The 71525-nt window shown below is 46.7% G+C and overlaps 3 protein-coding genes across 6 annotated transcripts; 2 read left to right on the forward strand and 1 right to left on the reverse strand.

The window, feature by feature from the left end:
• The first annotated feature begins 12922 nt into the window (after positions 1 to 12922).
• Positions 12923 to 23914, forward strand: LOC127293422 (FKBP12-interacting protein of 37 kDa). Of its 4 annotated transcripts, none has more exons than XM_051323042.2 (14): positions 12923 to 13159; positions 13353 to 14176; positions 14284 to 14345; positions 14778 to 14842; positions 14935 to 14971; positions 15601 to 15688; positions 15762 to 15826; positions 15905 to 15982; positions 16120 to 16167; positions 22198 to 22251; positions 22712 to 22873; positions 23036 to 23105; positions 23310 to 23365; positions 23462 to 23914. In XM_051323042.2, the coding sequence occupies exons 2-14, from the start codon at positions 14053 to 14055 to the stop codon at positions 23603 to 23605; spliced, it is 1053 nt and encodes a 350-aa protein (XP_051179002.1). In that variant the 5' UTR covers positions 12923 to 13159; positions 13353 to 14052; the 3' UTR covers positions 23606 to 23914. The 4 variants fall into 4 exon arrangements, with proteins under 4 accessions (XP_051179002.1, XP_051179005.1, XP_051179007.1 ...); XM_051323045.2 differs by having other exon boundaries at positions 13353 to 14164; XM_051323043.1 differs by lacking the exon at positions 12923 to 13159 and having other exon boundaries at positions 13166 to 14176.
• Positions 23915 to 24366: 452 nt separating this feature from the next.
• On the reverse strand, positions 24367 to 26184 carry LOC127348523 (uncharacterized). The gene is made up of 2 exons (XM_051374522.2): positions 25132 to 26184; positions 24367 to 24994 (listed from the first exon to the last, which is right to left on the reverse strand). Exons 1-2 carry the CDS (start codon positions 25851 to 25853, stop codon positions 24415 to 24417), a joined length of 1302 nt encoding a protein of 433 aa, XP_051230482.1. The 5' UTR covers positions 25854 to 26184; the 3' UTR covers positions 24367 to 24414.
• A 6895-nt stretch (positions 26185 to 33079) lies between these two features.
• Positions 33080 to 37143, forward strand: LOC139839045 (uncharacterized). The gene is made up of 5 exons (XM_071829088.1): positions 33080 to 33148; positions 33254 to 33760; positions 36211 to 36309; positions 36401 to 36425; positions 37091 to 37143. Exons 1-5 carry the CDS (start codon positions 33080 to 33082, stop codon positions 37141 to 37143), a joined length of 753 nt encoding a protein of 250 aa, XP_071685189.1.
• Positions 37144 to 71525: the final 34382 nt, after the last annotated feature.

Consider the following 71525-nt stretch of genomic DNA (forward strand, 5'->3'; position numbering starts at 1 on the left):
AAAGAAGGACACAAGCAATAAAGGAATGATAAACGCATATGCTTGTGCCCTAACCATGCAAATCCCCGAGAACTCCTAATAGAACACTTCTCCCCCTTTGGCATCGAGACGCCAAAAAGGGGAAAAGCGCGATGCTACTCGCCCCATGAAGATCACTCGGAACCATCTTCGTCTTCGGTCTGGTACTCCTGTTCCTCTTCCTCTTCATCTTCAGTGTCAGCGGCAGGAGGAGAGCTGCGAGTGTAGTTGGCCCTCTGAATGCAGTCCTCAAGATCATTCCACGGAACCTGTGAAGAGTGCCACCCACTGTAACCTGGGTGAACTGGAGGCTGAGGCGGAGGTCCTTGCTCACCACTGAGCTTGTGAAGAATGACCGCCTGAGTATGCTGAATTTCAGAACGCTCTCGGCTGGCCGCATAGTTCTCCTTGTGAATCTCAATATTCATGCACAGAATGTGGCGCTGAAACCAAGTAAGCTTCTTCACATGCTTCTTCATGGCAGGAAGATCAACATGGCGAGCAGGGGCAAAGCCACTAGAGCGGGCATCTCCCATAAAGGAGTCATGAGCAGGGGCAGCATGAGGAACCAGCTTCTTCTTGTAAGCCTTCTTGAAAGTGTGCTTCTCCTTTGGGAACCGACTCAAGTCTTCATCCATAGCCACAGAGTTGTTGATGAGGAGCTGGATATATGGTGCATATGGCATGGTGGTCCGGGAGACCATGGCATCATGAATCTCATTAAAAATGAAGTCCATGACATCAAGAGAGAAGTCTTGGTCCTCATTACCATCACGAGCACACTTATAGCTGAGGTGCATAAGATTCACAAGAGCACCACGGAGTGCATCATTGTTTCCACCACTTGGAGCAATGGTGGCTCGAAGGAAACGGAGCACCTGACTGTAGATGGGAAGAATCCCCTTGGTAGAACCAACCGCTCCGGACGAGTCATAGAGATTAAAAAGCACATTTTTATCCGTCTTCTGAGGACCATGGAGGCGAAGTCCACCTTCTGCTGGAAGTCCAAGAATAGAAGCAAACCGGCGCAAGGTTGCCTCACAATGAGTGGAGCCAGACATCCATTCCATAGTGCGCTCATGATCTTTCTTGAAGGCCAGAGTAGCAAAGAATTGCTTAATCAACTCTGGACTGAAGTCACACTGAATCTTCATCAGATCCTGCAAACCCATCCTACCAGTCACCCAGATGGCATCCTCAAAATGATTATTGACAGCCAGATCATCCACATTGATTGCTTGCATGGGTCGCACTTTCCTCATGGGCTCATAAATATCCTTGTAGATGCACTCCTGCTCCACGCACCAGAAGCGCCTGCCCTCTATCTCATCATCCCTTGCAACGTCTTCATACCAGTTCTTCATACGGATTGCTGCATAAGAGACAATGTCCATTGTCTTGTAGTTCACCCTTGGTTCCTTGTTCCTCCTCCTACTAGTGGTGGACTTGCGAGGAGCATTCGAAGCAAATTCATCACTTGACCTGTTCTGCCTTGGGCGTCTCCGAGTACCCCGAGAACCACTACCTGTGAGAAGCAAAGACGAATAGCAAAGAGAAGATAATGCTCATAAGTCGTGTATGATACATTAATGTACTCTAGAAACATACTATAAGTCGGTAGAAGTCTAGACAAGATAGATTGAATCAACACTGCAGCAGCGATGAAGCTCCAGGCCGGATAATCCGGTGTCCCCGATGGGTGGATAATTCGGCCCGGTCGGATAATCCGGCTAGCGCGGGGGCCGGATAATCCGGCCCTGTGGATCTGCAGAAATTGCAATCAAAAACTCGTCTACGACCAGATCGGCCTTATAGCATGCAAGAGGAGTATACTACACATGATTTGGAACAACTAGGCAACATCTCCACCAAGAAAATAGCACATATAAAACACAACACCTAGGGTTAGGGATTGTGAGCCATACCCCCATCCATTGGAGGAGCCGCTTGGAGGAGATGAGAGCTAGGGAGGAGGAGCACCCGATCCACCCAAAAACGCCGGGAGGGAGTGGACGGGGCGGCTCCGGCGAGGAGGAGAAGCTCCGGCGAGTTGAGGGAAGAGAGAGAGAGGCACGTGGGGGAAAAGGTTCTGGAACCGTTCACCCCGCGGCCTCCCCTCACAACCCGTCAAAACCTGCCCAGGCCGGATAATCCGGCCCTAAGTTAGGGCGGATAATCCGGCCCGGACGGATTTTCCGGGTTGCCCAAGGGCCGGATTATCCGGTTTTCTGGAAAATTCCAGAACACCGGAAATCCTGCCTATCTTTTGTTGGTTATTTGCATAAGCCCATATGAGGTGCAATGAAGTATCCCAACAAATATAAGATGCATATTGACCAATAAGATGGGGCAACCTAGATCATCCGACTGAAATTCCTCAAACTCCAAGTTTTTACCAAAACATGACAAATGAGCAAGATGGAAATGGCTTATAGATGAGTGTAGGCTTGGGTTTAGAAAGCTCAAACTGTCAATGGTACATGATCACCCAAGTTTGCAAGATACGAGCGAATAAGGCCAAACTAGAGTGATTTCCCATAAGAACAAGGAGTTGTCAAATAAAACCATGAAGATCAAAATAACTCCAACTCTTCACAAAGAAGAGTGTGGTGGCCTAGGCCACCATATATGAGTGTTTATGGCATGGCACCGCGAAGATATATCTTGGGCCCAAACCACTACTCATCATTGAAGCTCACATATCAACATATGATATAAAGAGAATGATTTCTTAATGTTGGCATTATGGGGGGAGGGATAGCTCAATAATTTAAACCGCACTCCCCCTATTTCCATGCCCACATCTAAACCAAATAAAGTTTTGAGATAGAGGTGTGTTTGCAAGATGGTCAAGCTATACTCCTTGAATCAATGATTAGCTCATTCCTCAAATAACAAAACCTTGCTTCATCAAGAGGCTTCGTGAATATATCGGCAAGTTGATCTTTGGTAGGAACATAGATAAGCTCAATTTCACCACGGGTAACATGATCCCTAATGAAATGATTCCGGATCTCAATGTGCTTCGTTCTTGAATGTTGCACCGGATTATAGGCAATCTTGATGGCACTTTCATTGTCACATAATAGAGGCACTTTGTCACAAATGACACCGTATTCCTTTAAAGTTTGCCTCATCCATAACAATTGAGTTGCATCCACTTGCGGCGGAAACATATTCGGCTTCGGCGGTGGAGAGAGATATACAATTTTGCTTCTTAGAAGACCGACACACCAAGGACCTACCAAGAAATTGGCAAGCCCCGGAAGTTGATTTCCTATCATCCTTGTCCCCCGCCCAATCCTCATCGGTGTATCCATTGAGAATAAAACTTGAGCCTTTGGGGTACCAAATACCATATCTTGGGGTATCAACTAAATATCGAAAGATTCTTTTGAGAGCCATCGTGCGACTCTCCTTAGGAGAAGCTTGATACCTTGCACACACACCAACACTCAATACTATGTCCGGTCTAGATGCACAAAGGTAAAGCAAGGATCCAATCATGGAGCGATATACCTTTTGATCCACCTCTTTACCATTGGGATCTAGTGCAAGATGACATTTAGTAACCATAGGAGTGGCTACACCCTTCATCTCGGTCCTCTTGAATCTTTTGAGCATGTCTTGGAGATATTTTGCTTGGTTGATGAAAGTCCCTTCACTTGATTGCTTGATCTCAAAACCAAGAAAGAACTTCATCTCTCCCATCATAGACATCTCAAAACTATCGGTCATAAGCTTTGAAAATTCATCATTGAAAGCTTGATTAGTAGAGCCAAAGATAATATCATCAACATATAATTGGCAAACGAAAAGCTCCCCATTAACCCTCTTAGTAAAAAGAGTGGGATCGATTAGCCCAACATCAAACCCACGGTCTACCAACAATTCCTTAAGGTGCTCATACCAAGCTCTAGGAGCTTGTTTGAGACCATAAAGTGCTTTATCAAGCTTATAGACATGGTTAGGAAAGTTGAGATCCTCAAACCCCGGGGGTTGCTTAACATAAACCTCTTCATTTAAAGGACCATTAAGAAATGCAATTTTCACATCCATTTGTTGTAACTTAAAGTTATGATGCGATGCATAAGCAAGAAGGATACAGATGGACTCAAGGCGAGCCACGGGAGCATAAGTTTCTCCAAAGTCAATTCCTTCAACTTGAGAGAAACCTTGAGCCACCAATCTTGCCTTGTTCCTCACAACATTTCCAAACTCATCTTGCTTGTTCTTGAATATCCATTTAGTGCATATAACATTGCGACACTCCTTTGGCTTCTCTACTAAGGTCCACACTTTGTTGCGCTTGAAGTTGTTGAGTTCCTCGTGCATAGCTTCTAACCAATCCGAATCTTCTAGAGCTTCAAATACTTTCTTGGGTTCCACTAAGGAGATATAAGCATGATGGTTGCTAAAGTTAGCCAATTGCCTTCTTGTGGAAACCTTTGCTCGTATATCACCAAGGACCTTGTCATGTGTGTGTTCATGAATTTCAAGGTTCCTTTCTCTTCTTGCTAGACGACGGGCCTCGATCTCCTCCTTGGTTCTTCTTGGCCTTGGAGGTGTCACTTCATCAACTTGATCGTTTGGGTCCCCGTCTTGACCTTCAACTTGAGCTTCCTCAATTTCTTGAGATTGCTCATCCTCATGTGCTTGATCTTGAACATTGTTTGGTGAATGACAAGAATTGAATGGATCCTCATTGGAGCCATCATGAACCTTTGGTTGTTCTTGTCCTTGATCTTGCACACAAGAGGGAGGGTTTTGTTCTTGTTCTTGGGTTGGTGCATCATTTGCTTCAAGAGATGGGGTTTGTTGATGTTGAGAAGATGAGGGCTCCACTGTGGTAGAGCATAGTCCTTCCCGAGACGCCACACCGTGTCCCTCAATGGGGCGGAAAAATCCCACACCCATTCTTACTATGGCATCTTGAGGTATTTCATCACCTGCACAAACATCAACTTGCCCCACTTGGGAGCCATCATTTTCTTCGAACTTCACACGATAAGATTCAATGATAATCTTGGAAGATATATCAAAGACTCTATAAGTGTGAGATTCGGCACCGTAACCAACAAATATACCCTTCAAAGCTTTAGGAGCAAATTTAGATAAACGAACTCCTTTGATTTTGTAGAAACACTTACACCCGAACACCTTGAAGTATGAGATATTAGGCTTGTTGCCGGTGAGTATTTCATATGGAGTCTTGTTCAAGCCCTTGCGAAGATAGAGCCGGTTAGAAGAATGACAAGCGGTGGAGATAGCTTCGGCCCAAAAGTTATAGCGGGATTTGTATTCCGCCATCATGGACCTTGCCATATCCAAGAGAGTCCGGTTCTTCCTCTCCGCAACACCATTTTGTTGAGGGGTGTATGCAGCGGAATATTGATGTCTTATCCCCTCATCACTAAGAAAATCATTGAGTGTGTAGTTCTTGAACTCGGAGCCGTTGTCACTTCTTATTGCCATAATGAGGAGATTGTGTTGGCGTTGCACCTCAGTAGCAAAGTCAATGAATATTTGTTGAGTCTTATCTTTCGTCTTGAGAAAGTAGACCCAAGTGTATCTTGAATAGTCATCAACAATTACCAAGCAATGTTTCTTGGCACCAAGACTTGCATGAGAGGTAGGACCAAAGAGATCCACATGAAGGAGCACCAAGATCCTCTTGGAGGAGATGATAGTCTTGCTTGGGTGCGGACAGTCATGCATGTTGCCTTCAACACAAGCCCTACAAACACGATCTTTGGCAAAAGAAACATTTTCCATTAGTCCCACAATATGGTTCCCCTTGTGAATACTTTGCAAAGTTCTCATGTTGACATGGGCCAAGCAGCGATGCCACAACCAACCCACATCCGCCTTTCTGAATAGGCACATCGCACTTGAAGTGGTGGTCCCCGAAAAGTCCACCACATACAAGTTATGTTCGCGATACCCAACGAAAGCGACTTTTAGAGTCTTGCTCCACAAGAGGACCACAATATCATTATCAATAAAGACGACGAAACCCATCTTGCCAAGGGCGGAAACAGAAGGCAAATTGTAACCAAGGGTTTTGACAAGCATGACATCCACAAGAGTAACATTGTGTGCAACCACAACCTTGCCAAAACCCATTACCTCGGATGTAGAATTATCGCCAAAGGAGACGGTGATATTATTTATATTGGGCCTCAACTCCTTGACGAGGTTCTTGCCGCCGGTCATATGACTTGTACATCCACTATCAAGTACCCATTTTGAACCTCCGGCGGCATAGTCCTACATGAGATCAATTCTTGGATTTAGGTACCCATTTCTCAATGGGTCCTCTTTTGTTAGCAACAAGGGTCTTTGGGACCCAAATAGACCAAGCAACATAACCATCATATGGACCAACATATTTAGCATAAACATCACCATAATAATCTTTAAATAGAACATAGTGAGGGTTAGCATTTCCCGCATCATCATCATTAATGGTTTTGCCCTTAGGAGCTTCACCATTAGTGATATCTTTCTTCTTCTCTTGTGCGGGCTTGGCCTTTTGCTTGTTTGCCTTCTTTGCCTTGGCATTATAACCAAGGCCCTCCTTCCCATTGTTTGATCTTTGCTTACTCAAAAGATCATCCAAAGAAAGTTTACTTTGGGGAGAGGAGGCCTTAGCAAGTTCATCCTTCAACCTAGCATTTTCCTCAATAATATTTGCATGATCGCATGAGGGGGTAGAGGAACTAGGCACATCATATGAAGCAAACCTAATTTGAAGTTGCTCATTAGACTTGGATAGGAGAGTGTATTCACTCTTCAAAGCTTTGTGAGCTTTGTCTAGTTCATCTAGATCCTTCACAAGTTTCTCATGATCAACACCAAATTGGGCCTTTTCTTTTTTAAGCACTTTAGTCTTAGCCCTAGCAAGATCTCTAGCTTTGATGAGTTTGTTAATTTTATCTTGAGGCTCTTCAAGAGTTTCTAGCCCCTCTTCAAGAGAAGCTATAGTTTCTTGACTTTCCTCAAGAGCATTTTTAAGAGCATGAATTTCAAGAGAGTCTTCTCTCTCTATTTGACATTTTTTCTCAAGAGTATCATTTAGTTGAGCTATACAAACCATGAGATTTGAAACATGCTTTTTAGTGTTACCTTGTAAGTTAAGAATGAATTCATCAAAATCAAGCATTTCTTGTTTCACTTTTAAACTAGCATGATTAACCCCTAGATCATTTGATAGGTTAGGCATAGAGGGGTTAGGAGATGATACCTCGGAGGATTTAGCCATGAGGCAACTTTCTTCCTCCACATGAATGACTTCATTGGGGGATTCATTTGGTGATGAAGAGCTGGTGGAGAGGGAGGCAAGAGCAACCAATCCGTTTGAAGCATCATCTTCTTCATCATCAACATCATCATCTCCGGAGGAATATTCTTCTTGAGTTGATAGCACAATAGATGTGTCCAAGGTGGACCTTGCCATGAAGCAATGTGCATTCTTGATAGGAGAATTCTCATCGGGGGATTCAAAGAGAGATGAAGAGGGAATGTTGGTAGTGACAATGGCGGCCACTTCCTTTGAACTTTCTTCTTCTTCTTCATCATCACTAGAACTTTCAACTTCATCGGAAGAATATTCTTCCCTAGTCACTAGCACAATCCTTGGGGGCCTCTTGCCCTTCTTGCTCTTGTTGTTGTAGAATTTCTTGTTGGGGGCTTTTGAATATTTGCCCTTTGAGTCTTTGCTCTTGTCCTTGGGAATGAGCCTTCCACCATGAGTCTCCCTATGCTCATAGGGGCATTCGGCGATGAAATGACGCTTGTCATCATAGTTGTAGCATGATCTTGTTCTTGGACCCAAGCTAGAGAACCCACTTTCGTTGTTTCTCTTGATGTTGTCTTCCTTGACCTTGGAAGGATCAACCCAAAAAGATTTTGCATGGAAGGCCATGTGATCATTGTAGTGGAGTTCCAAATCTTCTGGATAGGACATACTCCAAGATGCCCTATATTGTTCTTGAGGGTACACTTCTTCTACGGGGTTGACCGTCAAGGCAAGATTGTTACCTCTTGACATACCAATGGCACGGTTGCGAGAATCATGAAATTTTTGCTCGAGCACCTTGAGGGCTTGCATCTCGTGCACGGCTTGTTGAGAAGTGAGAGAGGAATAGCATTCTTTCCCAACAAGAGTCTTGACATCAATGGGTTCAAACGGCATCATGCAATCGATATACTTATCTTTGATCCAAGAGTCATTGATGTGGGTGGCACCCACATTTCGGAAAGCATCGGCAACGGTGAGAAGCCTTCCATACATGGCTTCATGATCTTCATCCGGTAGCCTCATGAATCCTTCGGCTTGATTTCGAAGAAAATTGTACTTGTTCCTTCTCATGCTATCACTTCCAATGCAACTAGTGGCCAAACCATCCCAAGCTTCCTTGGCGGTGGTGAAATTCCGAACACGAGACAATTCTTTTGTCCCCACACTAGTTTGAATCATGTGCAAGGCGGTGTCATTGAGTTGACTATCAACCGCTTCTCTTCTAGTCAACTTGTCGGGGTTGTATGGCTTGAAGCCTTCCACGATGATTCTACAAAGTTCATTGGAGGCACTGCGAACATGATAACGAAACTCAAATTGCCAATTATCGTAATATTTAACATTAAACTTAGGTGGGTCACCCCTAATGTTTATATGAGGATGGGGAACCGGGATATCGGGAGATAGGAAAGGTGGAGCCACTGGATTGTAGCTCACACCTTCACTAGTTCCCGCAGGAGAGGTACCGAGGGGTATAATAGTGTTTAAGTTATCACCATTCGAGGGTTTGGTAGAGAGGGGTGATGTCGAAGCATCTCCCCCTTCTAACGCACCCTTGTCCTTTTCCTCTTCGGTGGGGATGATGGGAGGAGCCGCGGGAAAGCGGTCATTAAACATTTTCATCAATGTTTCCATTTGGGTTTCCATGGCGGATCTCAAGGATGTTTCCACCGACTTGAGATCATCCATGGAGACCGGCTTTGCGGCCCCCTCCGATTGTTCATCCCCCGGCATACTCTTAGGCGGTTAAGCCCGAAATAAGAGCCGAGGCTTTGATACCAATTGAAAGGATCGTATGCCGCACCTAGAGGGGGGGGGGGTGAATAGGTGCTAACCAATTTTTAGTTCTTTTTCAATTTAGGCTTGACACAAAGGTAAATTCTCTAGATATGCAACTATGTGAATTTACCTATATGACAAGGTCAATGACTAAGCAAGATATAGCAATGCAATATAGAGGAGATAAAGGATAGAGGTAACCGAGAGTGGAGCACACGGAGATACAGAGTTGATTCCCGTAGTTCCCTTCCTTTGCAAGAAGGTACGTCTACGTTCGGAGGAGTGTGGTCGCTACGAAAGCCAGACCAACAGTCACAAAGACTTCACTCAGGTCTCCTGTGAGCAACGCCACGAAGGCCTAGCCCACTTCCACTATGGGATTTCCTCGAGGCGGAAACCGGGCCTTTACAAAGTTCTTGGGGCACACATCCACAACCAAATTGGAGGCTCCCAAATCTGTAACAACACAACAATCAACAACAATACATCAACAACAAACAACTAGGGATCCAAAGAGGAACACTAGCAAGAGGGCCCTCAAGCATATGAGGGGGAAATGTAAATCGCTTCGGTGATAATGTAGATCGGTGTCTTCTCCTTCGAATCTCCAAATATCAAGAGCTTTGGTTGGGTGAGGGAGGAGATCTTGCAAATCTTGAGTTCTTGAGGTGGCTCTAATGGTGGTGAGGCTTGGCAGATTTTTGTGTAATGATTGAGCAAGGAGGAAGGTAGAAGAAGGGGGGTATAAATACCCCCCCCCCCCAAAAAAATCCAGCCGTTGGAGTCTTCGATGGCCGGATAATCCGGCCTAAGTTGGGCCGGATAATCCGCCCCTCACAAAAAATCCGGCCCTGGAAAAAATCCGACCAAATGTCCGGCCAAAAGTCCGGCCCATGTCCAGGGCCTTACTGAGCCGCGTCGTCTCTGGTCCTTAGCCATTTTTTGGGGGGCCAGATATTTCGAAAATATCCGGCCCGGATTATCCGGCCTAGGGGAAATTCCGGCCAAATGTCCGGGCAATAATCCGGTCCTTGTACTGAGCCACATCTCCTCGAGTCCTTAGCCAAAAAATGGGGGCCGGATATTTTGCAAATATCCGGCCCGAATTATCCGGTCTGGTGAACCTTTTTCAGCTTTCTTTTGACTCGTTTTTCCACACAAGTCACACATATTCATGTACCTATATACACCCTGCACCACTTCATCAAACATTAGAGTATCACGTACATTGACATCAAACACTCAAAACATATTGTGAGAGATGTTCTTTCAGCTTGCACGGATGGACAATAGTAGCATACTACAGGAACCCCCTCCACATGCAAGAAGCGTTAGATGAGCCGCATTGGTCGTTATTCACCGGATTAAAGAGGCACATGTTTCTCTACCTTTGGCATGTCATTTTTCTTTGGTGCCGACGAGTTTGGAAATATGCTCATAGCCGATCCGATCGATACGATGATTTTTGGTGCACACTTTTGCAGGAGGAGTAGCTTAGGTGCCCGACTGTGTGTGTGTCGTGTGGTCAGCTTAGCGGCCTCGTGTTGTATGTGTTAGAGAATCTCTAGCAGAGCCCGTAAATAGGCTAAAACCAAAAATAACCGCTAGTTTACGGGTTCAGGCTGAAAAATGCGCCGATCAGTGGCCGTAAAAGGGCCAAAACCGAAAAACTTTTTTCGGGCCGAGATCGAAACCCAAAACAGCATGTATTTGTAGGGGTCACTCGAGCGAACCGAACGCTTGATCCGTATCTAGGGCGCGCTGAAATTTCAGCTGACGCAACCGCTCCTCTCTCCCTCCCAGCGCCCCACCACATTCCGCTGCCGCCGCACCGCCCGATTCGCCCGAGCCCCGCATCCCAGAGGTAGCGCAGGTCGCCGCGCACCCCGCCCGCTGTTCCTCGCCCAACTCCGGGTACCGCCGCCACACCGTACGAATCGAGGATGAGCTCGGGCGACGAGTTCGTCGATGTCGATCTGTCGGATTCGTCGAGCTCGAAAGATTCCGACCTCGACGAGCTGCTCCAGGACGATGAGTTGGAGGCCACCATGCTCCTCCTCTCCGTCAAGGAGCTGGAGGACCGCGCGAAGCTGCTGAATCGGAGGCACGGGTCCGTGATGGGTCGAAACCACATCCAGCGAAATCGCCTCATCGGGCACGAGCAGCTGATGGAGGACTACTTCACCGAGGTACCTACCTATCCTCCCCATCTGTTCCGTAGGAGGCATCGCATGCGGTGTAGCTTGTTCGTTCGAATCGTCAAGGCCTGCGAAGCCAATTCGAATTACTTCAAGCAACGTAGGAATGCCGCCGGCGTGATGGGCTTCAGCGCGTTCCAAAAGATCTCTGCTGCCATGAGGGTCATTGCGTATGGCATCCCTACGGATTACACCGACGAGTATCTTCGAATTGGCAAAGATACTACATCGGAGTCGGTCCGCAGGTTTGCTCGCCTCATTATCAAATTGTTTGGGCCAACCTATCTCCAAGCCCCAATGAGGATGACACCAAACGCTTGATGGAGATAAATGAGAAAAGAGGTTGGTCGGGCATGCTTGGTAGTCTCGATTGTATGCATTGGACATGGAAGAATTGTCCAAAGGCATGACAAGGAGAGTAATGTGGCAAGAGCAAAGATGCAACCATTGTACTTGAGGCCATTGCATCACAAGATTTGTGGATTTGGCACTATTTTTTGGTTTGCCGGGGACACTCAATGATATCAACGTGCTGCAAAGGTCCCCTTTGTTTGCCAAATTAGCAAATGGGGAAGCACCCACTTGCAACTACAAGGTCATGAATAATGAGTACACAATGGGATATTACCTAGCCGATGACATCTATCCGGATTGGGCAACTTTTGTTAAATCTGTCAAGGATCCCTAAGATAGAATTGAAGTTGAATTTGCCAAAGTTCAAGAAGCAACTCGCAAGGATATTGAGAGAGTTTTTGGTGTTTTGCAAGCAAGGTTTGCCATTGTTCGTGGCTCAGCCCGATTTTGGGACAAGAAAACCCTTGTCAACATCATGACATGTTGTGTGATTCTTCACAACATGATCATCGAGGATGAAAGAGAGTTGAGCTTGTCCTGCTTCTATGACAATTTTGGCACCGAGTGGAACCCCAACGCAATCCGGATCGCATTGAAGCTTTCCTTGAAACTCATCGGCAGATTGAGAATGCCAGTACCCATGCCCAGCTCGTCTATGATCTGAAGATGCACCACTGGCAGCGACATGGCCGTCGCCTGTGATCCTACCATTCCATTCATTTGTTTGTCACATGTATAATTGTTGAGACATTTGTTAATTTACCCAATTTTCCGAGAATTGTTGTAATTTGGTTGAGACATTTTTTATTTGTTCAATTTTCCCAAAACTGTTGTAATAATTTGGTTCAGACTATTGTTTATGTGTTGTAATAATTTGGATGATTATTTGATTAATTATGATCGATTGTTGTATCTGTTGCATATGAATTCTATGAAAAATCCTGCCTTTACGGGTTTGGAATCTGCTGACGTCTCATTTTCAGTTTTGGTTTACGGGCTCTGTTTTACGCCAGCCATTTTCCAGCTCGTAAACACGAGTTCAATGCACTGAACTCGTCTTTACGCGCTGCGCTAGAGATGTTCTTATGGTGTTTTTGTGTGGGTTGCCCTTGTTCATGGTTTCGCCCCGTTTTGCCAAAACCTATGAAGCCAAAAGAACAGTCCGGCTTAGCCCGAGATTACCGAAGCGGTATGCCAATCTGACCCTCCTGTTGGGTATATTTTACGGAAGAATGCCACTCCACCTGAGGTAAACGTTCGACCACCGAAAATCGAAAAAAAGGTCACCGCATCGCACTCCACATGCCTGCCCGCTAGGGTTCATCACCGCCGCAGCCGCTCCACCACCGTCTACCCCGCCGGCGCCGCTCCCACCCCCTATTCTCGCCGCTACCGGCCCCGCGACCGCTTCTCCACCCGCAGCACGGGCCGGCGCCGCTGCCGACCACAAGTTCTTCAATCCGCCGCCGCCGGTTGACATCTCGGCCACTCGATGTCGACCCCAGCGGTAACTAGCTCGAATCCTTCCAATTTCTAACATCTGTTTGCACCATGGACTGCTTCCAATTTCAGAGCCATGGTCAATTTGTTCCTGCTATTCCATAGACGTGAATGGCTGTGCTACTGACAATTTTATTTTCGTGACACCAAATATTTTCCTGGATATATGTTGCATTGCTGATAACTTATTTTCTGTCCAGAATGTTAACACTATGATTTATCACATCCCTCGTGTCCAAGTACATTGGTGGCCAATTTAATTCTGGGCACTTCTGATGTATGCTATCTGGGGCAATTTGTACAACATTTAGACATGTGAAAGCAACTTGGGATCCCCTTGCTCACCGTCTTTTTCTTGACGTCCGCATCGAAGAAGTCAATGCAAATAGTCAGACAGTGCAAGTTTTGAATGCCAGTGGTTAAGAAAATTTGGTTACAAATTTTAACAAGCGCACGAAGAGAAATTATGATTGCAAGCAAGGTAATAGTGGAGTGACTCCAATACATAAAATTTTCTGCCAAAGGAAAACAAAAGATTTTCTATCGGATTTCAAAAGAGGGAACTAGAGCAATTACCTTCTTGGAAGCAAAGACGTCGTCTTCATCTTCATCCAGATGGCCAAACGGCCTATGCATAAGCATACGCCCAAAAGAAGTCGGCCTTATTCACGTGCCGGTGCCAGGCCGAAAATCAGCTCTAGTTCAAAGAAGCCGAGAAAAACAAAGGATAGGTGAGGGCCGTGTGCTGCCTCTTCCCAGAGGCCCACAAGTAGAGAGCATCCTCTTCCCCTTCTCATACCGGCCCCGTTTCTCCGGCGCCCCAAACCCTCGCAGTCGCAACAACCCTTCCTTGGCGGCCGGACTGGTTGTTTATTCTGCTAGGGTTTGGCTGTTCGCACGATGGCGGCGGAGGCCATGGTTGACCCACCTTCCCTTCGCCTCGACGAAGACGAAACCTTGGTCCGCGACTTCAACACAGCGCCCTCCCGCAACACCGCCCCCGCCCGTTCCGGTCTCTCCCTATGTACTTTCAATCCCTTTCACTCGCCGCCTTAGCTTTGATTAGCCGCCGAGCTTTGGCTTCTGCGAAACTCACCTGGTTCATATGGCGCTTTTGCTGCTTCTCTGCAGGCGACAAGAGTCCGTTCAGTGATCTGGATGAAGATGAAGACGACATCTTCCCTTCCAAGAAGGTAATTGCTCTAGTTTCCTCTTTTGAAATCTGATAGAAAAATATTTTTTGTTTTTCTTTGGCCGCTGCAGCAATTCGTGGCAAATTTTATGTATCAGAGTCACTCACTATTACCATCCTCAATTGCAATTACCATTACGGTTGGCAATAATGAAACATTAAAACATGCTTAGAACTTTGGTCTTGGTGAAGTTGTTTCTATCCTGAATGGATGGTGTGATGAACGATATACTATGAATGTTTTCACATGGGAATGTGATTGTGGGATTAGGGAACCAGATAGTTATTATTATAGGATAATGGGAAGACGCAGGAAGAAAATTAAACAATATGTTTAGTCCCTTGGACACAGTTCCTGCTTACCTAATAGTCCTATAAGTTTTGGCGATTTCATGCAACAAGAACTTTGTTTAAGACATCAAGTTGTGTGCAGGGAAAGAAAGTGGAGGAGAGTGCACCAGGTGCTGCCACAGGAACGATTCTGTCTCTTCGGGAAAGGTGCATTGCATTTATTATATAACCATTTGATCTATTGCTTTCCATATTGTCAATTGTCAACATGAGACTAAATTCTCTCTGTGCTTTTGAAGTTTGCAGAACTGCAAAGAAAATCTTGAAACAAACCAGGTGTGTATTTGGTCCCTGTTCTTTCCTGTTCTCATTTTGTTAGTCAAGGACAGTTATGTTAAGCTGAATACCTACTATGTTAGTGACTTCAAGTACTCTGTTATGCGGTTATGCCTCCTTCTATTATAAATAATCCCCGATCGCATGTAATCAGATTTACTGTAATTGGTAAACAATTATTGTGGGATACATACTTTCTCCTTTTATTAGATGTTTTTTCAAATGAAGTATTTTTGGTCAAACCATGTCCTTTCACAATACAATTGTCTCAGAACAGTAATGAAGATTTTTTCAACCTATAGTACAATTTTGAACTTTTGGATGCTTAATTATATGAAAATGCATACACTAATAAGATTATCATACAACGTATCTGAACTTCACATCAAATCTAGACATGTGAGAAATGAAAAGGCAAGTCAAAACTAATAGTACAACAATCGACATATAATTTATCTTGAAAATTTGAGTAGCATGATCAAATGTTGTCACTGAAATGTGGTGATGTGGTTTCATTAACCGTGTCCGCAGTTTTGTTCCAGCAATACTGATTTGCACTCTATTCCAGTGTAATGATCCGAATTGTTGTGAGCAGTAATTTTTGAAATGCTGCATTTTATGCATCACAGGTGGAACTGGAAGCTGCTAAATCAGAAATTCAGAAGTGGTATTCAGCGTTTCAGAACATTCCAGCTGTACCTGCAAGAACCAATCCAGGTTGGCAAGTTAAATCCAAGTCCTTCCTATTTCTGATAATGACTGAAAAAATAATATATAATTATAAATACAGAGCCTATTTCAGTGGTTACTTATCTAAGTAACCTAAAGTCGTCAGAAGTGTCACTGAAGGAGCAGGTTGGTTCTTTTGGCATGCTTGTAAAACTGGTGTGGTACTTATGCTGTCCGTCAGTTTGACTGTTCATTAATGCTCAGCTGGAGAAAGCAAAGAAAAGAGAGGCTGCTTTTATTGTAACATTTGCAAAACGAGAACAAGAGATCGCAGAATTAAAGGTACTCGCTGAGAGCCTCCTTGTACAATGAGATTTTTCTTGATTTGGATAATTCTGATTAGTATTTAGTAATTAATCACTTTCTAGCATCCATCTAGTTGAGCTGATTGTTGGTTATATTTTCATTTGAGTTTGCAGTCTGCAGTTAGGGATTTGAAAACACAGTTGAGGCCACCGTCAATGCAGGTATAATGCTGCCTATGATATTTGTTCTGCCCTTCTGACAATTTATTGTGCATTCAAAATTTTAATTCCGACTGTTTCTCGAAAGTTTCTTGTGCGAGGTGTGTAGGTGGAATTACTGCAAAATGTAAACTGTTAAAGAAGATCTAAGTAGCTAAAATTGTCTATGCAGAACCTAACCATGAATGCTTTCTGCATACTGTAATGTGTAAATCCTAATTAGTATGGGCTTGGTACAAGCAAAATCCCTTGGCACCAATACTGTACCTGATAATGATTACCTAAATTACTTTCACAGGCAATGTGATGGCAGTAGATGTAAACCCTGTTAGGGAAATGTTGGAATCTAAGATTAGTGTAATAGTACTCTAGTAGAGTCTAGAATGCTCTAGGGGAATTGGAGATTAGTAGTCTCCTAGGAAAGTCTAGAATATCCCAGTAGTGTGCTAGAATCTAAGTTAGTTTATTAGCAAAGTCTAGAGTATTCTAGGGAGTGTTAGTATAGTAGTAGTGTCTAGACTATTCTAGTGTATGAGTTAACATGTAAGCCTAAGTTGAGCTATATATATGAGAGGGTGTGGAGGTCCAAGTGACCAACCCATCCACAATTTCCCCAAAAAACCTACATGGTATCAGAGCTAGAGGCAGTGATGGTGTGTGCTACGGGCTGCCTGTGGTGATTCGGTGGAGTGAGGTGGAGTTCCGCAAAATCCAGGGGAAATACAACAGACGGGCAGAGGAGTGGAGTGCTGCCCAGGTAGAAGTGTTGATGTGAGCTGCTGCAGAGGTGCGGAGCCAACCGTCTGCAGCGTTCGGAGTGGTGGTGAATCTTGCAAAGTTCGGTGTGGTGGTGAAGGGAGCAGCTGGGTGAGGTGCAGCTGCTTGTGGCTTGCAGTGAAGAGGGAGAAGCAAAGGTGCTGATTTCGGCGTGTGCGAGTAGAGGACAGAGGAGAGACCTAAGTTGCGTGTGCAGCCAGAAGAAAGATCCAGAGGGGTCGAGAGATCTGCAAGAGTAGGTCAAATATAGCAGAGAAGAGAAGAAGCACATAAGCTGGTTTGTTGGTGATTTTCAGCAATATTGATCAATGGGGGAGAATCAAACAATTGAGAAGCTACTTGAGAAAATGACTCAATTGCTCAAGGAGATTGAGAAGTTGAGACAATCAAGGGAGAGTGCAGAAATTCCAAAACAAAGTGGAAAAACAACTGTCCTAGGAAATTGTGTGAATCTTGCACAAATAGAAGAAGCAATCTCAAGTCAGGCTCCTGCATTAAATGGAACTTGTTCAAATTGGATTCGGGAGCATCAGCACATGTCACGGGTAAGTGGAGTGAGTTTGCATCATATACTCCACATCCACCCATGCATAAAGAGACAATCCAAACAGCCGATGGAACTTATCAACCTGTGAAAGGGGTCGGCACAGTGAAATGCACTCCGTCCATTACATTGTCTTCGGTATTATATGCTCCATCGTTTCCGGTGAGTTTGGTGTCTATGAGCTCTTTGGTTGATGATATTGATTGTCGAATAATTGCCGATCGATATAATTGTATAATTGAAGAGAGGAAGACTGGAAGGAGGCTTGGGATAGGTGTGAGACATAAGGGATTGTGGTACTTGGATAGAAGGGAAACCGATGAAGCGTTGTGCACTGCTCTCACAGTTGTTACCAATGATGATGAGGCAAGGTTAATACTCCAACATTGTCGATTGGGCCATATGTCCTTTGATACTATGAGTAAGATATTCCCTGAAGAAATGAAGAAGGTGGACAAAGAAAAACTTGTGTGTGATGCATGTGAGTTTGGAAAACACACCAGGACATCATATGTGAGTCGTGGACTGCGGAGCACGTTGCCCTTTGTACTGATTCACTCTGATGTATGGACTTCCCCGGTGGTCTCTGTTAGCGGGATGAAGTATTTTGTCACCTTCATTGATTGCTACTCCCGAATGACTTGGATATATCTTTTGAAACATAAAAGTGAGGTGCTTACATGCTTCAAGGACTTCTATGCATATGTCCAAAATCGCTTCAACGCTAGTATTCAAATTATCAGGACAGATAATGGGACGGAGTATGTGAACAATGAATTTGGCAATTTTCTTTCCCAAAAGGAATACTTCATCAAACTTCATGTCCCGATACTTCTCCACGTAATGGAGTAGCTGAAAGGAAGAATCGTCATCTGCTGGAGGTGGCTCGATCACTTATGTTTACCATGAATGTGCCCAAATTCTTGTGGAGTGAAGCGGTTATGACTGCTACTTATCTCATCAACCGGATGCCCTCAAGAGTGCTTGGGATGAAGACTCCATATGAAATGATCTATGGCCAAAATGAGTTCATCGTTCCGCCAAAGGTGTTTGGGTGTACTTGCTTTGTTAGAGACTATAGACCTTCGGTGGGAAAATTGGATCCTCGTGCTGTGAAGTGCATCTTCATTGGATACCCATCTGGACAAAAGGGCTACAAGTGTTGGAGCCCTAGTGAGCGGAGAACATTTGTTAGCATGGATATGACATTTAGAGAGTCTGAGCCGTTCTATGGAGAGAAGACGGACCTCAACTCGTTGTTTGACTTTGACTCTCCTAGCACAATCGAAGCTAGTCGAGAGGGGGAGAGTGAACTTTTGAGGACAAAAGAACATGAACCATCCAGAGTTGTTGTTGGTTCAATTCCATCTCCTACGAGTGAAGAGAGATGGACAAAGCCAAATGAGGAAGAAAATCTAAGGGTGTCTACAAGGAGACAAGCTACAAGTGAAGAGAGATGGAGAAAGCCAAACGAGGAAGAGAACTTGAAAGTGTATACACGGAGAAAATCGCAGCATGAGCAGCGGCAACAACGAGGTTCCCACGACAAGTGACACACAGGTGCGGGGGAGCAACATGTGCAACAACGAGTTCCCACGACAAGTGACACACAGTGCGGGGAGCAACATGCTCCAACGGTGTTGAAAGCGATGAATTGTCCGATGACGCAGTCCATCTATTATGAGGGATTCAATGGACTTGCCCATTGCCTTAAGAAAAGGAACTCGAGTGCCGGCTAGAAAACCTCCAAATTGGTACCAGGAGGAGCATGACATTGCTAATTATGTATCATATGCATCTCTATCTACGAACTACAGGGCCTTCATCGCATCATTGCAATCTGTGGTGATCCCAAGAGATTGGAAAGAAGCAAAACAAGACCCAAAGTGGTACGAGGCCATGTTGGAGGAAATGAAAGCTCTTGAGAAGAACAATACATGGGATCTTGTTACTCTTCCAGCTGGAAAACGTCCAGTTACTTGCAAATGGGTGTATTCCGTGAAGCAATCCCCAGAAGGGAAAATAGAACGATACAAGGCAAGGTTGGTGGCAAGGGGTTATAGTCAAACATATGGGATTGACTATGACGAGACCTTCTTTGTTGCAAAGATGAGTACTATAAGAACTCTTATTTCTTGTCTTGCTAACTTTGGTTGGCCCTTGCATCAGCTGGATGTCAAGAATGCTTTCTTGCATGGAGATCTCCGGGAAGAAGTTTATATGGACATTCCACCTGGCTTTAGTAACTCCAACACCCAGGGGAAGGTGTGCAGATTGAAGAAGTCTTTATATGGTCTCAAGCAGTCACCAAGGGCATGGTTTGATAGGTTCCGGAGAGCCATGCGCAATATGGGTTACAAGCAATGTAATAGGGATCATACCGTGTTCTATAGGCATTCAGGGCGTCGTATTACCATCCTTGCAGTTTATGTGGATGACATTGTTATCACTGGAGACGATAATGATGAAATAAGCCGGCTGAAGATGAGATTGAGCAGAGAATTTGAGGTTAAGGATCTAGGACAACTCAAGTATTTCTTGGGTATTGAGATTGCGAGATCTCCTAAAGGAATAGTTATCTCTCAACGGAAATATGTGTTGGATCTACTCAATGAGACTGGTATGCTTGGGTGTCGGCCTGCTTCAACTCCTATTGAGCAAAATCACCGACTATGTGCTCGATCAGAGATCCGATTAATAGAGAGCGCTACCAACGGCTTGTTGGTCGACTTATCTATTTATGCCATACGAGACCTGATATATCTTATGCCGTGAGTGTGGTGAGCCGCTACATGCATGACCCAAGAAGTGGACATCTAGAGGCAGCTTATAGAATTTTACGCTATCTGAAAGGAAGTCCTGGAAAAGGTCTATGGTTCAAGGCCAATGGGCACTTGAGTGTGGAGGGATATTGTGATGCTGATTGGGCAAGTTGCCTTGATGACAGAAGGTCAACACCAGGCTTTTGTGTCTTCGTAGGAGGAAACTTGGTATCTTGGAGGAGCAAGAAGCAGCATGTGGTCTCAAGATCAAGCTATGACGAGTATAGAGCAATGGCGGTGTGTTTGTGTGAGATGTTATGGATGAAAGGCCTCCTATCAGAATTGAAGCTACTGCGGAGAGGGCCATTGAATCTTTGGTGCGACAACAAGTCAGCAATAAACATTGCTAACAATCCCGTTCAGCATGACCGAACAAAGCATGTGGAAATAGATCGATTCTTCATTAAAGAACGGCTTGACGAAGGAACCTTGAAGTTAAGCCATGTAACCTCTAGAGAACAAATAGCAGATTGTCTAACCAAAGGATTAGGTAGTAAGGAATGTTTGTTGGCATGTAACAAGATGGGAATGATAGATATCCATCGCCCATCTTGAGGGGGAGTGTTGGAATCTAAGATTAGTGTAATAGTACTCTAGTAGAGTCTAGAATGCTCTAGGGGAATTGGAGATTAGTAGTCTCCTAGGAAAGTCTAGAATATCCCAGTAGTGTGCTAGAATCTAAGTTAGTTTATTAGCAAAGTCTAGAGTATTCTAGGGAGTGTTAGTATAGTAGTAGTGTTTAGACTATTCTAGTGTATGAGTTAACATGTAAGCCTAAGTTGAGCTATATATATGAGAGGGTGTGGAGGTCCAAGTGACCAACCCATCCACAATTTCCCCAAAAAACCTACAGGAAAACTCACAATATCTGTTTCTTGCCGAAAGGTGTACACATTCTTTTCATCTTGTGCTTATCTTTATTCCCTTCTCTTTGACATACTGACCCCCATGATCTGCAATAGTCAACCCGTATCTATAGTTCTGTACCAATTCCACTGATCCACATATTCTAGAGGGAGTAGATTGAATGAAGGAATGACACAGGCGATGTGACAAGTAACATCTGTAGTATGCAACCATGTTAAGTGGTTACCTTGTAGGTGCAATTTAGTCGAAAGGAAACCCGGGTCCATTTCTCATTTTCTTTTGTATGCTCTGCAATGAGGGCAGTGAGCAGTCTGGTCATTATTTTACAACTATTAACTTACATGCCCAACACAAACCTTCCCATAAAGTATCCAAATCCATATATTTCTAATCTCTATGGTTTGCTTTAGGAAGAATATTATTTCTAAATTTGGTGGCATGAGTGTTGAGCCTCACAGAACGATTATCCGATTTCTCAATTGCAAGCTTAACAATTCCGCTTTACACAAATAGGGTAAGCTTTGTTTAATGAATAAGGAACATGAGATGCTCTGAACTCTGAAGACTGGTGCCTTGTCATCTATTCTAGCTTTCCCTGTGTATATATCTTCTTTAAAGATTGAGTGGAAATACCTTATTTTCTGTTTGGATATCTTCTCCTTCATACCGTACCGTGCCAATGATAGTGACGATTTAGTTTGGACTCCCCACTCAGTAGGATTAGCTTCTCCCAAAAGCTTGTTTTCTTAGAGAAGTAATGGGCAGGGCCTCTTGGAATAGCAAGAGGCTTAGGTACTGTTTGTATTGAAAGAGCTACCCGGGGATTTCACAGGAGGAATTGGGATAATATTACCACATAAAGATGTGGCCTTAAGCTTCCTGAGAAGGCCTAGTGGCTAGTAGTTTACCCTGTATGGGGCCCATAACTTTGGCTAGATCTTAAATAAATCTTAATAATGCCGTGACCTTATGTTGTTACAACGAACTGCTTATTTAGTTGCCTTATTCTGAATGCTTTAACAGACAAGGCGATTATTGCTTGACCCAGCAATTCATCAGGAATTTACACGCTTAAAGGTCAGTGAATTCCCTTCAATCAGACAATTCTTGTTGCATTATATGAGTGTACCAGCATGTTAAGAAGTGGAAAGCCACTTCGGATGCTAGTCTTCTGAATTCTGATGCTCCTTTGCACTACTTTTAAAATTTTAGCCAAACTTGTAAATTTCTGAAATAGGTAGATTTTGCATGTCTTCCGTTGAACCAATGTTTATGTTTATAATCCTCTTCAGCAAGTGTGACAGACAGGCCCAGCATTGCCATCATATTCCCATAGCTGTCAAAAACATTGTGTTATTATGCCTTAAAATGGAAATTATAAAGATATAAGAAAAGATGTATAATTCAAACATGGTATTATTTGGTGTACCATGCATGCTGATAACACCTTGAGAATTAGAACTTGGAAATTGTGTTTTATTAGTGTTCAAGGAAAGCTACAACTTTACCTTAGCTGGCATTGCCTATTTTTGCCCAGAATTTGGCAGAAGAAAAAGACAAGAAAATAAAAGAGCTACAGGACAATGTTGCTGCTGTCAATTTTACTCCATCCAGCAAGCATGGGAAAATGCTAATGGCCAAGTGCAGAACACTGCAAGAGGAAAATGAAGAGATTGGAGCGATGGCTTCTGAAGGAAAAGTGAGTCTTCCAATAGATGTTTAAATATGGTTCCAAATTATTTGTGCTTTTCAAGGATTAGAATCATTGGTTATTCTTTGAACAACCAGCATATTTGAACAGAAATCCAGTGCCATGTTAGTTTTGCCAGAATTAATTCTAACAAAAGTATCTTATGTACAGATCCATGAACTTGGAATGAAAATTGCAGTTCTGAAGACCCAGAACAATGAGCTGAGGAATCAGTTCGATGGTACGTGTCAAGTTACATCCAAGTGAAAATAATAGTGAAGAACCAATATTCGTGTTTATTAGTTAATTTTGTTAAATCTGATGTATGTGGCTGAATAATCATATGTGATGTGTACATTGAACAGAAATTTCTTGACTCCTTAATCATATGGCCGAGTTAATAGTTATGCTAACATTTATGTGCATAACCTTTTTTTTTTCTCAGGTTTGTACAAGCATATGGATGGCCTAACAAATGATTTTGAGAGGTCAAATGAAATGGTTGGGTTCATCCTTCATCTCACTACTACTAAATTACCTGCTATTTTTTTTTCTCTGCTAAGCTTTTCGAGCTGCCAACCGTTGGCCTGTTGCTAGGTGTCCATTCTGCAAGAGAAGTTACAAGCTAGAGACATAGAACTGACAAGATTGAAGGAGATGCTTTCCCAGAAAGGGGCAACTGCGGACACACCAGCTGAAGAAATAAACGAAGCTGCAGATGATATGGATGCTACTTACTAGTCCGCAGCCGATTAAACTAGAGGCCTAAGGCTGCAAAAACAAACAAGAAAACAAATTTTCCAGTGCGACCTGAGAAATCGAGCTGCGCTTTATGCTTTGATGTAGCGCTTGTGTATCATAGGTGCTAAGCAATTTGTGGAACAGTACAGTTTTATCTATTCTCGATTGATTCGCATTGCAAGTTTAATCTTAGAAGCATTTTATAAGACATCATCCGGAGTGATATGGCCAATGTTTCTATCTCTACTACTTAAAAAGACTAAACATGTTCCCTATTTTCCCCATGGAGCGATATGTTCATTGTCCTAACATGTTCCGACGTCAACCTATCTCCTGCGCGCCGACAGGTGGACCAGTGTGGAAGCGTGAAGCCACGGAAGAGGAAAAGCCTCCCGCAGTCCCTGCACTCTCGCTCGCCGCCGGCACCGATCAGAGACCCCTGCATCCTGCCTACGTGTCGCCCCCTTATCAATCCTGTGAATCTAAACGACTAGCGGCGGCGGTACGATCAGTAGTAGCACACGGTGAACTCGCTAATCAATCTACATCGCTGGAGTACCTTTCCGAGAGGATCCAATCGAGGCATCTCTAAAGAGCTCCCAGGTCTGTGAGCGTTTCTACACACGTATCTACACACTGAAATCCGACTAGATCCATCCTTATTTAGACAAATTAAAGTCATTTACTTCGGGATGAGGGAGTAATATTATTAGAGTCAGCTGTTAAAACTTTTTCAGTAAAAGATCATATTCAAGAGCAGAAGTTACAAGTGGTATGACATTTGAAACAAACAAATATTTTGGCCATAATTAATTATGTCCAACTAACTCTCCTGTCCAACATGGAGTATATGGAAAGGAATATCTTAAACAGTGTAAGCTTAACTTTCCCAAGTATTGAACTTTCGAGCTACTCAATTGATAAGCAACTACTCTTTCTTCCGATAACCACAAGAACACAACCTCTTTGCATGGATGAAATCCAAGAAAATGGATGTCTTCACTCCTATAGTCCCATTCAGTCTTGTGGCCAGCCTCGAGGACAATACCATTTTCAAAGCTCCATTCCAATTTATCTTCTGCATGTGCTTCCTTAGAATGTTCATCAAAACTACCTATATTTAAGATCCACGGTGTGGAGTGTTCATCTTGAAAGTCCCCTGAAAAATGTTCGAACATTGGCACAAGTCCGATATCATTCTTCAAAATCCACTCCAGTTTGCCGCACGATTCCGTAAGCAACCATACTTGAATTCGTTTCTGCCAACTACAAGTTAAAGCACAGTACACTCCCTTCTCCGATTTTCCTAGATAAAGATCAACATGCCCTTCCATTTTAGTGTCTGTTGGTGATTTGACCACTTCATACTCACCATCCGACAAGATAATGCTGTAAATGTCAAATGGGTGAAGGTGACACCCCGTTAGTTAATAATACAATGAGTTTCAGCTTCAAGAGCAAGAAAATAACAATAATAAACAAACTACAATAACCATGCATTTCTTAAGGGGTGAATGGATATATACCGTATAATGGAGTCATTTTGTGCGTGCACATAAACCGCTCCTTTCCAATAGACAGCATAACGATGCTTGTGTTGCCCATCTGATTTCATGGCGGCAATGGTCCCTGCAGCCTCCCCTCTCCGGACAAACAACCTCTCCTCCCATCTCCATGTATTTGAAGAGAAGACTTGTATTGGATATCGAGAGGGCGGCCACTCCGATTCATCCGCGAACATCGCCGTGCTCCCAGCCATGGGGGGAACGTAAGGAATATGAAGCACCTCGTAGTGCGGAGAGATGGTAGGGTCAAAAACGAGGCACCTATCATCGAAGAATTTCTCCATCCCGGCACGTCGGGGTGGGGGCGAAGGCAAAATCACCCATTGTCGTGTCGCAGGATTAACCACCCTCTCCCAAAGCAAAAGGAGACCATTGCAGTGATTCACAATATAAATATAACCCTCATAGTCCGTGTCCAGGTAGTCGAGCCTGGCAGCGATTTTGCCTTGTACCAGCGGCGGGCTCGCGAAGAATTTCGGGAGAACCGGATTCCACCGTTCCATGAGGAAGATCCCGTAGAGGGATAGCGGGAGTAGGTCTGTGCGCAGCAGGTGACAATCGTCGATAATGGCGCGCCAGCCCTTGCAGACGCAGCGGGACGCGGCGAGACTACGGGGTGCGAGACGGCGGAGGATGCAAGCGAGGATGTCGCCCGGTAGCAGCTGCACTCCCAACAAAGCCATGGAATTCTTCCTCTGTGAAACAAAGACGGCTGATGGTGACCGGCGCTCTTTGCACGGATTCAATATGGAGGAGTCTGTATTGATGCCGATTAATGGCAGGGATAGGAGTCGGATTAGCAAGCAGACAGGTTGATGGATAACAGGAGGAAAAATGAGACTGGCCAGAGCCTCGTGTGTCGAGCCTCGAAAGTTTTCTTTGTTCCTTTCTGTCTCACACGGTGCCACGGTGGTACAAGATTACACGGGTATTATATATAGATGCATACACGAGACCAGCAATCCTACTCGGTGTGGTATTCCAATACTAATCGGAGACATACCAATTGCGGTTCAAGTTTTTTGTGCTAATTGTAGTTATATTTAGGACCACTGGATCACAAACTGCTGCGTGGCCCAAGCTCAACATGATTTGCCCAACGACGGCATGATCTTGAGGTCCTATATACGGGTTCTACGTGGCCATTCCGACGTGGCGAAATTATGAAGAACTCAAATATGATTTCATGTCGGCAATGGTCCGTGCAGCCTCCCCTCTCCGGACAAACAACCTCTCCTCCCATCTCCAAGTCACTACAGGAATGGAGCCATACACCGACGGCCGGAGTCTACGCCGAGGGCTTTTTATCGGGGCCGTCGGCGTACGGCCTCGCCGGGGCAGCTCGGAACGCCGGCCGTCGGCGTAGACATACCGTCGGCGTAGAGGTTGCTACGCCGAGGGCAGCCGTCGGCGTCTACCTGGCCCTCAGCGTAGGTACCAATATAGGGCCTGCTCCATCCGCGCCGTCACTGCCCTCTCACGGCGTCAGGTAAGACGCCGAGGGCTACCCTCGGCATAGGGCATGGCCCCCCTATGCCGACGGCCACCCTCGGCATATAGTTTTTTTTTTCTTTTTTCTCTCTCTCATATTACTTTATATTATGTTTCTATTATTTATTTACTAGTATGAATTATGTAAAAAAGGTTCTATTTTTAAGAATTCGTAGATGGCATATATGTAGGTCCCACGGGTGACGCTCTTCGCAGACGGGTCTACCGGAGCCACTAGGCCCAACTTCTACTATCGATGTACATATGTCCTTAAACATTTAGGAACAATTCCATTGCTAACCCTAACTCCAACCCTAACCCTAACCGAGGCCATTCCCGCCCTAGGGTTTCCCGCTTCTGCGGGCCAACTTTCTATTTTGCGAACATTTTGGTAACCCTAAACCTCACCCGGATCCTAACCCTAACCCTAGGGGTAGATCTGCGGGGTCCCCGCCCTAGGGTTTGGCTAACCTTGCCTGTACCCGGCGTTGACGATTTCCGCATACATGGGCTAGCACTTGGTAAAATGCAGGATCTGTATGTGGAAACTCCCGCCACGGCTCAAACGGAGCCTATTTTATGGTAAAGTATGCCCAACCTATGGTTTCCATGTACATATGTCCTAAACAAAGCAAAACAAATAAAAAAGTCCACTGGTAAACCTTCGCACGGAGAAAGCTATAGGGGTAGATCTGCGGGGTCCCCGCCCTAGGGTTTTCCAAGATACAGACCACCGGAGCGTCGGAATCGCTGGAAAACTTGTGTGTGTCCACATGGCATGCACAAAAATGATTTGAGATGGTTTTATATCCAAGGCTACCCCCCAAGGTGTGTCCGGCTTCTCGGACAGGGGGTTCCTACACTTAGGCAGATTCTGGATGTATAGGGGGGAACTCCCTCGGAGGTGAACTGGAGAGAAAAGTGATACATTTAAGAACTTAAGACCCACACACGATACAAAACACTTAAATAACTAGACCCACACACATACCAAAGCGCTTAAAGAACTAGACCCACACACGAACCGAAACACTTAAAGAACTACACCCACACACAGGAACCAAAACACTTAAAGAAACTACACCCACACAGGAACCAAAACACTTAAAGAACTAGACCCACACACAAACCAAAACATTTAAAGAACTACACCCACACACGAACAAAGCACTTAACACTGGGTCGACGCATGACCCGCTAGACACACGGACTCGACACACACACATATTAATCAGAGAAGTCGAAATCTTCATCCTCGCTGGGGGTGTCCTCTGAAGCGGTGGTTGTGAGGTTCCACGACCACCGTTCATCATTCTCCCCCCATGTCGACGCCTCTCCTTTGGCGTACTCTGCTTCAACCTCGGCCTTCCTCTGCCGCTTTCCCGCCCTCCTCTCTCTCCTGTACGTCTGCTTGTCCTTCCAGAATGCGCGCATTGCCTCGACGTCTCCGGGATGGTCTCTGCGCCACTGTGCCATGAACTGCTCGTCCGCCTCGGTGGTATCAATCCGCCGCTGGCCAGACCTGTACCGCCGCGCTTCACCCTGTGAGCGAAGTAGCAGCTCAGTAGAGAGACTCTGAGCTTCCGTCAGAGACCTGACCTCCGGGAAGTTCATTTCGTGGCGCAGCCGGCCAAACCTCCAAGCCGCAACGTCGTATGCGCGGGCAGCAGCCTCCTTCGTGTAGAAGGTGTCGTGCTGAGCCAAACTTGTGTGTGTCCACATGGAATGCACAAAAGTGATTTGAGATGGTTTTATATCCTAGGCTACCCCCAGGTGTTTCCGGCTTCTCGGACAGGGGGTTCCTACACTTAGGGGTAGATCTGCGGGGCTCCCAGATTAGGGTTTCTTCTACCAGAGAGAATATTGAGGTAAGATAGGGTAATTATTGGTACTACATGTTCGTATGACCTAACACAACACAAAGGAAGAGAAAATTCCATGGGTCAACTATCATGAGAGACCGGTGAAAGGGGTAGATCTGCGGGGCTCCTAGATTAGGGTTTCGTTTACCGGAGGGATTATTGATGTAAGATAGGGTAACTATTGATACTACATGTTCCGATGACCTAACAGAACACAAAGGAAGAGAAAAGTCCATGGGTCAGTTGTATCCGGAGGTCGGTCAAAGGGGTAGATCTGCGGGGCTACCGGATTAGGGTTTCGTCTACGGGAGAAAATATTAAGTTAAGATGGTATTTTTTTATGCGCATAGTTTGGGAATGTAGAAGATTAAAACAAATTTATATGGAAATATATTAATATATTTTATAATATAATTTACATTAAGAAAATTTAAATTGAACATAAATTGAAAAAAAATGGGGGCTATGCCGAGGGCTGCCGTCGGCGTATAGCGTGGCCCTCGGCATAGGGAGCGAGCTAGGGTTTACGACTTGAGCGGGTCAAGCCGGACCCGCTCAAGCCACCCCATCCCGCACGCGCCCAGACCAGCACCTCCCGCACGCCCGCACACTCCCGCCGCCGACCTCTGCCTCCCCGCCGCCGCCCCTGCTCGCGCCGCCGCCTCGCGCGTCCCGCCGCCCCCAGCCACGACCCCGCCGCCCTCTGCCGACCCGCGGCCACGCGCTTCCCGCCTCCCCCTCCTCACGCGCGCCGCCTGCCTGCCCCGCCGCCGCCTGTTCGCGCCGCCGCCTCGCGCCTCCCCGGCTTCCCCTGCACGCGCGACGCGGCCGTGGCTGCTCGCGCCGCCCCGGCAGCCACGCGCCGCCCCTTCCTCCGCCGCCGCCTCGCGCCGCCTCCGGCCTCCCCCCCCCCCCGGCCACCCCGACCCCGGCCCAGCCACTACCCTGGTAAGTTTGTTTTTCATTTTTTTAACTTTTATTTCTAGTATTGTATGCTATTTAGAAATACAAATAGAATGGAAATAGTTTGTGAAATGTGAAATGTTTGTGAAAGGTGAAAATAGAAAATGTGGAAATGTGAAATAGAAAATGTGAAATAGAAATACAAATAGGAAATGTGAAATGTGAAATAATTTGTTTTTTAATGAATGTAAATAGGTGCCGTCGTGACCGCCGACCTCGTGACCGCCCCGTCGTGACCGCTCCGTCGCGACCGCCGACCTCGTGACCGCCCCATCGTGACCGCTCCGTCGTGACCGCCGTGTCGTCGTGTCCGTGATTCTCTCCGGAAGCCGAGGGTGAGCTAAATCATCGCCTCCCCTTCTCCGCATTTTCTTATGTCACTAGATTCATTTGCCAAGTCAAGTTGCGTAACCTAGGTGTCACTTCCCGTCCGCGAGCGTTACGCGGATAAATATGCATTAGTGGTCCGCATATTTTGAACCGTAACGCTTGCGGTATTTACGGGACAGTCGGCGGATGCGTAGTTGTCTACATTTTCCATGTTCTACTCCGGTCCGAGTCAGGATTTCAGCGGCGCCTCCCCGTTGTTCTCCGGATGGACATCCTCTCGGCTTTTTGCCGAGACGTGTATCGGGAGAGCAGCGGGGAGGTGCTGCCAAAATTCTGACTTGGATCGGGGTAGAGCATGGAGAACGTAGCCAACTACGGATCCGGCGGCTGCTAGGAGCCCACCTAGTAGAGATGTAGGTTGATGCATGCGTTTTGCCCGGTAAAATAAATAAAAATATGATGCATTTAGTTTCCTATTTGATATAAATGCTATGTATGTGGTTTGGCTCCCAATAAAGCAGAGGATGGCTGATATGGATGGATGTACAATGAGCGTGTTAGTGCGACTGAGAAAACAGCTGAGTGGACAAGGAAGACCCATTTTCTAGTGAATGAGTTAGCGCGTGGTACAAAGGGGCTGGTTCGGGAACTTTGCCCCTGTGTTCGCTGCGTGAAGCGTCAACGTCGTGGGAAGGATGAAATGTATAGACACCTTCTGCAATATGGGTATATGCATGGGTACGTCACGGAAATCGACTTTGATGAGCGCGAACGTGACAGAGGTGAGGTGATGCGGCAGCGGCTCAATGGCAATGAGTACGATGGAATTAGAGACTTTCTAGATGATCTCGTCCATGCCGATGTCCCGGATTCGCCACCTCCAGAACCGGAGACGCCGCCAGAACCGGAGGTGCCGCCAGAACCGGAGGAACCAGAGCCAACCGCGAAGGCCTTCTATGGTATGATTGCCGCGGCTAAGAAGCCTCTGTACGAGGGCTCCACAATTTCTCAGCTCGATGCCATCTCCCAATGTCTAGCCGACAAGACCCGGTACAACACCACCCGTGAGGGCTTTGAAGCAAGTCTGAAAACAGCTGGTAACATGTTGCCCAAAGATCATTGTCTGCCTCAAAGCCTGCACGCGACGAGGAGAATGATGAAGGACCTCAACATGGATTATCAAAAGATAGACTGTTGTCCGAAGGCTGCGTTCTATTTTGGAGATAGTTTGTGGAGGACAAGTACTGTCCCATCTGTAAGCAGTCTAGGTATGAAGAGGTAACGGGAAAGGATGGTCAGGTGAGGTAGTCAAGCACCGCAAAGTCGATTCTTCGATATCTCCCATTCATAAAAAGAATCCAGCTGCTTTACATGCACGAGGAGACAGCCAAACAGATGACGTGGCACAAGTATGGGAAGAGATTCGTGGACGAAAAGAAGCAGTTGAAGATGGGACATCCATCCGATGGTACGGCATGGAAGAACTTCGATAAGAAATTCCCCCTTGCGGCAGCCGAGGCTCGGAATGTCAGAATTGCGATAGCAACAGATGGCTTCAATCCATATGGTATGTCGACTGCCAATTACAGTTGCTGGCCCGTGTTTGTTATTCCGCTCAATCTCCCTCCTGGAGTCCTAATGACGAGGAAGACCATGTTTCTGTCGCTGATCATTCCAGGCCCTCATTACCCGGGGAAGAATTTGAGTGTCTACATGCAGCCGATTGTGGAAGATTTGAACCACTCTTGGCACCACGGGACATTGACGTACGACCGAGCATTGAAGACAAACTTCTACATGAAAGTTTGGTTGCAGTATACCATGCATGACATGCCCGGGTACGCCCTAACATGCGGATGGTGTACAGTTGGTAAGTGGCCATGCCCAGTGTGCAGGCACCGGCTTGAGTTCCTTTGGCTACAGAAGGGTCGCAAGTATGTTGCGTTTGACATGAATCGACAGTTCCTCAAAAGGAGGCATCCGTTTAGAGAAGACAAAAAGAACTTCAAGAAGGGCAAAGTTGTGCATGAAAAAAAAGATGTGCCGAAGTTTGATGGTACACTTGTTGAAGCCGAGCTACGTGCTCTCGTGCCGGCAGCGACGCCAACTGGCCATCAATTTGAGGGATATGGTGTAACGCACAACTGGACTCACGAGGCAGCCTTAACGAAGCTCGAGTATTACACGCACCTCGAACTTCCCCATAACATCGATGTGATGCACACTGTAAAGAATGTTGCGGAGTCCATCTTTCACACATGCCTGAACATTCCCGGGAAGTCAAAGGATAATGTCAAGGCTAGAGTCGATGTTGAGATCCTCTGTGATAGAGAAAAATTACACATGAAGCGTCCTATTGGCCGTCAAAAGAATTGGTTCAAGCCGCATGCCAACTTCTGCCTTGATTCCATCCAAAACAAGGAGGCATTCAGGTGGCTCAAATACGTCGTGATGTCCCCTGATGGTTATTGCTCGAATATGAGTAAGGGAGTTAATCTTTTGACGGGAAAAGTCACCGGGCTCAAGAGTCATGACTATCATATATGGATTCAGTGGCTCATGCCGGTGATGCTTTGAGGGTATATCCCCGAGAAAGTCTGGCGAGTGCTTGCGCAGTTGAGCCATTTCTTCCGCACGCTCTGTGCTAAGCAGATATGTCCCAAGGTTATTGCAAAGCTACAAGATCTGAGTGCGGAGTTGCTATGCAATTTGGAGATGATATTTCCGCCGGGCTTCTTTACTCCGATGGCACATCTCATTGTGCACCTCGCCAACAAGGCACTCTTGGGTGGCCCAAAGTGCGATTTCGTTAGCGATTACGTATTGAGAGTGAGTTTAAGTATATTCGAAAGATAACTGGAAACAAGGCCAAGATTGAAGCATGCATAGCTGAGGCAATATGCCTTCGGGAGATGGCAGATGCCGCGACAACGTACTATCCCGATGATGTTCCCACTCAGCATAACCCGGTCACTCGTTACAATGTCGACGTGCCCGAGAATGACCCCAAGCTACAACTATTCCAATTCCCCGGTGGCAAGGCTGGTAAAGGAACAAAATATAAATTGGAGAACGAAGAGAAGGATTGTATAATGTTATATGTGCTTATGAACATGAAGGAAGTGGTCCCATTCATAAGGTAAAAATGGTGAACAAATTACTTTGCAGCTAGTAACCTCGTCTCGGTCTAATGCTTATTTTCTCCTTTCAGCGAATTCACGGATGAAATGTGGCCGTATGATGAATTGCCTCAACCCTCGGAGATGGACACTCTACTGAAAGATGGTGCTCCCAGAATTAATAAAAACTTTGTGTCATGGTTCATGGAAAAAGTAATTTCTAACCTGTCCTCTTACATTGCAACATGTGACTTGTCCCTCTTATTACACGTAACTAATGCACACAACAAATTTGAAATGTTCTTGTAGGGCCGTGAGAGAAACGTTGATATGATAGATGAGTTGAAATGTGTTTCCCAAGGTTGTAGCTGTGAGGTGACTAAGTATGAGAAGTATGATGTGAATGGGTTTCGCTTCCACACAGAGACGCACCAGAAGGGCCGGGCGAATCCCAAAACGATAAATACTGGGGTCTTCACCAAAGGAGCCAACAACTTTGATTACTACGGAAGGTTACAAAGTGTATACGAGTTGACATTCAATCGTACGAACGTGCAACTCAATTTCGTCGTGTTCAAGTGTCATTGGTTCGACCCAATAGGTGGACAGAGAAGTGATAAGTCCATTGGGTTAGTTGAAGTTAAGCCTTCAACCACCTATAGCGGAGCCGATGTCTTTGTTGTGGCTCACCAAGCCAAGCAAGTTTATTATTTGCCCTACCCATGCCAGAAAGCGGAACTCAAGGGTTGGGAAGTCGTCTTCCAGGTATCGCCACATGGTAACCTACCGATTCCCTCCGACGATGATTACAACAATATTGACCCCGTGACATACGAGGGGATTTTCTATCAAGAGGAACAGGACTTCGGGGAATATATTTTAGAACCGTTTGTTCAAGAGGACCTCGGGAACGATGCAGAAACTCGTGGTGAGTCAGTGGTGGATCTAAAGGACATATCTATGCTCGAGAAGTTACTTGAGGCGAATGACAATTATGATGAGCCTCCACCCGTCGACCCTTCAACTTTGTACTCACAAGATAGTGATAGTGATAGTGAGCCAGGGAAAGAGAAAGAGAAAGAGACGGAGTATGAGAGTGAGCGTGAGAGCGATGATGGCTGGTGAGGGTCTTTTATTCTTAGTATTTATTTGTCAACATGCTTCTTAATTGCATTGTGCCTTTTATTCTTAGTATCTTCATTTTATTTTGTCAACATGCTTCTTAATTGCATTGTGCCTTTTATTCTTAGTATCTACATTTTATTATGTCAACATGCTTCTTAATTGCATTGTGCCTTTTATTCTTAGTATCTACATTTTATTATGTCAACATGCTTCTTAATTGCATTGTGCCTTTTATTCTTAGTATCTTCATATAATATGTCTTTGTGCTTAACTGTTTTATTCTTCTCAATGCAGGTGACTGAGCAATATGAGCAGTGGCAAGGCAGACTCCGAGAGCTTGCTTAAGACGCTAGCGTAGGTGAAGAGGAATATTCCTAGACCCACTAGACGGAGTGATCGAGCCCCGGTGCGCAATCCTCGTTACGCCGGTGGTACCGATGGAGGATGAGGACGAGGAGGACGAGGTAGAGGACGAGGTGGCGACGGGGTACACATGGACTTTGACGAGCCACCCTCCGCTTCTGGCGACGTGGCTCCTGAGTTCTTCCTAGAGGGTCCGTCTAGTGGGGAGGTGGAGATGGAGACGGAGTCTAGACACGAGTCGGACTCTAGGGCTGAGTTGGAGGTGATGGAGGGTGGGGGTGCGCCGAAGCCCTTGAAGATTCGTGGAGAAGCTAGAGTCCCCGATGCGAGGAAGGAGCCGAAGACCCATGATGAGAAGGCCCTTATCATTCCTTCGAGCGATGAGTAAGTGTACTACTTCAGAAATTTCGAACATGTATTTTCATCTTGGGCATAATAAACAATTTGGCATGTGTACTAATGTGTGATTTATTTGCATCAACTGGACATGGGAGGCCAAGCCCCCCCCCCCCCCCCCGCCAGCCTAACAGCTTGCTTGGGGCTCTGATTAAGAAGTTCTGGCCGGGCAAGTACACTCCCCTTAGCACGTTCCCCGGTGGCGAGCCAAAGCTAGCCACTACTTGGGCGGACTATGAGGATGCCCCTGCCGTAGGCTTCGCGACAGCTGCTGAGGCTGTGACCACCAAGTTTTGGGTAAGCCATATATTTCTTGAGCACCGTTCATAGTTGATGACCCTAATGTGCTAACTCATGACTTTCACAACTGATTTATGCATGATTGAAGTGCTTCTATCGTGTGGACCCGGAGCATCATAGGCAGGCGCTTATCACTTTGCGCGGCGCTTGTGAGAGGTTGACACCGCAGCAGTGGTACAACCAAAAGGTCACCTGCGCTAGTGCCTTCTGGGCTAACAAGGGTAAGAGGGTCAAGAAGGAGTACTATGTTGGTAACCAGCCTACGGAGGAATGGGCAATGACCATTGATGAGTACATGTCGGTGAGTAAAATGTCAATGAGATTCTACATTGCTGCTAAGTTTTCATTGGATTATCTTGAGTTGAGTATTGCGTTTTCAGGTTTGTCCCGAGTGGGCCGAGCAGCATAGGGAGGCATGGGAGGAGCTGATTAGGGCAAGGTGGCTCAGGCAGGATGAGGAGTTTGCAGCCGTGTCGAGGCGTAACATGGAGAACCGAGGCACCGGTGGCACACACTGCGCGGGAAACCGCGACTACACCCGCTTCAAGGGGAAAAAGGTATGTATATACATGGAACGACCTTCTTTCATTTCCCATCATGTCTCATTTGTGATACACATAACTCTTCTTTTCGCGATGCAGGTGGCCGAGGCACCACCTGGGGTGGTGCTTCATGATGCCGAGATATATGACATGATGCGGACGAAGTAGAAGCCCAATCCCGCATTGCCTCAGCCACAGTACTACGGCAATGCCAAGGCCGCCAAGGATGACTACTGCGACATGGTGAAGTCTCGTCACCCGGAGGTGGATGACCCATTGCGCATCCCGACCGACGAGGAGTCGTTGGTCCTGTCGAGTCGCGGGCGTCCGCATGGCCGTTTCCCCTTTCTGAATAAGGTGGTCAAGCCTACCCACGCCACGAGCTACACGCGTCTGAAGCATACCCTCACCGCCGACAGCCCCCAGCCTCGTCCCCGGCCTGCTCGTCCACCCGCCTACGATGTAAGTTTTCCTCATTTTCATCCTCTTTCCGGTTTTCCTTCCTACATGGCCAAGTGTTGACGAGATTCATTGTTTCTGAAATTGTAGCCTGAGTTCGAGGCAGCCTACGAAGCCTGTAATGAAGTGTACCAGCAGGCCGCTGCGCAGTGGAATAGGCAGAATACAGCCTACATGGCGTATATAGGAGTAAGTTTGAATCTTTCTTCTCGCAAGTAGATGACAAGTCTCAGTTTGATGCTTTATTTCTGCAAAGCCTGACTTGTAACCTATCTTGCAGGAAATGATGATTTCTATGTCTACTGGTACACCGCCACTGGCTCAAGTTCCCATTGCGGGGGATCTTCCTATCATGCCATCGAGGGCAGCTTTCGCTACGACTTACTACGGATCCACACCGGTAAGTTCTTTGCCAAACCCGTAGTTACCACTTCCCTTTGCATCGCAAGTTGCTAACATGTAGGAAATGGGATGCTCCGGGAACCAGGCCTCGCAGGGTGGGCGCGAGGTCACACCGGTTCATGAAGGTGGTCAGTCTCCTAGGCGTTCTGCTGGTGCCTCTCCGTCGACTACTCCTGGGACTACTCCCGGTGCCTCTCCGTCGACTTCCCCTGGGCGTACTTCCGGTCCTTCTCCAGGTGGTTCTTCTGCAGCTTCTACCGGAGCGCAACCCCGGGCTGCTCGTTTCGCCAACGATGTGGGCGGACACACCCCGCCCGGGTCCTTCCTTCGCTAGTCGGCATCGGGCTTCTTGCTTGCCATCATGTGCTACCTACTACTATGTATTTGGATGACATGGCACTCTCCTCTTGTATGCTAGTATATGCACCATGTATGCTACTATGTGGATTTCATGCTATTTATGTGAATTATGGTGAATTTGGATGAATTTGCATGTATTGGGATGAAATTTCTGTGAAATTGGACCATTTGCTGTGAAAATGGACCATTTGCTGTGAAATTGGCCCAGCTGCCGAACCAAATGGCCACGGCTACGCCGAGGGAATTGCCGTCGGCGTATAGCCTGCCCTGGCACCGGCGCGGGCGTCCTAGCAGCTGCCACATAGGTCGCTGTGCCGAGGGCTTGCCGTCGGCATATCCCCTGACGTGCGGCGCAAGCAGAGCAGCGCGGGCACGCGCACGGACGCCACGTCACACTCGGAGGACGTCGGCGTCTGCATGGTGGCCGTCGGCGTCTGCATGGTTTGGACTCCCCTCGGCGTGCCACGTCGCGCGCTACGCCGAGGGCTATGCCGTCGGCGTATGGTGCCCACCGTTAACGGCGACGGCCCGCCGTTGATGCTACGCCAAGGGCGTGTACGCCGAGGGGCTCGCCGGCCGTCGGTGTACGACGCATACGCCGAGGGCTAGCTCTACGCCGACGGCACACCGGCCTATGCCGAGGGACCTAGAAGCCGAGGACAGACGCCGAGGGCTGCCGTCGGCGTAGCCTACGCCGAGGGCCAGGCGTGGCTACGCCGAGGGCAGCCGGCCGTCGGCTTAATGCTCCGTTCCTGTAGTGAGTCCTTGAAGAGAAGACTTGCACCTTTGTTACTTGGAGACTGACTTTTAATAAATATAATAAACGGCGTATGCATCTTTTCGATGTAGTGGCTGGGGTGATACCACATTTCGATTTTTTTTGGATATCATTACGGGGAAAAGTCCGTGCGCCGACGGCCCCGCACCATCGGCACAGCCTTATCCACCGTCGGCACAGGCTGTGCCGACGGTGACCGTCTGGCGTAGCCTCGTCGGCACACTTCGGGTCGGGGTCTGCGAAGTCACCGTCGGCACAACGCGTCACCGTCGGCACACGCGTACACCGACGGCTGGCCGGTGGCCGTCGGCCGTCCCACCGTCGGCACAACCCAGCTCGCCGTGACGCCGCCGGCCGTTAACTGCCAAGATGTGCCGACGGTGATACCGTCGGCAAAGTTCCCCGGTTTTTTTCCCAGATTCGGCGCCAAACCATCCCCGTTCAAACTGGAAAAAAACGCGCGAAGCACAGCGGCTGTGCCGACGGTGTCACCGTCGGCACAGAGCCTGCCATTTGGCACAGCAAAGTCCCTGTGCCGACGGTGACACCGTCGGCACAGCCGCTGTGCTGTTTTTTTTGCATTTCCTGATTTTGCTCCATTTGCACATTAAATAGCAGAAAATATATGAATAGCACACATATAGCTCATACATCACAGATATAGCACAAATATGGCACCAAATCCCAAATTTAGTACAAATATAGCACACAAGCAATACGGTACATATAGTCATCCTACATAGATCATTCTACACATATAGCATGTGTGATGTAGCTAGTATAATCTAGCAACTATGATGGTGCTTCACCCGGAAGGTAGTACTCATCCAGCTCATCGGAGTTGAAGCGAGGGAAAGTTGCTTCGACGGTGCTCGGGGAGGTAGAACCACGACGAGAGCCACCGGAAGTAGTACCATGCCGAGGGAGGCCAGAAGCACCAGGAGAATGACGGCCAGGGTGCAACGGTGTACCATTCCCGGATTCTCCCAATCCCTACATGTTTGAGGGAGTTAGCAACTTAGCCATGTAACACCAAGTTAGCAACTTAGCCAAGTTAGCAACTTATGAGGGTCAACTGACGCTGACGCTTGTACATGCAATAGAACTCCTTCGATGGGAACATTGGCGTCGGCCCCGGATGAGGTGGCTCTGGCTGTGTTTCCTCTCGCACCCCAGTCATCATAAACCGAGTCAAAGTCTGCAAGAAAGGAGAGAGATATGTCAGGTTCAAACAATGGGACTTATGATGTTTTGCAACCATAGAGATTGAAACTTACCGCCATCTGGTTGCTCGACCACTGTAAGTATGTATCTTTCACAAGGTCATCCTCCTTAACCTTCTCGAGATACTCCTCATAAGCTGCTGCATAGGCCTCCTCGAGATGAGCCTACAATTTCAGAAATAATGCTTCCCATCAACATAGCCATTCAGGAACAAGAGCCAAAACAGAGGATGGAAATGTGGATGACTTACATCTACCTCTGCACGAGAACGGAATGTAGTCTGCGAGGAGGTACCATAGCTGCCGGAGGGGAGGGTAGCCTTGATCTGCGTGAAGTTCCTCTCAGGCTTGAAACCCCCAGCAAGGCATGCAGGACGGCCATGCGGCTGGCCGGACCCTGCCAGCATCATTTCCACCTCATCGATCGGCTCGCTCATAGGGTCCTCCACCTCTGGATGGAGCTTGGCGTACTCCTCGCAGTATTTTTCCTTGTTCTCTTTGGCCTTGCCGAAGTACTTGGCAGGCGCGGGCCGAGGCTTGTTCGGACCGGGCGTGACCAGCTTCATGTGCTCCCACGCTTCCATCTCACCAAGATCCCTCCCGAGCTTCTTCCCCTGCATCACAAAACAAATGTTATGCATATCATCGAAAAACAAATAAATGCAGCTTGTTCCAGCTTTATATGTACCAGACGAAGCCGATAGGGATCGGTGCAGCTGCTCCCTGCAGTGTGTGTGTTCCCTGAGTCCCGCGGTTTGCCTTGTTCCGGTCGCTCACGGCCTTGAAATCGGGGTTTTCGCCGACCCAATTCCTGATCAACTCCATGAAGGCGGCCCTCTTATTATTATCAGCCCAATGTGGTACAACCTGCAAAATCAAAACTCATTTGAAGACCAAACAATATAATTGCAAATTAGCCGCAGTACATAGAATCGCATTGACAATTACTTACCGACATGAAGTCCTCTATCTTCATAGGTGGGGTGAGTCCCTGCACAATCTCAGGCTTTGTGTACCTTACACCCTGCTCCGCATAGAAGTGGCCGATGCACGTGATCCTCTGGTTGTACCACTGCTGCCGTGTCAACTTCCGACACATGGCACGGAGGATCACGTCTGCCTTCTCCTTATGCTCAGTCGCCACCCTATAATTGTGCTGCAATCAAGCATAACAGAAAGTGTGAGAGGCATGAGTTATCACGGTGGGGTTATCAACTATATATGAACGAAACCCAAAGAGTATGCATTACGTACCCAAAACTTCTTGATCACGGCGTCGGCGGCGGAAGTAAAGCCCGGGTAAGGCGCTATCTCATAGTCTTCCCAACTGTAGGCTAGCTTGGACTTGCCCCCAAGGACCGGAGTGTAGATCCCCGGCCAGTACTTCCTAATAGCAGCTCCAATCAGGCTCCCTGGCACACGGATCTTCCCCGTATATGTGAAATTCCTGCACAATTATCAAACATTAGAAAATGCTAAGTGTCATAACCAAAATGAAATCACCTTACTACTTACTCTATCTTTCCTAGCACAAGGAGCCACTTGTCATCCTCCGTAGCAGGTTCCTTACTCTCATCGGGAACCTGCGCTTCCACACGAATCCGCAACTTCTTCGGAGCCATCTCCGTCGAAGCCTCCTCGTCCCTAGTCTCCTCCTCCTCCTCCCTAGTGTCCTCGTCCTCGTCCTCGTCCATAGACTGGGAAGCCACTGAGCCAGAAGCAGAGGGAATGTCAGCTAGAAGGAGCTGTGCATCCCCCCTTCGTCCTCCAGCTCGTCCTCCCCCTCGTCCTCGAGCTCGTCCTCGAGCTCGTCCACCCCCTCGTCCTCCCCGTCCTCCGTCTGCCTCTTCGTAACGCCGGGTGGGAACAATGGGTCTTCCACTCCGTCTGGAAGCACCCCTGGCTTCTGCTGATGCATCTGATCAAGCAAGGAGCTCGCTGATGCCTTCCGTTGGCTCATATTGGGCAATTACCTGCATAAGAAAAGATAAAATAATTAATAAGCATGTTGAAAAAGAGTAAACCGTAAGCATAATGACAATGTAGATACTTAGCATAATGACAAATGTAGGTACTAAGCATAATGACAATGTAGGTACTAAGCATAATGACAATGTAGACACTAAGCATAATGACAATGTAGATACTTAGCATAATGAAAAATGTAGGTACTAAGCATAATGACAATGTAGACACTAAGCATAATGACAATGTAGATACTAAGCATAAAAGACCCTCACCATTCATCACCACTCTCATCTCTAGGCATTGGGTTCTCAGCCTCACTATCACTATCAGTATCATGTGAGTATTCAGGGTCGGCATTGGGTTCCGGTTGAGTCTCGACAATGTTGTCTTTGTTCGCATGGCGCTTGGTGAGCATAGCTATGTCCTTTGGGTCCATCACGGTCTCACCACGCATTTGTACATCGTTGTGGAGATCCTGAAGACCTATGTCTATTTGAAGGTCCCCGAACTGCTCTTCCTCTTGATAGAAAATGCCCTCATATGTGTAACACCCCAAATTTCAAAACAAAGAGAAAATGAATTTCCTTTTTTCCAAAAATAAGAACCAACAAAAACTTTTATTTTTAAAGAGTGCTATGCTTAGTGCTCATACCTATCACTTGTGTTTTTGCCATGATGAGTGTTATTATGCTTATGTGATAAAACCTAAAACCCTAAAGTGATCAAGTGAAGATCACAAACCAAATAAAATAAAAGAGAAAGAAATCAAATAAGAAAAACCCTAAACCCTAACCTTCCCAAAAATCAAATTGATCTATTTTGAGGAACCTAAAATAAAGGAAAAGACATATGTGGGCATATAGCCCTAATAGGGAGGTTCTGAACTCTACTTTTCTTACTTTGCTAAAATGGTGGTGAACCCTTGCAAAACTTACTAAACCCTAAACCTCATCCCTCTTGTCATCAATCTTGGAAAAATAAAATAAAAAGAAAAGATCTTATTTAAGAAAAAGGCATATGCAAACCTATGGATACTTGTTGAAAATGATGAGCTTTGCCTTGTCTACCTTGAGTAGATGAACTGAAATACCTCAACACACTCAACAAAGCACTTACCAACCAATTCAAGTGTGAAACAAAATAAAATCAAACATAGGCATAGAGGCATATGTGCCTATGGCTATTTTTGTAAAACTTTACCCTAGGCCTTTCTACTTTATTTAGAGGATTGGAAAACCTTCATAAACCTTATCTAGGAATTATCAAACCCAATCCAAAGTGAAACAAACGATTTTAAAAAGAAAGTAATAATGCCATAGAGGCATATGAGAGCAAAATATCAAATTTGTGAAATTGAGGATCTTGACCCTAAGACTTGTAGTGAATGGTTGGATCACTCCTATATACCATTTCAACACTCAACAACATCAATTGGGTCAAGCCTAGTCAAATTAAAAAAATCAAATGCCACATATGCATAGAGGCATATGTGACACATAGCCATTTTCACCAATTCTTGTCCTATGCACTTCTACTTTTACCAAATGGTGTGAAACCATCTCTAAACCTAATCTAACCTTAAATTGACCCTCAACCTTGCCAAAGTGAAGCAAGGGGAGCACATTACAAGAATAAGAAAAATTGACATGTCCCCTCTCATGTGTTGTGGCCAAATTATCAAATCTTGACCTAGCCACTTCCATTGCCTCAAAATGGTTTGAACCTTTCACCTAACTCAATCTAACACCAAATAAACCCCACTCTTGTCAAAATGAAGCAAAGAAAAATAAAAGAATAAAAGTTAGAAATTCACAAAACCCTCACATATGGCTTATGCCATTTTTATAAATTTTGACCCTAGACCATTTTGGTCTTCACCATTAGTTGAATAATGTTACTAAACACTTTTTACACCTTTTGGAATCAAAGAAACACAAATCAAATGATTTTCAAACTCAGATTGTGCTCACATGTGATAATAGTCAAATCTGCCATTTTTAGTCTGATCACTACTTTGAGCCCTTGAAATTCAAAATTTTCAAACTAAACTTTGCTAACTCTTTGCACCTCATCCAAGACAACATCAAGGTGAACACTTTTTGTAAAGACCACCATGCCAAATTCTTTTTAGATCAAATGCTATGCTCATCCAAACTTGGAACATTTTATCATATTCAACAATCTCACACTTAACAAAATTTGCAATTCTTTGAATTTCTAAATTCCACCACCACACCTCATCTTCTCTGGTCATTTACAACACAACTAAACACACACTTTCCAAACTGGGCAACTATTAGAACTCACTCAAAAATTGGACAAGATTGCAAATTCCAATTATGGCACTATTTGACACTATGTCTGACAAGGTATCAACTTGTCAATGCCTATGGATTGTAGGCTAGGGTTTAGTTGGAAGTAGAGGGCAAGTAGATCTCGAAGGTTTCAGCCGAAAAGTACTCAACGATTATGAAGGCTAAGGTTTGTAACAATGATTCGATTATCTCTTCGTCCCTCGACTCCCCCTTTATATAGGAGGTGGAGCCGAGGGATTCGTGCTGTACAAGTTACAGAGTCCGGGACGGTTTCTAACTCATCCCGCCAGATTACAAATAACACTACCCATTACAACTCTAGCTTTCCTTAATATATCTTGGGCTCCCGAATCTTCTTATTCTTCGGGTAGTGGGCCTTCAATAAACCCCGGGTACTATCTTCGGCAGGCCCATTTGGGATGCCTATGTCAGTAGCCCCCGAGATTTTGCTTGAATCGTAGAGTCAGGGAAAATCTCCACTGTTTTATTTTTAATTGACAGCTTTAACTTTTCTATATTTCTTCACATAAAATTCTATATTGTACAGGGATAATGGTAGTTGGGGCTAGTTCATCTGACGGATCAGGTACTAGTTAACTGCTCTCGTGGCAATCCGCAAAAACCTACTTCAAGATCACGTCCCTGGACATGACCTTGGGATACTGGTGTAAACTTCGACAGGCGCCGCTTAAGGTCTTACCATTCTGTCGAGTCCCAGTAAAATTTATCGGGTACCTAACGCGTCCGTTAGGATTTTTCTTCGTATCTGTTGATACGGATAAAAGTAGCAGAGCGCATTCTTCGGTGATGCCACGCCCAGCAGAACGGATCTGGGGTCTTACCTTCGCAAATTTGCGGCATTCAGAAATTGATCGCAACTTTGGCGTTCTGAGAATATATTGTCGAGTGCTTTTTCGGCTGTTGGAATGGCACATTTTATCGAGTCAAAGATGACTTACATTGCTCTCCCGATGGGAGTATATGTAGAGTTAGTTATAACTCGAGATATACTCTTTTGCTTTTCTATTTTTCTTTTTTAATTTCATCGGGCACACGAACAGCGTTCCCGATGGGAGTAGCCCCCGAGGCTATAGCCAAGGACTTGTACTTGGTTGTAGGCTCAACGTTGTAGTCCACCTTGTCGCTATATTGTCATTATTTCTCGATATGATCTTCTTTTCATCTCTCGGGTGCGCGAACAGCGCTCCTGATGGGAGTAGCCCCCGAGGCTACAGCCAAGGACTTGTGCTTGGTTGTAGGCTCCCACAATTTCTATATTGCCATACTCGAAATTTTACTTTTGTCGAAGTAGCCCCCGAGCATTTGGGCAAAAATTTGTATTTGATCAAAGGTTCCCGAAGTATTTAATAACTTCTTCTGTCGCCAATCTTCTTTTATTTTTCTTATCGACATGCTTCCCTTAATCAAATTTACTTCATCTCTGTTAATAGTCATGATTTTTCTGCCTTGTGGGTCCATTGTTTCCACCACGTTGACACGTCGTGCAAGTGGGGGACACACGTCTTCCGCTTTTCCTGGCGCACGTACGGTAACACCTGTCTTATTTCATCTCAATAAAAATACCTTTTTGCCCTTTTATCTAGAAGATCTTTTTTCACCACACGATTTCTCCATCCAACGGTGCATTGCTTCGCCCGATTCCTATATAAACCTTTCTTCAACCTCCGTTCACTCCTTCGCTTGCGCCGCCCATCTGTTCCTCTTTGCAAAAACTTCCTCTGCGCCCAACTCTCTTTCGTCTTCTGCACGCACGAACGTTGCTTTTCCAGTGCCGTTAATGCCACCGCGCACGCGACTCACTCGCCACAGTACTCCAGAGTCCAAGATGACCGCTGAAGATCTTGAGTGGGAGAGATCTAAAATCTCCAACCAAGACGTCAACCTGCTGAAGAGGCTAGGCCTGATGAAGAAAGAGAACGCCATCCGCTTTCCCAGCGAAGAAAGCTACCCAACCCCTCCAATGGAGTACCGGGTTAGTTTCGTTGATCACCTCATCCGCGGCCTTTCTGCCCCAATTCACGATTTCCTCCGCGGTCTTCTTTTTGTTTATGGGATTCAGCTGCACCAGTTGACCCCCAATTCCATCCTCCATGTCTCTATTTTTATCACTCTTTGTGAGTGCTTCCTTGGAGTCCCTCCTAACTGGGCTCTGTGCAAACGCATTTTCTGCCTCCGCCGCAATGGCTCCCACAACGCCACCTATAACATAGGCGGCGTTGTTATCTGTGTCCGATCTGACGTTGATTACTTCGACGTCAAATTTCCTGATTCTGTCCAAGGGTGGCGCAAAAGGTGGCTCTACATACACGAAGAAAGTGCCAATTCTGTTGAGCACAACATAGTCCCTTTCGACGGAAGTGCCAAAATTCAGCGCCGCCGCTCCTGGGATGCTGAAGCTTCCGAAGAAGAGAAAAAGGCGACAGAAGCGCTTATGTCTCGTATTCTTCAACTTCAAAATACTCGAGGCAAAGAGCTGTCTGGTGTTCAAATCACTGCCTACTTTCTTAGGATTAGAGTGCAGCCTCTTCAGGCTCGCAAAAATCCCCTTTGGACGTATGCTGGTGAAAATGACGCCAATAGGCTCTCCAGTGATCTTCTCGTAAAGCGACTTGGAGAAGCTGATTCGAAGAATTTCCTCGCTGAACAAGAGGGATCCTATTCCCTCCTCTTGCCGCGTGGAACCATACAACTCTGCCAATCCTCTCCCTGAGGTATTTTGTCTTCCCGAATTTCTGTTTTGTTCCGAACTTTTCCTGCATCTCATTGTATTAATACCTCTCTATTTTTCTTTTGTCGCTATTTTTCTGCAGAACCATCCTACTGTGGCGTCCCTTCCTCCTCTTCCTGAGGATGGAGAAGTCGAAGAAAGGGCCATTATCACGGATGACAATCAAGAAGCTCCATCCTTTGTGAACGAACCCGTGGATTCACGAAAATCTGCGGGTAATTCTGAGGGTACTTCGTCGGCACAGTCTCCTCCTCCCGCTATCTCCCCGAAAGGCAAAAGGAAGAGGAATGATGTCGAAGATTCCGGCACTTCCAAAGCTGAAGAAGTTGATCCTTCACGTCAGAAGGCAGCTTACGATCCTTATCTTGGATCCCTCGTCAGCTCGTAAGTCCTTTTTACTTTTCTCCTTATTTCGGTACTCGAAATGTTTATCTTGTCTTGCTTTTTAAGCTGTCGATTTTTAACCAACAGTGATGACGAGGAAGAAGTACCAACTGTTGACGTGGCTCCTCGAACAAGCACGTCACATACTGTACTTGCCTCAGACACGCTAGTTGAAGGAGAAGAATCCTCGCCTCCCCAACGAAACGTCGTCACCGCAACTCCGCCAGCAAGCCCCCTTGCCCCTTCACCAAAAAGGACAAGGATTGAAACAATTCTTGAACCTGCCCCTCAATTGGGCAGCTCTTCGACCTTGCTCTTGGATGATGTAAGTTTGTCGATATCTATATTTCCTCTGTTTTGATTTTTCACGCCTTCACTCGTTTTTCATACCGATATTTCTCTTTCTTTGTTCTTCTTTGACAGCCCATGATCAAAGAGCTTATTCGCATCGGATCCCAATTCGTTGGGTACCGTGAGTATGCCAACAGAGCTGAAGGTAATACCTTTTTGCTGTCTTTGTTTTTGACTTCTTGCTCCTGTCCTTTATCGCAACCTTTTTTTACCTTTCTTTTTTCTTTTTTACTTCGACAGAGAAACTTGCAGAGGCCAACAAACGTGCCGACACACTTGCTCAGCAACTGAAGCAAAGTGAAGCGGCACGCAAGAAAGCCGAACTTGTTGCTAGTGAAGCCAAAGCAGAGGCTGATTAAGCCAAAACGAAGATTGCTCGTGTCGAGGATCTGCAGAAAAGACTTGAGGATGCTGAATCTGCTTTAAACGAGCACAAAGCTGCACAGGCTGATCGTGAGCAGGGGATCCTTAAGCGCCTGAAATCACAAAGTCGACGCACTCGAAGTAATATTATTGATTTCTTCTATTTTTGTGCTACCCGCTGTTTCTTGTTTTTGACCAACGTTTTGTTTCATGCGGCAGACCAAACAAACCAAGAGTTTGACCTGGAGAATCCCGACAATGATCCTCTTCTTGACGCACTTTCTTATCTGGAGCTTCATGGAGCCGAAATTCGTGAAGGCGTGGCGAATGCTAGTGCGGGACTGTTGGCGCTGTTCCCCTACTTCTTCCCGAAGAAAGAGGAGCCCCCGACTTTCCTTACCCTTGCCAAGAGCTTCAATTCATCGGAGGACCTTGGACTGAAGATGCGCCAGGAAAACATGAAGATTGCTGTCGAGAGTACTGTTGCCTTGGTTGCTGACAGCCAACAATCTGTTGATTGGATGAAGGTTGGCGACACCGATCAGATAGAACAGTCAAGATGGAGGTCGTTGATTAAGGCAGCCAAGCCCAACACGAAGAAAATCCTGGCCTATCTTGGGATCAAACCAGCTTCGACTCCTAGCTCATCAAGGCCGGAGGTCTAGTTGCATGCCTCTTTGTTTTTTCATTCTCTGCTTCTTTTGCCCTTGTCGCCAAATTTAGCTGTGGCGACAATCACCCTGGTAGTCCTTTAGGAGAAACTTCTTTTGTAATGCCTATGTAAATGTTTTTAGAAAGTAATGAAATTTCCTCTGGCTCTATCATTGATCCTAGCGCTTTCTTTTCCAGTTAATATTTGACAACTATTCGACCAATCCTTGCTCTGCCGATGCCTCTCCCGCTTCTTCCTTCTCGAAGAAAATGCCAATCGCTGATAACCCTCTCGAAGGTTCTTCAAACAAACATTCGTCAGAAGAATTGCAAGAACTTCGACAGCAACTTCAATCCATGAAGAAACAAACGCTTGCGCTGATGGAAAAGTCTCGTAAGTCATCTGAAGCCGAAAAATTGCACTTCAACAAGCTCGTGAGGCCGTGGCTGCTAAGGAAATCGCTGCTTCCGAGGCTGAAAAGGCGACTACTCGAGAAAATTTCATGCTCGAGTTAATGAATGAAGCCAGTGCGGATATGTCGGGTATGCTTGTTTCATCCTCCGATATCTTCCATCTTCATGCTACGTCTCTTAAAGTTTTCTGCTTCGTTGTTTTAATAGGTTCCTTTACTGATGCTGTTGCCGAAGAAGAGAGGGTAAATACTAGGACGAACCTCCTTGTTAATCTTTCCCTTAACCATGGTTCTCTGTTTTGGGCTACCCCCGAGAGGACCCGCCAGGTTGTAAGATTTCAGGATCGCACCTCTCAAACTCGCGACTTCCTTGATTTCTGTACCAGGACCCTGTCTATGGTTTATAACTCCATGTTTCCTCGGAACGTTCAACCAAAAACCCTTCCCGAGTTAATGGAGAAGTTTAAGGATGCCCACAAGATCCATGATTTTGTCAGAGCTCAACTGGTGGCTGGCGCCAGATTTGCTCTTATCATGCTTCAGATCTGCCACTCAAATCTTGACCTGACTCAAGTTGTTGCGAAAGTTCATGAGAAAGTAAGGCGCCGAGGAATTGGTGTCGACCGAATTAACACGAAGGTTTCTCCTATAGCCGAAGAAATGATTGAGGACCTTCTTCGGATGGATGCCGACTTTTTTGCAGATGGTCATTATGCTGATTTTCTTGGCGCTGCTCCTGAAGAAAACAGGATTACCCTTGACAACATATTGAATCATGACTGATTATTTTCCTTTGGTAGATAACTTTTCTTTGTAACCCATGATTGTGATTGTATTGTGAAGCAATCATCATATTTCTATATTTATATAGCCTCCGAGTGTTTCGGTGGCTATTTCCTATATTTGTGTGTTGCGAGGTTTTGAACCAAGGCATTTATTCAATATGTAGTTTTGCCGAGAATCAGCCCCCGAGTACTATTTTGTATTGTTATTGACTCGCGAGGTATTTTGATACCAAGGCGAAGTTTTTCTTTTTTCGAGGAACTATATTGAAATTCGTCGGGTCGGAGACTTTTGATCGTGTCGATGAAGAAAAGTTATATTGATACTATCTTTATTATATTGCAGCACCGCGAGTCCGCCTCATTAAAAACCTTTCCCGGCCCCACTCGGTGCCCCGAAAAAGGAAAAGAGTGCGTCTGAAAACTCGCGGGTGTTTCAGTACATTGAAGTTTTACAAGGACTATATTTCAGCTTTAAGCGTAGAACCGCCTGAGTTGCGCCACGTTCCAGGGGTTTTGTTCCTCCACCCCTGTCTTCTTGTCCTTTATCCTGTATGCTCCTCCTCCAATTACTTCCGTGACAATGTAAGGGCCAAGCCATGGTGACTCGAGTTTTTCATGACTTTTTTGCGTGAGCCGAAGAACTAGGTCTCCCACCTGGAAAGATCTTGGCCGCAAACGTCGACTGTGGTAATTCTTCAAGTCCTGTTGGTATTTGGTTACCCTTGATAGTACTTCGTCTCGAGCTTCGTCGAGTGCGTCGACGTCGTCTTCCAATGCTATTTTGGAAGTTTCTTCATTATACTCTGTGACTCTGGGGGAGTCGTGCTCTATTTCTATTGGCAGTACTGCCTCTGCTCCATGGACCAGGAAAAACGGGGTCTCCTGTGTCGCTGTATTTGGTGTTGTTCGGATGCTCCACAACACACTTGGTAGTTCTTCTGGCCAGGTATGTCGAGCTTTTTCCAATGGTCCTAACAGGCGTTTCTTGATGCCATTGCAGATGATGCCATTGGCTTTCTCGACTTGCCTGTTGGTTTGAGGATGTGCAACTGACGCAAAATGCAGCTTAATACCCACTTCTTTGCAATAATCTTTGAATTCGTGGGATGTGAAGTTACTGCCATTGTCTGTGACGATGCTGTGGGGCACTCCAAATCTGAAAACGAGGCCTTTTATGAATTTTACTACGGATGCTCCGTCTGGTGAATTTATCGGCTTCGCTTCTATCCACTTTGTAAATTTGTCGACAGCTACTAGCATGTACTCCTTTCCTCCTGGCCAGGATTTGTGTAACTTGCCCACCATATCAAGTCCCCATTGGGCAAAAGGCCACGACAATGGTATTGGTGTTAGTTCTGCTGCTGGAGAGTGAGGTTTTGCGGCAAACCTTTGACACGCGTCGCACGTTCTTACTATTTCCTTGGCGTCCTCGATTGCTGTCAACCAGTAGAATCCTGCCTGAAAAACCTTGGCTGCAATAGCTCGACTACTTGCATGGTGGCCACATATTCCTTCGTGTACATCCTTCAGAATTATTCTTCCTTCTTCGGGTGTGACACACCTTTGCAGGACGCCTGAAATACTTCGTTTGTACAATTCTCCTTTGATCACCGTGAAAGCTTTGGAGCGTCGAATTACTCGCCTTGCCTCAACTGGATCATCGGGTATTTCTTTCCTGAGGATGTATGATATGTACGTCTGCATCCATGGTATTTGTATTATCATGACTAGGTCCTGATCTTCTTCTTCTTCTTGCTCTTCCTTGGTAGCCCCCGAGGGTTTCTTCTCCTTCTTTTTTGATTTTGTCGATTTAGTAGATCTCTTTGTTATCTCTTCCCAAAATACACCTGGCGGAACTGCAAGGCATTGCGACCCGATGTTTGCAAGAACGTCGGCTTCGTCGTTGCTCAATCTACTAATATGATTTACTTCGCATCCATCGAACAACTTCTCGAGCTCGTTGTACACCTCCTTGTATGCCATCATGCTATCATTGACTGCGTCGCATTGGTTCATAACTTGCTGAGCCACCAATTGTGAGTCGCCAAAGATTTTTAGCCGAGTTGCACCACAAGCTTTCGCCATCTTCATCCCGTGTATGAGAGCTTCATATTCTGCTTCGTTATTAGATGCGTTAGGGAACGTCATCCGAAGGACATATTTCAATTTGTCGCCTTCAGGTGATATAAGTACTACTCCTGCGCCAGCTCCCTCAAGTCTCTTGGACCCATCAAAGTTCATGGTCCATGTTCTCGACAAGTCTGGGGGTCCTGTGTTTTGCAGCTCCATCCACTCTGCGATGAAGTCTGGCAGAACTTGCGACTTGATTGCTTTTCTTTTTTCATACGTGATGTCCCGAGGGGAAAGTTCTATTCCCCAAAGGGAGACACGACCCGTAGCTTCTGGATTGTTTAGTATATTTGACAAGGGAGCTTCATTGACCACTATGATCGGATGTGCCGAAAAATAGTGGCGCAATTTCGTCTTTGTTGTGAACACTCCATATGCTAACTTTTGGTACTGAGGGTACCTTTGTTTTGAGGGCGATAAAACTTCGCTGACGAAGTATACTGGCCTCTGTACTCCATGGATTTTTCCTTCTTCTTCTCTTTCGACAACTAGCACCGTGCTAACCACTTGGGGTGTGGCCGCAATATACAGCAGGAGAGGTTCCTTCTCCTTCGGCGCCACCAGAATTGGTGGTGTCGAAATTGTGCGCTTCAAATCCTCGAACGCTCTGTCGGCCTCTTCGTTCCATTGGAATTTATCTCCTTGCTTTATCAGAGCGTAAAATGGTAACGCTTTTTCTCCCAGCCTGGCGACGAATCTGCTCAAAGCTGCGACTCGCCCAGTTAGCTGCTGTATCTCTTTCAACTTTGTTGGCTTCCTCATTGTTACTATAGCTTGTATTTTGTCGGGATTTGCTTCAATCCCTCTTGCTGAAACTAGAAACCCCAGAAGTTCTCCTGCTGGGACGCCAAAAGAACACTTCGTCGGGTTCAGCTTGAGGCAGAATTTGTCGAGGTTGTCAAAAGTTTCCTTGAGATCCTTGATCAGCGTTGCCCCCTTTTTTGACGTTATGACGACATCATCGATGTATACTTGCACGTTTTTCCCAATCTGTGTCGCCAAACACTTCTGCATCATCCGCTGATATGTTGCTCCCGCGTTTTTTAGACCAAAAGGCATTGTTCTGTAGCAAAACACACCGTAAGGTGTAATAAACGCTGCTTTGGCCTCATCATCTTCTTTTAGCCTGATCTGGTTATAACCAGAGTATGCATCCAAAAAGGAAAGACGTTCACATCCTGCCGTAGAGTCGATGATTTGATCGATCCTTGGGAGGGGAAAGTGATCCTTGGGACAATGTTTATTGAGACACGTAAAGTCGACGCACATGCGAAGGACTGTCGTGTATTTCTTTGGCACCATCACTGGATTAGCTACCCATGTGGCTTCTGTAGATATCTCTTTGATAAAACCAGCATCCTTTAGTCGATTTATTTCCGATAACATAGCTTTGCGGTTTGGTTCCGAAAAACGCCGCAATGGTTGTTTGATTGGTCTTGCGAGAGGATCTAAGTTGAGGTGGTGCTCGGCAAGTTCCCTGGGTACTCCTGGCATGTCAGCTGGACACCATGCGAAGATTTTCCAGTGCTCACGGAGGAACTTGACGAGCGCGCTTTCCTATGCGATATCCATATTTGTTGCAATGGACATCGTCTTTTTTGGGTCTGTCGGGTGAATCTGCACCTCCTTAGAATTTTTCTCGGTATTGAAAGTTGATTCCTTATTTGGCCTTCCAACGTCTGGCAGCACGTCGTAGTCAGTCATACTTTTTGACGCCAAATACTCAGCTTGCATCCCGAAAGTTTCTGATAGTCGATGAAAATCCTTGTCGCACTTATCGGCTAGGGCGAAGCTTCCTTTGACTGTGATTGGTCCCTTTGGTCCAGGCAATCTCCACAACAGGTATGTATAGTGTGGCACCGCCATAAATCTTGCATATGCTGGTCGTCCCAACAAAGCGTGGTACTGCGACGGAAAATCCACGACTTCAAATTCCAGCCTCTCGATTCTATAATTCTCTCGAGTTCCAAACTGGACGTCGAGATTGATCTTCCCCAATGGATAATTTGGCTTCTCTGGTGTGATACCGTGGAACCTTGTGTCTGTTGGCTTCAAGTTTGCTAAGGATATGTTCATCTTCCTCAATGTGTCTGCATACATGAGGTTTAAGCTGCTGCCGCCGTCTATAAACACTCGAGAGACATCAAATCCCGCAATAACTGCTGGCAGAATAAGTGCTGACTGCCCTGGTCGAGGAACTTGTTGCGGATGATCTGCTATGGTGAAACCAATATCTTGCCCTGACCAATTAAGATACTCGACAGTTGGTGGAGGCATTTTTTCTGCCATAAACACCTGTCGTGAAATTACTTTTTGAGCTCTATTTGACGGCCTTGCCTTCTGAATCATCGACACCGCTCCGTGAGAGTTGGGATCAACATAAGGTGGTGGTGGGGGTGCTGCCGCTATTCTGAGCTGATGTCGATTGTCTTCTGTAATCGCGGGGGGAGGTGGTAGGTGAATCTCACTCCTGGGTTCTCGAGGATTTCTCTGTGCTGCCCGAGCGTTAGCGTGCTCTGCATACCTGAACATTGCCTGGAAATTGCGACAGTCTTTCTGCAGGTGCCCTGACTGTCTTTTACCGTTGCTGTCGATGAAAAAGTGCATCTGACACGGTCCATTCATCATGTCTTCAGGGGACACGAAGGGCCTTGGGAACCTAGGCCCGCTATTTTGCCTGTTGTTGCGACAATCATCCCTGTTATCACTTCGCTGTTCACTGCTTCTCTGATAATCATCTCTGTTGTTTCCTCCTGTGTTTGCCCGAAAACCTGCCGAAATTTGCCCTGGAGCGTCATAGTTCGGGTACTGCCGAGGAAATCGTCGCCTCGATTGATAGTTTCGACTACGGTCCTCCTCTGGGGACCTGTGCCGTTTGTTGTGGACAGCGTCTTCTCCATCTGCCCATCTGTTTGCTATCTCCATTAACGCGGATACTGTCTTTGGATTGGTCCTTCCCAAGTCCTCGACAAAATCTCCACGCCTGATTCCTGCGACAAATGCATCTATTGCTCTTTCGTCAGATATATTTTCTGCCGAGTTTTTGATGATATTCCACCTTTGGATGTACTTTCTCATTGGCTCATCTGGCTTTTGTCGACATGCTCTCAATTCCTCTAACGACGCAGGTTTTTTGCACGTGGATCTGAAGTTCTTGACGAACACGTCCTCGAAACTTTCCCAGCTGTCGATAGATCCTGGAGTGAGTTTCTTTATCCAAGATCGTGCGGCTCCACTCAAATGCACCTGGATGCTTTGCATAGCTGTTGCCCTGGTTCCTCCTGTGAGCTTCACTGTCTCGAGATAATCAACTAGCCAATCCTCTGGATCTTGAAGGCCGTCAAACTTCTTGAAGTTGTCGGGTAACTTGAATCCTGAGGGGACTCGAGTTTTTCGGACTCTCCTCGTGAAGCATGGCAAGCCGCACATATCTTCGTCGTTAAGCTCCGGAGATTGTCGATGATCCCTTCTGTTTTGCCGCGCTCTATCGACCCTTGCTTGTGCTGTCGTGTCTCTTGCTCCGCTTGGTCCTTCAGGTGCTGCCGCCGTTGCTGCTGCAGGTCGTGGACTATTTTGCCTTGCCGCTCCTTCGGGAGGCGTTGATACGAACGCTGTCCCCATAGCTCCAACTCCTGCTATCGCCATATTGTATAGTGTTTCCCTTGGATCACCTGGAGGTGGTTTAGATGCGAGGATAAAAGCTTGTGTCGCCATATACCCAGCTTCTGGTGTCTTAGGGATAATGTTCCCTCTTGTATCTATTGACATAAAGGACATGTCGAGGTTTTGAACCAAGTGCTCTCTTTCAGCTTCGGGTATGTGTTGTAACCTTGATCTTCCTCTGTTCCGAGCCTCCCTGTGGCTATCACCCGAAGTTCTAGATTGTCGACTTAGATCTGCCCTTCTCCTGCTGGATGCAGAAGCTGCCTCCTTTCTTCTGTTTAACTCGGCTGTCTGTTTTTCCAATTCTTTGGCAGCTCGTGCGAGCCTATATTGATATGCTTGTAATTCCTCTGGTGTGGCCGTGGTAGCCATTGGTTCTGTACCATTCATAGCTCTCGCGGCTCTGTCCCACGCTGCTTGTGAAAGTTGAACTCTGTCTCGCGGCTCTGGTCCGACGTATTTGTTGCCCAGGCCTTGTCGCAGATTGGAGGGATCGACGTATGGATTTCCCAGATCGTCGAAAGCCTCAGATGTTTCCTCTTGATCCTCAATTGCATAAATCTGATGATATTTTATATTCAGATCTATGTTGGGTTTGGTGGCATCATCGTTGAGATTGATGGAGACCTTGCCCACTGTGATAGATTTGTCGATGAAGTCGTAACTGTCGACATCGCTTGAGCCATCGCTTATATATGAGTCCGCAGATGACTCAAACGACATGTCGTTGAAGATCTTGGCGAGTTTCTCTCTTGTTCTGGTGCTGACGTAGCGTGTCGACGAAGTTTCTTCTTCTCCTGACTCAGTTGACGATGTATAGCTTGAAAAATCGGAATCGACCGCCGACGATCCCGACGAAATCGGAATTTCGACACGATACGATCCTTCTTGCTCGACGCGAAAGCGAAACCTTCTGAACGTCATCTCCATAGGCTCCGCCAGGTACGCATATGCATCCAAACGGGAGGGTGGGTGAGGAACAAAATCGACAAGACCAGCAGCGATCTGTTTACCTCGATCCATTGTGTTGCTTGCGGTTGATGATGTCGAAGATCTTGAACGTGCCATCGAGATCAGATCCTTACGCCTCTAATTCCCACAGACGGTGCCAATTGACAAGGTATCAACTTGTCAATGCCTATGGATTGTAGGCTAGGGTTTAGTTGGAAGTAGAGGGCAAGTAGATCTCGAAGGTTTCAGCCAAAAAGTACTCGACGATTATGAAGGCTAAGGTTTGTAACAATGATTCGATTATCTCTTCGTCCCTCGACTCCCCCTTTATATAGGAGGTGGAGCCGAGGGATTCGTGCTGTACAAGTTACAGAGTCCGGGACGGTTTCTAACTCATCCCGCCAGATTACAAATAACACTTCCCATTACAACTCTAGCTTTCCTTAATATATCTTGGGCTCCCGAATCTTCTTATTCTTCGGGTAGTGGGCCTTCAATAAACCCTGGGTACTATCTTCGGCAGGCCCATTTGAGATGCCTATGTCAATGTCAAATAGTGATCTACACTACCCTAGCTTGCCCTAACACTCTCCACATTGCTCCCTGGTCCCCTCTACACCCAACCCTTGCACAACAACCCTAGGTGGAGGCCAAGAAATGACATAGCCATGCCATGCCGGCCATGGAGCATCTAGCTCGGCCAACCCTAGCTCCTTCCTTATCTAGCTCTGGCCACCTTGCCCCCTTGCTCCCCCTTGCTTCTCTGCAGCTGCCTAGCCTCACCATTGCCGGAGAGGAAGACCCTAGGGCTGGCACGCGTCGCGCCCAGAGCGCCCAGGGCCATGCCGAGGACGTCGTGCACGCGCCCGTGGACGCGCGCAGAGCACACGCCGCCCCAGCACTCGACGCCTCCCCCGGACCCCCTAGCTGCGCGTTGAGCTCCGCCACCTCGCCAGGAACCCGCCAGACACGGACCCATGTCCTCGCGCCGCCTGTCGCCGACGAGCGCATCGTCGGATTCCCGCGTCCGTGCCGCCAGAGCTCGCCATTGCACGCACCCATCTGGCCGTCCCCCACCTCGTTCCCTAGCTCTCTAGCACCGCCATGATCACAGCTACCTCGCCCTGCCCCCTCCTACCCCTCTTCATCGCCGGCGACACCGCGCGCATGTCGCCACCACCACTGCCCCGCAGCACATCCCCGCAAGTATAAATGGAGCCGTCCCCGCGCTATCTTCTCCACAGCAAATTTACTACCCTCTATCCTCTCGAGCTCCTCGTCCACTCCTCCCCCTCGATTAGCCGCCGGAGCAAGCCAATTTCCTCGCCGGAGCCCGCGGCGGACCTGAGATCGCCGCCGACGAATTCGAGCACCATCGGTGACGCCACCGGTACCAGGTGACTCCCCTTCGTCGACCACCTCGCCTCGACCACCACCGCCGCTCGCCAGACCCACAGAGCACCCTCCGACCCTCTACCTGAGCCGCCGGTGAGCCCCTCTCGCGTCGTCGACGACGACGAGCGTGGGCCGTTGGATTGGATTCTAATCCAACGCGCCACATCTACCCGTACCGCTTCGCCGTTAAATAGAGGCTGACTGGTGGCCCCCACCCTATCAGCAGGCCCACGCGCACTGGATGCGTTGCTGGGCCGTTTCTCTCTGTTTCAAACCGATTCGGCCCACTTAGCTTTCCCGCCAGCCCATGAATTCAAAATTCATTTAAATCAATTCCATCCAATTTCAATACTGAACCCCACTTTGAAAATTCATAGAATCTGTTTGGCTTGGCCAAATTTAACAAATTTCATATGGTTGGAAAGCTTGTAAAAATATCTATCCAACCCCACTGGTCCCACTTCAAAATCTTGTGTAGAATTAATGCGACATAAATAACAAGGCAGGGATTTTTGTGACTTCAAATAAATCTTAAAAATCAACCAAAATAGATATTAAGTTAATTCCAACTCCAATAGCTCACATTTGACTTACACTAATTGTTTATGCAAGAAAATGATGTGGTCATTTTGCATGATCATGCCCTAGTTTAATTAAAGGACTATATGGCTATTCTAGTTAGTTGATATTGTCCAAAACTATTATGTAAATTATATGAAGTGCTGCACTTCATTTAAATCTTGTCCCAAATACTTTCATATGAAGTATTGATCCCTGGTCAAATACTATCAAATGAAATGCTTGGTGAATTTAAATCATAATAGGCATTATTAAATGGTATGAGGTATTCTACCTCATTTAAATCAATTCCTCAAATGATGATGATGAATGGTTGACTTATGTCAACGTTATTTCATGTATAATTGTTTGAGGAAATTAAATCTTAAGAAGATTCAAGGAGAGGAAATTATTTCTCAAAAACTATATGGAAACTATCATTTACATATATAAGGAGAGAAGTATCCTCTAACACTAAGTAAGAAACCCTAGATTAATTCTAAGTAGCAATGTTAAGTAATGATGCTAGATCATTTGGAGTGAGTCATTAAGGCTAATTTAGGTTACTTAAGTGTTGTTTGGTGATTGTATCCTCGTATTCGTATATAGACGCTAGTGCCGGAGAATACCAGGAAGAGGAAGGATTCTACCCAGAAGAAGAAGAGAACTTTGACCACCTCAACAACCAAGGCAAGCTAGACTATTGCAAGCTAACACCAATGCAAGATAATACTCTTGCAAAGTGCAAAGCTCACCATGAGCAAGGCATTACCCCATTTACTTTATGCTTATGATCCTATTTCCCAGTTTTACTTTACAAGCTTTATTTACTTTTGTTTTATCAAAGTACTTTTTGGTTTATGATTCACTTGATTAGTATTGGATTAGTACAAGAGTATCAAGGTTAGCCTAGAAGCAAAGCAAAGTACTTAGCACCCCTCATACTTAGATGCTAGTGCTAAATTAAAAGTGACTACCTTAGTTGGGAACTTGTGAAATGAAATGACTTTGAAAACCTTGGAATGATGAGTCATTCTATTTGAAAGATTTTGAAGGTGAATATGATCTGTGAATGACTTGGTGAACTTTACAAAAACTGATGGTTGGGTTCGGATGCGATACCATTCCAATTTTACAAGTACCCCCACAATACCTGAATCTGGGTAAGGCTTAGCTGGAAATTTAGGTGGCTTAGTATGGGTTCCCTCTGAACAAGCGTCATAGGGGTTATGTCGAGACTGCCTCCGTTGAAAGTGAAATGACGTGAACTGAGGTGAATTGTACGGCCAAGCCCTGTGCAGTTCCCGGGATAACAGTTGGCTATCACCGGGAGGCCAAGCTCATGGGGAGAGGTGCCTATACTAGGGTATGTAAATGAAAGGTTAGGATTGGTAGTTCGCGTACTGCGTATGATAAATCAGGGCCAGTTACCCCTGACGAGCTATTGCAATTGTTGTGGCACAAGTGTACAACCTCTGCAGAGTTTAACCTATTCGAATAGCCGCGTCCGCGGTTATGGACAGTTGGAAAGGCCATACTGTTCTGTCATCAGAACTTTTCTAAAACTATGAATGGTGAATGGTGACTTGTGAAATTGAACTTGAAAGGTGACATTGACTTTGAATCACAACGAAGTTGTGGGAATGACACTAATGTTCCCACTGAGTTAGCTAGCACATGAAGAGTTGTTTACTAAAATGTTTGTGAACTAAAATTGGCTTTATGCAAAAATAACTAGAGCTTAGCACCCCTTACTAGAATTGTTAGCACTTACATTAGTATTAGTTTGCGAGTACTTTAAAGTACTCACGGCTGTGTCCCTGGCTATTCAAATGGCCAGACTATGAAGAGGAGCAGAACTATCAAGAGGACGACCAGCAGGACGCCTACGACAACTAGGGAATCTTCTGACGTCAGACGTTGGCCTGTGGACTAGAGAGTCCCTTCTACTTACGCTTCCGCTATGAAACTATGAACTTTGTGTCCGTTGATCAATAGATCAACTATTTGTGTAATACTGGATCATGTGATCTCTATTTGTAAGACGACTATGGTATGTAATGAATGATGACTTATGATATTCAACTGTTATGTCTCGCAACAAAAATAGTCCTGGGATTGCGATGTATGGCATAACAGGCATCTGGACTTAAAAATCCGGGTGTTGACAATATGTTACCGGGTCAATGTTGTTGTAATCATCCTCAGAGGGGATGGGTAGCTTACCATGTGGCGATACCTGGAACACGACTTCCCAGCCCATGAGTTCCTCATTCTGACATGGGTAGGACAAATAATAAACTTGCTTGGCTTGGTGAGCCACAATATAGACGTTGACTCCGCTGTAGGTGGTTGAAGGCCTAACTTCAACTAACCCAATGGAGGGGGTGCTTCTCATTCCACCGTGTGGGTCAAACCAGTGGCATTTGAACACCAAGAGCTTGAGTTCTATGTTTGCGTTGTTGAACGTCAACTCGTATACCTTTTGTAACCTTCCGTAGTAATCAAGATCATCGGCTCTGCGGGTGTAGACCCCAGTATTTATTGTTTTTGCATTAGGCCGATTCTTCTGGTGAAACTCCATATGGAAGCGATACCCATTTACATCATACTTCTCATGCGTATCGACTCTACGGTTAAAACCCTGGCAAACACATCTCAACTTGTCCGTCATCTCAACGTTGGGATCAGCTCCCTACAAGTTCAGTTCAGATTATTTTGTGCATTAGTTACGTGTAATAAGACAAGTCACGGATTGCAAAGTAAGAGGGACATTTGAGAAATTACTTTTTCATGGAACCAGTTCACGAAGCTTTTATTTAAGGGCGGGGCACCCTCTTTCAGAAGAGTGTACCACTGCGTGGGAGTGGGACCATTCCTTCCTGACCACATTTCATCCTGGAATTGGCTGAAAGGAGAAAATACGTATTAGACCAAAACCAAGTTACTGGTTGCAAAGTAATTGCTTCACCCTTTTAGCTCATGAAATCGACCACTTCCTCCATGTTCATAAGCACGTAAAGCATTATGCAATCCTTCTCTTCCGGCGAAATGTTCTCCACTTTTGAGGCACCAGCCTTGCCACTGGGATATTGGAAGAGCAAGAGCTTTGGGTCACGCTTGGGCTCGTCGGAATTGTACCGAGCGACCGGGTTATGCTTAGTGGGCACATCATTGGCATAGTACAATGTCGTGGCGTCTGCCATCTCCTCGAGGAGAGTTGCCTCAGCTATGCATGCTTCAATCTTATTTTTTGTTTCCACATTTGTACCGAATATACTTGAACTCCCTCTCAATACAAAACTGCCAACGATACTGCACCGGTCCCCCCAAGAGTTCCTCGTTGGCGAGATGCACAATGAGATGTAACATCGGAGTGAGGAAGCCTGGGGGGAATATCATCTCTAACTTGCATAGAATGTCCGACACTTGCTGCTGCAGCTTCTCAATCACCTCGGTACATATCTGCTTAGCACAGACCGTGCGGAAAAAATGGCTCACCTACGCAAGCACTCGCCAGACATGATCGGGGAGATACCCTCGAAGCATCACCGGCATCAGCCGCTCATACCATATATGATAGTCGTGAACCTTGAGCCCGTTTATTTTTCCTGTGCAAGATTGACTCCCTTACTCATATTCGAACAATAACCATCAGGGAACATCACGTCATATTTGAGCCACTTAAATGCCTCCTTCCTGTCGGCACTATCAAGGCATTACTTGGCATGCGGCTTTAACCAACCTTTTTGATTGCCCTCAGGAGGCTGCATGGGTAGAGCCACCATGTCACATATCTCCTCAATATCGACTCTAGCTGAAACATTATCCCTTGACTTGCCTAGTATGTTGCAGCAGGTGTTAAGGAATGTCTCCCCACAATTCTTTTCGGTGTGCATCATATCGATATTATGGGGAAGTTCAAGGTCCTTGTAATACCCGAGCTCTGTTATGCCTGCTTTGTGAGTCCAGTTGTGCGTTATACCATATCCCTCAAATTGATGGCCGGGTTCCTTACTAGGATGGAGATCGAGCACGTAGCTCAGCATCAACAGTTGCACCATTGTACTTTGGTATCTGTTTATGTTCAAGCACAACTACGCCTTTCGTGAAGTTCTTTTTGTCAGATCTGAACCGATGCCCTAGTCTGAGGAACTTGCAGTGTTTGACAAAGGCAACATATTTGTGTCCAGCTTTTAGGCGCCTGAACTCTAGTTCGTGCCTGCACACTGGGCATGGAAACTTACCAGCTGTACTATGCCCACAGAAGAGGGCGTACCCGGGTAGGTCATGCATCGAATAGTGGAACCAAACTTTCATGACGAAGTTTCTCTTTGATGCTCGGTCGTATGTCAATGTCCCGTGATGCCACAAGTGGTGCAAATCATCCACAAGTGGTTGCATTAAGACACTCAAATTCTTCCCTGGATATTCAGGCCCTAGAAGGATCATCGACAAGAATATGTTCTTCCTTTGCATTATGACTCCAGGAGGGAGATTGAGCGGAATAACAAACACGGGCCAGCAGCTGTACGAGGCAGTCGACATACCATATGGGTTGAATCCATCGGTTGCTATCGCAATTCTAACATTCCGAGCCTCACTGGCCTCATTTGGGTGCTTTGCATCGAAGTGCTTCCATGATTTACCATCAGATGGATGTACCATGGGTACCCGTTTGAACTCGTCCTCCAATCTTTTCCCGGTCTTATGCCATGTCATCTGTTTGGCAGTCTCCTCGAACATGTAAAGCCGCTGGATTCTTTTGATGAATGGGAGATAACGAATAATCTTCATGGCTACTTTTGTCTGCCTCTTCTGACCATTGCCTATATCTACCTCATGATACCTAGAGTGACCACACTTGGCACAGTACTTGTCATCCGCCTAGTCTTTCCAAAACAAAAGACAAAGTTTTGGATAGACATCATACGGTTACATAATCCATTTTCAATGCTTTCAAGATTTTCTTCGTTTCGTACATGGTCTTGGGCAAGCAATGATCTTCAGGCAACATGTTACCTACTGTGTTCAGAGTCTTTTCAAAGGATGCTCGGGTACTCTCAAACATGCACTTGTCAGCTAGCAACTGCGTGATGCCATCAATCTGAGACATTTTTGCACCCGGGTATAGAGGCCTCGCGGTTGGCTCAGGTTCCTCCTCTGGAAGTTCCTCCGGTTGTGGCAGTCCCTCCGGTTCAGGCGGTTCCTCATGTTCAGGCGGTTCCTTCGGTTCAGACTGTTCGTCCCATGCTAAGTCTGGCATGTCAGCATCCCGAAGATCATCTAGCAAGTTTAATATCCCATCGTTCTCATTGCAATTGATCCGCTGTCGCATCACCTCACCTCTATCACGTTCGTGCCGAGAAAAGTCGACCGGCGGGTCGTAGTCACACATATACCCATTCCGCCAAAGGTGTTTAGCCATCTCTACCATGTCCTTAGGATGACGCCTTCTGCAGACACTACAAGGGCAACGGGGATGAACGAACCCCTTCGAACCACGAGCTAACTCTTTCACTAAGAAATTGGTCTTCCATTTCCATTCATCTGTCACTTGAGTCGAACTAACACGGCCACTGTACAACCACTCATTATCAGCCATCCTGCTTTATTGCGAGACAAACAACAAATAGTAGCATGAAATTGAATGCATCATATTTTTATTTTTCTACCGGCGAAAACGCGTGCATCAACCTACATCTCTACTAGGTGGGCTCCTAGCAGCCCCAGACCCGTAGTTGGGTATGTTTTCCACGTTCTGCTCGGGTGCGAGACATAATTTTGGCAGCACCTCCCCGCTGCACTCCCGATACACGTCTCGGCAAAAAGCCGAGAGGATGTGCATCTGGAGAACAACAGGGAGGCGCTGACGAAATCATGTCTCGCACCCGAGCAGAACATGGAAAACGTACCCAACTGCGGGTCCGGCGACTGTCCCGTAAATGCCACAAGCGTTACGGTTCGAAATATGCTGACCACTAATGCATATTTATCCGCGAAACGCTTGCGGACGGGAATTGACACCTAGGTTACGCGACTTGACGGAGAAATTAAATCTAGTGACATAAAAAATGCGGAGGGGAGTCGGCAATTCATCTCACCCTCGGCTGTAGAGGAAGTAGTCGAACAACCGGCGATGTCGACAGCCGTAGCGATGCGCTGCAAGATACGGGGTCGTCACGCGGGGTGCTCACTACGAGGCCTAGTTTAAAAAACAAAACAAAATGTCAATGCAAATTTAATTCATAACGCGGGGTCGTCACGTGGGGTAATTCCTAATACTAAACACGTTGCTAATACTAACGCGGGGTCATTCCCCCTCCCTACATCTGCCAAACATGTTGCTAATTCCTAATACTAAAAAGCTTTAAAAAAGAAACAAAAAGAGGGCTGGGGTCTTACCATATGGACGTGGGTGGCAGTGGCGGGGGCATGGCCGGGTCGAGGGCGAGGCAGGGGGTCGACGACGGGCGGCTGCGGGCGCGACGGGTTCGGTGACATGCGGTTGTGGGCGGCGATGGGGAGCGGAGGAGCGGGAGACGATGGGGTTTGGGGCTGTGGGCAGCGATGGGGAGGAGGCCGGAGCGGGCGGCGATTGGGCTGCGGGCGACGGCGGGAAGAAGGAGCGGGTGGTGGCGGGGGGGAGGGGGAAGCTCGGCGGCGGCATGGGGAAGCTCGGCGGCGCGGGTGTTAATTTGGGGACAGAGAGGATGTGTGGTTGGTGGCCCGCGCGTGGGTGGTGGATTGACCGATTCGGTCAGGCTGTGCCGACGGCTAGACCTGTCGGCACAGTTAGGGTTTTTTATTTTTTATTTTTTAAATAAATATTGTCACTATTTACTGCAAATAATAAGAATAGAATAGATCATCTCAAATCCTAACCCTAAACACTAACCCTAACCCTAACCCCCTGTCTGAGAAGCCGGACACACCTGGGGGGTAGCCTTGGATATAGAACCATCTCAAATCACTTTTGTGCAAGCCATGTGGACACACACAAGTTTTGGGGCCATTCACCCCATCCGATGCTCGATTTCTGACGAAACCCTAGTTCTGTTGACCGCGCGGTCTACCCCTTTGACTGCATTCCATCGGGGGTCCCCCGGTGGGAATATGCCTCCATTTGAGCTTGGTTAGGTCATATGTACACGTGGTAACAAGGATCATCCCATATGATCCCAAGGTTCTCTCCGGTTCACCTCCGAGGGAGTTCCCCCCTATACATACAGAATCTGCTTAAGTGTAGAACCCCCTGTCTGAGAAGCCGGACACACCTAGGGTGTAGCCTTGGATATAGAACCATCTCAAATCACTTTTGTGCATGCCATGTGGACACACGCAAGTTTTGGGGCCATTCACCCCCATCTGATGCTCGATTTCTGACGAAACCCTAGTTCAGTTAACCGCGCGGTCTACCCCTTTGACTGCATCCCATCGGGGGTCCCCCGGTGGGCATATGCCTCCATTTGAGCTTGGTTAGGTCATATGTACATGTGGTAACAAGGATCATCCCATATGATCCTAAGGTTCTCTCCGGTTCACCTCCGAGGGAGTTCCCCCCTATACATGCAGAATCTGCCTAAGTGTAGAACCCCCTGTCCGAGAAGCCGGACACATCTGGGGGGGTAGCCTTGGATATAGAACCATCTCAAATCACTTTTGTGCATGCCATGTGGACACACGCAAGTTTTGGGGCCATTCACCCCATCCGATGCTCGATTTCTGACGAAACCCTAGTTCTGTTGACCGCGCGGTCTACCCCTTTGACTGCATCCCATCGGGGGTCCCCCGGTGGGCATATGCCTCCATTTTAGCTTGGTTAGGTCAGATGTACATGTGGTAACAAGGATCATCCCATATGATCCCAAGGTTCTCTCCGTTTCACCTCCGAGGGAGTTCCCCCCTATATATGCAGAATCTGCCGAAGTGTAGAACCCCCTGTCCAAGAAGCCGGACACACCTGGGGGGTAGCCTTGGATATAGAACCATATCAAATCACTTTTGTGCATGCCATGTGTACACACGCAAGTTTTGGGGCCATTCACCCCATCCGATGCTCGATTTCTGACGAAACCCTAGTTCTGTTGACCGCGCGGTCTACCCCTTTGACTGCATCCCATCGGAGGTCCCCTGGTGGGCATATGTCTCCAGTTGAGCTTGGTTAGGTCATATGTACATGTGGTAGCAAGGATCATCCCATATGATCCCAAGGTTCTCTCCGGTTCACCTCCGAGGGAGTTCCCCCCTATACATGCAGAATCTGCCTAAGTATAGAACCCCCTGTCCGAGAAGCCGGACACACCTGGGGGGTAGCCTTGGATATAGAACCATATCAAATCACTTTTGTGCATGCCATGTGGACACACGCAAGTTTTGGGGCCATTCACCCCATCTGATGCTCGATTTCTGACGAAACCCTAGTTCAGTTGACCGCGCGGTCTACCCCTTTCCCGCTGCTTCTCTCCCGCCCTTTTTTCCCACCCACCCTTTCCCGCTGCTTCTCTCCCGCCAAGTTTTCCCGCCCACCCTTTCCCGCCCATTCTCTCCCGCCAAGTTTTCCCGCCGTTTCAGCCCCTCGTCGGCCTATATATAGCCATGTCTTCTCCACTAACAGCAGCAGCAACATTTCTCCCCTCATCACTTCTCTCATCCAACAGCACCACAAAATCCTCTGAGCTAAGCTACCGCTGAGATGGCTCCTTGTCGTTGTAGCAACACGGGCTTCATCGGCGTTCGCCTCCGGCCTGCGGGACATTTCACGGATGAAATTACCGCTGGTGGTGCGCGTGTGTGGCTCGGCACCTTCTACACGAAGGAGGCTGCTGCCCGCTCATACGACGTTGCAGCTTGGAGGTTTGGCCGGCCGCGCCACGAAATGAACTTCCCGGAGGTCAGGTCTCTGACGGAAGCTCAGAGTCTCTCTACTGAGACGCTACTTCGCTCACAGGGTGAAGCGCGGCGGTAACAGTCTGGCCAACGGAGGATTGATACCACCGAGGCGGACGAGAAGTTCATGGCACCGCAGAGACCATCCCGGAGACGTCGAGGCCACGCGCGCATTCTGGAAGGAGAAGCAGACGTACAGGAGAGAGAGGAGGGTGGGAAAGCGGTAGAGGAGGGCCGAATATGAAGCATAGTACGCCAAAGGAGAGGCGTCGACATGGGGGGAGGATGATGAACGGTGGTTGTGGAACCTCTCAAGTACCGCTTCAGAGGACACCCCCAGCGAGGACGAAGATTTCGACAACTGATTAATATGTGTGTGTGTCGAGTCCGTGTGTCTAGCTGGTCATGTGTCGACCCAGTGTTAAGTGATTTGTTCGTGTGTGGGTGTAGTTCTTTAAATGTTTTGGATCGTGTGTGGGTGTAGTTCTTTAAGTGTTTTGGTTCTTGTGTGGGTGTAGTTCTTTAAGTGTTCTGGTTCCTGTGTGGGTGTAGTTCTTTAAGTGTTTCGGTTCGTGTGTGCGTCTAGTTCTTTAAGCGCTTTGGTATGTGTGTGGGTCTAGTTATTTAAGTGTTTTGTATCGTGTCTGGGTCTTAAGTTCTTAAGTGTATCACTTTTGTGCATGCCATGTGGACACACACAAGTTTTGGAGCTATTCAACCGCTCTGAGGCTCGATTTCTGACGAAACCCTAGTTCTGTTGACTGCGCAGTCTACCCCTTTGACTGCATCCCATCGGGGGTCCCCCGGTGGGCATATGCCTCCATTTGAGCTTGGTTAGGTCATAGGTACATGTGGTAACAAGGATCATTCCATATGATCCCAAGGTTCTCTCCGGTTCACCTCCGAGGGAGTTCCCCCCTATACATCCAGAATTTTCCTAAGTGTAGAACCCCATGTCCGAGAAGCCGGACACACCTGGGGGGTAGCATTGGATACAAAACCTTCTCAAATCACTTTTGTGCATGCCATGTGGACACACACAAGTTTTGGGGCCATTCCCTAGATCCGATGCTCAATTTGTGACGAAACCCTAGTTCAGTTGACCGCGCGGTCTACCCCTTTGATTGCATCCCATCGGGGGTCCCACGGTGGGCATTTGCCTCCATTTGAGCTTGGTTAGGTCATATGTACATGTGGTAACAAGGATCATCCCATATGATCTCAAGTTTCTCTCTGGTTCACCTCCGAGGGAGTTCCCCTATACATCCAGAATCTGCGTAAGTGTAGGAACCCCATGTCCGAGAAGCCGGACACACCTGGGGGGGTAGCCTAGGATATAAAACCATCTCAAATCACTCTCCGATCCTCGATTTCTGGGAAAACCCTAGACCGGGGTCCCGACGGGGGATCTATACCGCGCTTATACATATATATAGGTTTCCCGCAAAGGGGTTCGCCAAAATAGCATTGAGAAAGAAATAAACAAATAAAAATGATTGGGATTAAAAATTATATGGGTAATAATTATCTTTGTAGTAAAAAAATGTAAAAATAAAAAATGTGCATAATTGGCTGTGCCGACGGCCGTGGTTGTGTCGTGGGTAGTTGTCGGCACAGCAGGAGAGGGGACCCAGCAGTCGGTGTTGTGCCGACGGCCGCTGTTGCGCCGTGGACCATCGTCGGCACAGTATAGATGGCGCTGTGACTGTCCAACGGATGGGCCCGCCTGTCAGTACGTGTACCGATGGTTGGCGATGTGCCGACGGTGACCTTCGGGCGTCACCTTCTTGTGCCGACGACCCGATTTGCGCCGACGGTGACCGTCGGTGTAGGCAGCAGTGTGCCGACGGCCGGCCTGTGCCGACGGTCAGCTCCGTCGCCGGTCGACGAGGGCCTCTGTGCCGACGGCCCTGATATTTGGCCGTTGGCACATCGGCTGGCCGTCGGCACATGCCGTCTCTCCCGTAGTGTATCGAGAGGGCGGCCACTCCGACTCATCCGTGAACATCGTCGTGCTCCCAGACATGGGGGGAACATAAGTAATATGAAGCACCTCGTATAGTGCGGCGAGACGGTAGGGTAAAAAACGAGGCACCTGTTGTCGAAGAATTTCTCCATCCCAGCGCAATATAAGGGTGGGGCCAAAGGCAAATCCACCGATTGCCGTGTCGCAGGATTAACCACCTTGTCCCAAAGCAAAAGGAGACCGTTGGAGTGATTCGGAACAGAAGTTACAAGCAATATGACCGTTGGGTACCCAAGATTTTGGCCAGAATTAATTCTGTCCAACTAGCTCTCCTGTCCAACATGGAGTGTATGGAAAGGAATATCCTAAACAATGTAATCTTAAATTTCCCAAGTATTGAACTTTGGAGCTACTCAAGTGATAAGCAACTACTCTTTTTTCTGCTAACCACAAGAACACAACCTCTTTGCATGGATGAAATCCAAGAAAATGGATGACTTCACTCCTATAGTCCCATTCAGTCTTATGACCAGCCTCGAGGATAATACCATTTTCAAAGTTCCATTCCAATTTATCTTCAACATGTGTTTCCTTAGCATCTTCATCATAACTACCTTTATGTAACATCCATGATGCGGAGTGTTCATCTTGAAAGTTCCCTGAAATGTTTTCGAACATTGGCACAAGTCCAATATCGTTCTTCAAAATCCACTCGAGTCTGCCGCATGAATCCGTAAGCAACCATACTTGAATTCGTTTCTGCAAACTACAAGTTAAAGCGTAGTACACTCCCTTCTCCGATTTACCAAGATGAAGATGCCCACCCAATTTAGTGCTTGTTGGTGAGTTGATCACCTCATACTCACCATCCGATAAGATAATGCTGCAAATGTCAAATGTGAAGATAGTAAAGTGCAAGTTAGTGAATAATGCATTGAGTTTCAGCTTAACTAGCTAAAGTAACCTTGCTTGTTTTAAGGGGTGAAGGGATATATTATATACCGTATAATGGAGTCATTCTGAGCATGCACGTAAACAGCTCCTTTCCAGTAGACGGCATAGAGATCCTCTTGTTGCTCATCTGATTTCATGTCGGCAATAGTCCCTGCAGCCTCCCCTCTCCGGACAAACAACCTCTCCTCCCATGTCCAAGTCCTTGAAGAGAAGACTTGTATTGGATATCGATAGGGTGGCCACTCCGATTCATCCGCGAACATGGCCGTGCTCCCAGGCATGGGGGGAACGCTAGGAATATGAAGCACCTCATAGTGCGGTGAGACGGTAGGGTCAAAAACGAGGCACCTGTCATCGAAGAATTTCTCCATCCCAGCGCATAGGGGTGGGGGCGAAGGCAAAACAACCCTTTGTCGTGTCGCGGGATTAACCACCTCGTTCCAAAGTAAAAGGAGACCGTTGCAGTGATTCAGAATACATTCCCTGTTCAAGTAGTCGGGCATGGCAGCAATTTTGCCTTGTATCAGGTGGCTTGCAAAGAATTTCGGGAGGCTTACATGTTCCCCTTCCAAGAGGAAGATACCGTACAGTGATAGCGGAAGTAGGTCTGTCCGCAGGAGGTGAGAATCGTCGATAAGCGCGCACCAGCTCTTGCAGACACAACGGGAGGCGGCGAGGCTACGGGGCGCGGCACGGCGGAGGATGCAAGCGAGGATGTCGTCCGGTAGCAGCTGCAAGCCCAACGGAGCCATAGAATCCTTCCGTTTGTGAAACAAAGACGGCCTGATGGACTGGTGACAGTCGCTATTGCACGGATTATTCAATGTGGAGGAGATGTGTAATTGATGCCGATCAATGGCGGGGCGTGGGGCTCTTGCAGGGATATTTAACAGACGAGACGGGACATGGTTCGGATTTGAGATTAAGTCGGACTCGGAGTGCGGCCCATCGTGCATGTCGATATTGTCAGATGGACGGGAAGCTCGCGCACGGCCCGCACGGGTGTATGTGCCGTTGATGACGAGTTCAAACAGAGGCGAGATCGGGATAGATGGATGGATCGTGCTGCTCGCTAGCTGTGCCGACGGTGCTCGTCCTTCGCCACAAACGCTGGTTACTGTGCCGGTGTTGGAGGGTGGCGTGCCGTCTGCATCGCGTGGAACTCATCTAGTAGGCTGTTCATCCTACATTTGTCTTTGCTCAATTAGGCCGTGGAATTCGTCTCAACTACGGCACAAAACACAATAACACATGCCACAGTAGAGGGGTGCTGCCCTACTACTCTACTAGCGATACCGATCTACAGTGCACTAAGAAGAACCGTGTACTGAAATTATTCTGGGTGTCACCTGTAACTGATGGGGTACGTGGATCAGTTCAGTTCAGTTAACCTGGCATTTCAATTTCAGACTGGATGGATGCATGTATTGTATCGCAGATCTCTATCTCCGTTGCACAACTAATAAAATCAATACAAACGTTACAAAATGCATGGCCTGTGAGTTGTGACATCAAAATTGCATTTTTTTGTGTACAACTCTTGTGAGTGAACAACTCATGCTGCATATGAATAAACCAAGCCCATAAATAGGCAGCTAGATCGAGGTAGCATGCAACCAGTTAACCATGTATGTACATCATATGCTTATTTGATTATCTTTTGTTCGTAAGGTATTAGAGGAAACTGAACTCCGGGAATCTTGCATGCTTGAGCCGACCCAACTAAGTAGAGCTTGGCAAAGCAAACCCACAACACATGACACCCTATCCGTGCCAAAATTAGAATACGTGAGGATGGTCGTTGTGGCTGAATGCCGAAGAGCACCGCTTAGTTTTACTTGTTTGGATGGATAGAGTGATCATGTGCCACCTAAAATGGCAATATGAACTTACTTCTATCAGCCAAGAGTAATGCATCTCCTAGCCGATCTTCCTGATGACTGAATCGTCGCCTTCGCCGATGAGGTCTATGCGCTCGGGTTTGCCAACTACACAGACAAATGGCACTGTCTTGGTGGCTTTAGATTCATGCAGGACTGTACAGTCTTGCAGTTTGGCGAGACTTGGTAGACGAGGCCGTCTCAAGTTGCCGCGAGTGCCACTGGGGAGGAGCTCCGTGAAACAGGGGGTAAGCCTGCTCGCTAGGTTTGCCGGAGG

Source organism: Lolium perenne, chromosome 4, assembly GCF_019359855.2.
Source record: "Lolium perenne isolate Kyuss_39 chromosome 4, Kyuss_2.0, whole genome shotgun sequence".
Lineage (NCBI taxonomy): Eukaryota > Viridiplantae > Streptophyta > Magnoliopsida > Poales > Poaceae > Lolium > Lolium perenne.

Bases quoted from the DNA above. Each gene is read 5' to 3' on its own strand.
- LOC127293422 (XM_051323042.2), top strand. From the start codon at position 14,053: ATGGCGGCGGAGGCCATGGTTGACCCACCTTCCCTTCGCCTCGACGAA. The intron at 14,346-14,777 runs GTAATTGCTCTA...AGTTGTGTGCAG, and splicing joins ACATCTTCCCTTCCAAGAAG to GGAAAGAAAGTGGAGGAGAG. The intron at 22,252-22,711 runs GTCAGTGAATTC...ATTTTTGCCCAG, and splicing joins AGGAATTTACACGCTTAAAG to AATTTGGCAGAAGAAAAAGA.
- LOC127348523 (XM_051374522.2), bottom strand. From the start codon at position 25,853: ATGGCTTTGTTGGGAGTGCAGCTGCTACCGGGCGACATCCTCGCTTGC. The intron at 24,995-25,131 runs GTATATATCCAT...TGACATTTACAG, and splicing joins CAAAATGACTCCATTATACG to CATTATCTTGTCGGATGGTG.
- LOC139839045 (XM_071829088.1), top strand. From the start codon at position 33,080: ATGGACACTCTACTGAAAGATGGTGCTCCCAGAATTAATAAAAACTTT. The intron at 36,310-36,400 runs GTAAGTTTGAAT...CCTATCTTGCAG, and splicing joins CCTACATGGCGTATATAGGA to GAAATGATGATTTCTATGTC. The intron at 36,426-37,090 runs GTACACCGCCAC...AAATTGGCCCAG, and splicing joins GATGATTTCTATGTCTACTG to CTGCCGAACCAAATGGCCAC.